General features: G+C 36.1%; 1 long non-coding RNA gene across 1 annotated transcript; it reads left to right on the top strand.

Moving 5' to 3' along the window:
- The first annotated feature begins 34,729 nt into the window (after positions 1-34,729).
- Positions 34,730-38,921, top strand: LOC113274227. Its single transcript, XR_003322876.1, has 5 exons — positions 34,730-34,903; positions 36,553-36,617; positions 37,749-37,824; positions 37,904-37,994; positions 38,255-38,921. It is a non-coding gene; the product is annotated as an uncharacterized LOC113274227 (long non-coding RNA).
- The last annotated feature ends 33,168 nt before the right edge of the window (positions 38,922-72,089 follow it).

Genomic DNA, 72,089 nt, shown 5'->3' with positions numbered 1-72,089 from the left:
TTGCCGTCCAAGGTTACCAGCTAACGCATGGCAACCTTTGGCCCGACGCCAAGCCCTAGTTTGGTCGCGCCCAAACAAATCCAAAACCCTAACTTTTGACCGCGCCTAAACTAGGCCATATTAAAGCCGTACCGGCCATGCTTTCATGCCACTGACTACCAAACGAAGGGTTCCAATAATCAACGACTACCCTTCCTCTCAAGATGCAAAATCTCGACCGTCGAAGGTCACCACCGACCGGTTTACAGCGTGCGGCGTACACTACGCCCGTTATAAGACAGTGTCATAAGGATGAGGCGGTTAGTAAATACAGGGAGTAATGGTGAAATGCTTTCTTTTATGGGACATCAATTCCATGCGTTACCGGTTGCCACCTCCTCCCATTTACTCATCCGTTTTCCATTTCTTACGAGACCAGAGTACGTTTCACTTAGACTTGTATAAATAGGTCTTACCTATTTCCACTGAATGACAAGTTCAGGTCAGGAGGATACAACACTCAGAAAATATTTGCTAGCTTTCCATCTGTTAGCTTCCCACTTTATGATACAAGTCGTGAAACAACTACTCTTCCAGAATCAACTATTCTGGTCTCAACACTCTCTTCGCTTCCCTGCCCAAAACCAACCCTTTTCCTTCACTTTCTGACCGAAGCAAGTCTGGAACAACCATTTCTTGGTTTAGACCGTATTTGTACAGATTGATCTCTCGAATCTAAAGTACTACCTTTCAGTACATTGTTTAGGGTTTAAACTCGTTTCTCACCCACACACCCGAAATTACCAAAATAAGCAGAAATCCTTTTCACCCTCAAACAGAACTATAGAGAAAGAGGGATGAGTTGCTGGAACTACATATTTGCTTGGTGACAGTTTCAGACATCTCAGGTGGCCAGAGTAGTTTTCCGATAGCCGGATTCTGGCGCCGGTGACCGGATTCTGATGATGACGTCATCAATCCGACAATACACTTTTGGACCCAGAAAATCCAGAAAATATGTTTTGGGACATGGGCTTGGATTGACCCCTAATACATACACTTTGGGCTAGAATGAAGACTTGACCTAAAGGGGAAGAGTTATATCCTTTTGGGAGAAACATATAAAATAGGAGAGTTATCTCTTTCTCAGGGAGATCTTTATAATATATCTTTTATCTTCTACTTTTGTTCTAGGGTTTAAAAACATGAGTTTTCTCTTTATTCTTGTTATGAACTCCATTAACATGAGTAGTTAATCTTATTATTGGTTATAGAGTAATTGAATTTCACATAACATGCTTTATGATATGATAAATTAGTTTTGTCTCCATATTATCGATTATGATTCAATATTTATATTGTTACATGATTTGCATGCTTGTTTGATTGAGTCGCGAATTAGTTGAGTTTGTTTTCATCTCTATTGCTAGATTAGGATTTGTTATACGCAAAAGTGATAAATTCCTGATTACAAGTATCATAATTGTGAATATTGATTGTAGTGATACATCCTAGTAGTCACAAGTGGATCATAACCTTTGCTAAATCGGATTAGTGCTTTTACACGTTCGATTGCTTTGATTGGCCTGGTTTCATAGAACTTAATGCATTTTGGGAATTAAACTTGATTAGTGCTTTTAAACGTTAGGTTGTTCTCTAAGATAGAATTCATATTCGCATCTTTTAATGTGTTTGTTGATGGCAAGAGGAGATTTGCGGGATATACTTGCGATCAAGGTATCCTAGGGCCTTTGATAAAAGAGAGATTAAATATAAATTCTAGTTATTGTGTTGAAAACATGTTTGTGACTGAAAATGAAATCATTAACCAATATTTTTTCTAATTGATTTGCTTGTTTATTTCTTTATTTGCTTATAATTTTGTTTAGTTATTTAAATAAGAAACATCCCCCCTTTGTTTATATAAGAAATCGAAACAAACGACAACCTAGACCTCTCTGTGGGAACGATCATTTCTTGCCATTGCTTCATAATATATTTTGAGTAGTAAGAAAGTGTAATTATTTTTGACGCCTACGACAGCGATCACCCGTGAACCGTTTTCACGATCTCTGATTGAGTACCTCTCAGAGCCACGATGAATATGATTTTTGAAAGGCCTCCCGCTCACCGAGCATTCGATGTTGTGCATTTCATCGTCCCCCTCTATGTAGAAGAACAATTGGGCAGTCCTCCATAAATGATTATCTGTTGAGAGGGCAGAACGCGTTCAGGACGTCAGCAACACTCGTTGTTCCATGACTATGTAGAGAGACTGTGTATAGATTCAGGCGGCTCTCCATACATGATTGTTGAGGGGGAAAAACTCCTTCAGGACATTAACAACGTGGCGCGTTGTTCCCTGACTATACACATTTCAGAACAAATATGATGCTACAACCATCTCATATTTCAGTTCTACAACAGATTAATTCTACCGTGACATTCGCCACTGAATTCCTAGAAAATAATCTATTATATCTCATTACTCTATTCCCTGAATTTCCCGACCAAATTCATGGATTAGTAATAGATGCACAATTCATAATTATTGCTCCGTTTCATGAACAATTCTTCACTGAATTTCATGGATTATTAATAATTATTCAACAAACGGGCATCTGGATTATCACCGAGTAAGCCCCAACAAAATGGTGCAAGTATACTCAACAATGATGCACAAACGAACATCCAAATGCACAAACAAGCATCCAAATGAACTCATGAAAACTCTCTCATTCCATCAAATTTCCTTGTTTGAGCAAAACTCATGGTTTCTCCATATTTTCCCAGTTTCACAAAATTAAGAAAATAAGGAAAGGTGTCATGCGGGACCGCGCCACCTAGTCGGCCGGCCATGCCTAGCCGTGGCCGGTCCCACACCTTGCAATCCTTATTTTTATTTATTTAAAAATCATGAAGACTCCTTCATTCAAGTAACTTTCCTGAATTGAGCAAAACTCAGGGTTTCTTCATATTGTCATGATTTCATGAAAAATAATAAAATAAGGAAAGGTGTGCGGGACCGGGCCACCTAGCTGGCCGGCCATGCCTTAGCCGTAGCCTGTCCCACACTTTGCAATCCTTATTTTTATAAATATTATTTTCATAAACTCATGAAAACTCCTCACTTAAGCAAAAAGTCATGGTTTCTTCATATTTTCTCAAATATTGCTCAAACCATGAAAAAGCCAAAAGCCGACATGGTCACACGATCGTCTAGCTACTCACGGCAATATTAAATATTAAATGTTAAAATATCCTTATTTTAATATTTACAAAATATTGATCAAACGAGCACACATGCTCATTTGAGCAAAAAAATCAAGAATTTCAGTCGAGATCAAACTCTTCTGAAAATCCACAATATTGCTCAAACGCACATCAGAAAATATCAAAAATCTCAGGATTGAGACATGGACATCATGGTGACCCTGGCATACTTCCTTGACTGACCAAGGCCATCCCTAAGGCTTGTACAAAGCCGGTCCCACATATATGCTCAATTCTTGACCTAATTTGCTCAATTTCCATATATTGGGCCCAAACTCTTTCCAGCCGACTGGGAGTTTGTTCAAATGACCATCATTGGTCCCGTGACCACCAGGGGCCGGTCCCATGACCTTTTGGTCGGTCCCTCACTTCTCCATAAATTAGGTTTTCCACCTTCTGCTCAGTCGAGCACTATTTCAATAAATGATTAAACCAGCATTTAATCATTCTTTCACCAACTCGTCAACAAAGGAATTTGGTGCATGCTCACTCGAGCACTCAGGCGCCACATGGTTGTCCATTATCCCATGTGGTCAGTCCTCCCTTTATGCGGTAACCCGTTTTCAGCAATTCATCAATTGATGAACAATTGATCAAAAATTAGGGTTTTGAACAAACGATCAAAAATCACAAATTCTGAGTAAGTTCAAACACTAATAAATTTATGATTAATCCAACAATCAATATATAAATTAATTATACAATATTCGGTCAGCTACCAATATTTTAATTAATTATTATCTGGTCACACTACCAGTAATTCATCGAATGAGCAATACTTGCTCATCTGTTCAAATATTGATGAAATCATCAATATCCAACAATTTCATCACGTAAGCAATATTTGCTCACATGAGAAATATTTGCTCAGTCCATCATCATGTTGATCTGCTATCAATAGTTACACACGAATTACACGTCACAGCGAAGGTGCTCAATTCACGAATTTTAGAGTATTCGACAATCATACTCAACTCAACAATATTTAGACTCACCGACTAATCAGTCAACAATCAACCAACTAATACACGTCTTCCTTGCAGACTCTACGTTCATGAGACATCAATCACGTCACATAGGGGATATCAATTAGGGTTTTGGTCTGGCGGCCTACGACACGTGTGTTCATCCACAATGAGAAATGTGCATAAGTTGTGCAACCGATTGAGGGATTTAGCAAAGTAGTGGGTGGACGAGTAATCAAGTTCCCACACGACATGGAACTTATTTTACCACGACTTTCCACTTTCCCACTCTTTCACTCAGGAAACCGTCACACTTATAGGGATCAATGTGTTTACTATTCCGGGAATATAAATAAGTCTCTGAATCTACGATTGACAAAGAAGACAACGTCTAACACAGAATTTTCCGAGTAATCAGTCTCATGAATTCATCAATCTATCAGAACTTATTCAAAAACTTCAGCAGTTCACCATTATTGCAGAATCCTTCAACACATCCGCAATCCTTGATCAATCATTGATCCCACATAATTCTCAACTTCCCTTCTACAGATCAAACCATCTCCCTCTTTGTGACCGAATTGACTCTGGAACGGCCGTTGACTTGGTTTAGGCCGGATTCCTACATATTGATCTCTCAAACTTAAAAGTACTCCCGTGCAGTACATCTGTTTGAGGTTAGGCAGTTTGGTCGGTTGAAGAGTCCTGCACACCTGGTGATCTCTTCATTCCCTAAAAAACCAGCAAACCGTTTTTCCCCATCTATGCATATTAATAATCATCATGTTTGTTTTTAAATTCATTATGTGTATAATTTGATTTAATTATGAAATTTATATATTTATACTAATGCATAATTATTGAGTTTTGATTTATTTATTTATTTTGAAAATGAACTTGATGTAGTATAGTATTAGTTTTGGTTTGTGATACTAAATTTAATGTGTTAGATTATTAGTGAATGGAATTGAGTTTAAATTTGCGAAAGTGGGTTTAATTTATTAGTGAATGGATCTTACTTTGATTAAGTCTTTGGGATTCATCTAGGTGCATATGGGATTATGTGTACTGATTTTAAATGAGTTATAGAAAAATATGTATCTGTCTGCTGCTGAAATGCCAGGCCTTTATGGCATCCCACCACTGGTGGCTACCCTGGTAATACTGTTCGGGGAACAGTATAGTTTGTGTTAGAGCACTTCTCGGTCGAACTCGTATGCGTTGCTATCTCAAGCATGTTTGTCAATGTTAGTGATCAAAACTGTAAATCTTGATTTCTAGTATATTATTAGATAAGTCTTGGACTAGGATAGAAAGTGTAGTTGAGCTCAAGACTCCATGGCGATCATCATACAAATACGAAGAACTACTCAAGGAACTGGTGGAACTTTATCGACTAAAAGGTATGTGGAGACTTGAACTTATCTATCACTCAAAAGTCTATCTACTCTATTTCCTATCTTGAGACAAAAGTCATTTTGCTATATAGACTTTGATTATACACATTTACTATTTAGAGCCTAGTTTATCTCGCTTATATATTTCTCGAAATATGTGTTGGTAAGCTTTTGATTTGGCCAACACATATAAGTATAAGTCCTTATACCTTGAACCAAAGTATGCATACTTTGTTGATCAGGAAAACCGGAACAAGAGCTGTGAACTCAGTCCGTGAACTTTTGAAGGTGCTCATCTCGAGAATATCTGCTGGAGTTTGTGAACTCCTTCCGGGAACTTAAGTCCGCGAATTTGAGTTGGTTATATCTAAAGACGATTTTTTGTGAACTTATATTTATATTAACTTAGGAATGAAAATTGCAAACCGTGGATATAAAGTTCATGAATCGATTCGAGTGGATCAAATCGTTTTTGCTTCGATTCTGTATTATATAGTTATATAAGATTTATACAATTGAAAAACTCTCTAACTAGTTCATTTGAGTCATTTGAACTAGTTATGGTGAAGAAGAATATGGTTGATATGAAAGTGCTCATATGGCTAACCATTTGGTTAACTACTGTTTAACCAACTAGATGTACATGTTTGGGTACAGTTATACAAACCTAAAATCGTGCATTTCATTTTTGTGTAACAAGCTAGGTTTTCGATCTAATAGTTTAAAGATATTAGCCTGAATCTAATCAGGTTTTTATCTAACGGTGAATATTGAATGCTTTGTTACTAAGCTAACATTGATTGCAAACCCTGATTCGAACGACTATAATAAGGGAGAACTCTAGCAACTGGGAAACCTAATCCCCACACCTCTTTTGTGATACTAGTTGTATTACCTAGAGTCAATTCTCCTTTAACCTTAGGTTTCCTCTTATAAACCAGGTTAACAACTTGAAGACTCACTGGGATTGTGAAGCCAGACCGATACTACTTTCTTGTAGTTGTGTGATCTGATCTTGTTGATTTTATCGTGTTGAGTACAATCGTAACGATTGTATTGAGATTAATATCTCCGATAGGCAAGATATAAAAGTAGTCACAAACATCTTCGTCTCATCGTTTGTGATTCCACAATATCTTCTTTCGCCGCGTCGATTAATATTATTGTGAGGTGATTGATAATACTAGGTTGTTCTTCGGGAATATAAGTCTGGGTTATCAATTGGTTCATGTTCACCTTGATTTATCAAAAGACGGAACAAAAACTTGTAGGTATACCTGTGGGAGACAGATTTATCTACTATCATAGACTTTTCTGTGTGATACATATTTGTTTATTTAAGTCTTCGACTTTGGGTCATAGCAACTCTTAGTTGTGGGTGAGATCAGCTAAGGGTATCAAGTGCGTAGTATCCTGTTGGGATCAGAGACGTAAGGAGCGCAACTGTACCTTGGATCAGTGTGAGATTTATTGAGGTTCAACTACAGTACAGACCGAAGTTAGTTTGTAGTAGGATAGTTCTGTAGCGGCTTAACACAGTGTGTGTTCAATCTGGACTAGGTCCCAGGGTTTTTCTGCATTTGCAGTTTCCTCGTTAACAAAATTATGGTGTATGTGTTATTTCTTTTCCACCTTATATTTTGTTATATAATTGAAATATCACATGTTACGCGTTTGAATCAATCAATTGAAAATATGACCTTTGGTTGTTGATTGAAATTGATTGATACTTGAACATTGGTATTTGGTACCGTTCAAGTGATTTCTTTTGTATTCAATTAGACTAGCAGATTACTATTTGCTTGAGTAAGAATTGAATTAGAAAGAGAGATATAACTCTTTGATATACTTTATTAAGATTGAGTCTAGTTGATTCTCTTGAAAGTATATTGGAGTTAGTCCATACAGATTGCTAATTAAAATATTGGGTGTGGTTGTTGTACCCCCGTTTTTTCAGTTTTTTTACTGGATTAACTCTGAAAACTAGATTAATAATCATTTGAAGAAAGAAAAATATATAATGTTCAAGGAACAATAATGGTTTGTTCACAGGAATAAATCTGACAATTAGATTAAGAATCTAGAATTTTATATTGAAGATTTTGAGTAAGAAAATGTTGATTATTTGTGGATGGGAATAGCGTAAGTATTATTGCGAATTTTTATGCATGATTTTAAATACCGTATCTTCTGCATTTGTTTAATTTCCTTGCACTCTATTATTTTTGGAAACTTCCTACTGGGCTGTGATTTGCTCACCCCTTTTTCTCCCTTTTCCACAGAGAATAAAGAAACACTAGCCGTAAAAGAAATTATTATTCATCACAAGGATTTGGGCTTTGCGCATTCTGAATTAAACCAAAGTGTTGGTTTGTTTAATATACTTTGATTTTGTAATTATTATTTTATAGTTTTATAATTTTAAAAGTAATATTAAATTTCATTTTATAAATTTCATTTGAGTTGAGTTTTGCATCTTATTAAAATCTTTTGGAATGAAAAATCTGGTCCTGCACGAGTGGCGGTTCGGAAATTTGGACTTGCTAGCTAGATCGTACCCGACCCACGATATCGAATCCGTGTCCGCTGGAAGTCCGAAAATCCGGGTCGTCACAAAGGTGTACACGTTTAGGTACGGTTACTCATATCTAAATTAAGGTACATTTCATTTGTGTTTAACAAGCTAAGTTCGATCTAACGGTTGAAAGATATTATCTTGAGTGTAATCAGGTTTTCATCTAACGGTAAATATTGAATGCTTTGTTACCAAGGTAACATTGATTGAAAATCCTGATTTGGAGACTATATAAAGGACAACTCTAACAACTGAGAAATCTAATCCCCACACCTCCTGTGTGATACTAGTTGCGACTAGAGTCGATTCTCCTTTAACCTTAGGTTTTTCACGAAACCCTGTATGTTAACGACTTAAAGACTTCATTGGGATTGTGAAGCCAGACCCAACTATTTTCTCTGTAGTTCTGATCTTGCATTTTCTATCGTGATTCACTACTATATTCTTTAAGATTAGCTCGAGATTTATTCTCCGATAGGCAAGATAAAAAGTAATCACAAACATCTTCGTCTCATCGTTTGTGATTCCATAATATCTTGTTTCGCTACCATACGATTAAGATTATTGTGAGGTGTTTGATATTTATATGATGTTCTTCGGGAATATAAGTCCGAAATATCAATTGGTTCCTTCTCACTTTGATTTATCAAAATACGGAACAAAACTCATAGGTTTATCTGTGGGAGACAGATTTATCTAGACAACATACTTTTCTGTATGATACATACTTGTTTATCAAGTATTCGACTTTGGATCGTAGTGACGCTTAGTTGTGGGTGAGATCAGCTAACGGAATCAAGTGCGTAGAGTCCTGCTGGGATTCAGAGACGTAAGGAGCGCAACTGTACCTTGATCAGTGTGAGATTGGTTAGGGCTCAAATACGTTCCAGTATGAAGTTAACTTGGATTAGGCTAGTTTCTGTAGCGTCTTAATACAGTATAGTGTTCAAATCTGGACTAGGTCCCGGGGTTTTTCTATATTTGCGGTTTTTATGTTAGAGCACTGCTCGGCCGAACTCGCATCCGTTGCTATCTCAAGCATGTTTGTCAATGTTAGTGATCAAAACTATAAGTCTTGATTTCTAGTCTACTATTAGCTAAGTCTCAGACTAGGATAGAAAATGTAGTTGAGCTCAAGACTCCACGGCGATCATCATACAAAGACGAATAACTACTCAAGGAACTGATGGAACTTCATCGACTAAAAGGTATGTGGAGACTTGAACTTATCTACCTCTCAAAAGTCTATCTAGTTTATCTATTATCTTAAGACAAAAGTCGTTTTGCTATATAGACTTTGATTATACACATTTTCTATTTCGAGCCGAGTTTATCTCACTTATCTATTTCTCGAAATATGTGTTGGTAAGCTTTCGCTTTGGCCAAGTTCATATTTACTAGTGACGAATGTCATGTTAAGTTTCAATCACTTGAAAATGGCTTTGACAAAAAATGGTTTGTGAACAACAACTATATAACATCCTCTAAGAATGTTTCAATGATTGAAATGAGAGTTTAGATTATATAACCGTTGTTGGATATAAGCATTGTGTGGTTACTCATACATGTATAAGTCCTTATTCCATGAACCAAAGTATGCATACTTTGCTGCTCAGGAAAACCGAAACAGAGTCCGTGTACTGTCGGAGGTTCTCTTCCCGAGAAAATCTTCTGGAGTTTGTGAACTTTTTACAAACTTATTCCGGGTGCTTAAGTACGCGTACCAGTCTGCGTACTTAAGTTGGTTATTTTCTAAAAACGATTATTCGTGAACTTAAACTTATACAAACTAAGTAATGCAAGTTTGCAAACCGTGGATATAAAGTTCATGAATCGATTCGAGTGAATCAAATCGTTTTTGCTTCAATTGTGTCTTGTATACTTCTATAATATCTAAGCAGTTGAACAAATCTCTAACTTGTTCATTTGAGTCATTTGAACTAGTTGTGGTAAAGAAAAATATGGTTGATATGAAAGTGCTCATATGGCTAACCATTTGGTTAACTACTATTGAACCAACTAGATGTACATGTTTGGTTACGGTTACACAAACCAAGATAAACGTGTATTTCATTTGTGTGTAATAAGCTAAGTTTCGATCTAACGGTTGAAAGATATTAGCTTTAATCTAATCAGGTTTTCATATAACGGTGAATATTGAATGCTTTGTTACTAAGCTAACATTGTTTGCAAACCCTGATTTGAAAGTTTATATAAGGGAGAACTCTAGCAACTGGAAAACCTAATCCCCACACCTCCTGTGTGATACTAGTTGTATTAGCTAAAGTCGATTCTCCTTTAACCTTAGGTTTCTGCCGAGACCCTGTAGGTTAACGACTTGAAGACTTCATCGGGATTGTGAATCCAGAACGATACTACTTTCTCGTAGTTGTGTGATCTGATCTTGCTGTTTCTATCGCACTAAGTACAATCATAAGGATTGACTTGAGATTGATTTCTCCGATAGGCAAGATACAAAAGTAGTAATAAACATCTTCATCTCATCGTTTGTGATTCCATAATATCTAGTGTCGCTATCATACGATTTAGATTATTGTGAGGTGATTGGTAATACTGAGCTGTTCTTCGGGAATATAAGTCTGGTTTATCAATTGGTTCATGTTCAACTTGATTTATCAAAAGACGGAACAAAAACTCGTAGGTTTTTCTGTGGGAAACAGATTTATCTATTACCCTAGACTTTTCTGTATGATACAGGTTTGTTTATTAAAGTATTCGAATTTGGGTCGTAGAAACTCTTAGTTGTGAGTGAGATCATCTAAGGGAATCAAGTGTGTAATATCCTTCTTGGATTAGAGACGTATGAGCGCAACTGTACCTTGGATCAGTGTGAGATTGATTGGGGTTCAACTACAGTCCAGACCGAAGTTAGTTTGTAGTAGGCTAGTGTCTGTAGTGGCTTAATACAATGTGTGTTCAATCTGGACTAGGTCCCTGGGTTTTTAGTATTTGCGGTTCCCTCATTAACAAAACTTCTGGTGTCTGTGTTATTTCTTTTCCGCATTATATTTTGTTATATAATTGAAATATCACAGGTTGTGCGTTTGAATCAATGAATTGGGAAATCCAACTTTTGGTTATTGATTGAAATTGATTGATACTTGAACATTGGTCTTTGGTACCATTCAAGTGATTTCTCTTGTATTCAATTAGACTCGAAGATTTCTATTTGCTCGAGTAAGTATTGAATCGGGAAAGAGAGATATAACTCTTTGATATACTTTTATTAAGATTGAGTCTGACTGTCTAGTTGATTCTCTTAAAAGTATATTGGAGTTAGTCCATACATATTGCTAATCGAAATATTGGGTGTGGTTGTTAGACCCCCACTTTTTCAATTGGTATCAGAGTATACAAACACGTTTAAAGACCTTACAAGTCTGTGTTTGTAGCGATCTGACTCTATGGACATGAATTCTATCTCCATAAACGTACCACCAGTCTTCGATGACTCAAACTACCTATGGTGGAAAATTTCTATGCGTGCTTTTCTTCAAGCTCGTGATTTTCAAACATGGGTACGTGTTGTTAATGGCTATGATCCTCCGGTTAATACATAAGGTGATGTATCTATACCCAAGGATATTGGTAGATATAGTCCAGAAGAAATACTTGCTGCAAAGAAAAATTCTGACGGCTTAAATGCTATCATACATGCCATTTCCCCAGATCTTCAGCACCATGTGACTACGTGCACTAAGTCTAAAGAATCCTGGGATATCTTAGAAACTGTATTTGAAGGAAATACCAGTAAGAAAGAAGCTAGACTTCAAAATCTAAATTCTGATTGGGAAAACCTTTATACGGCAGATGAATAAACATTTGATGAGTTTAATCACAAAGTGTCTGAAATTGTTAATGCATCTTTTGCATTGGGTAAGACTATTCCTGAAAATGACATTATGATGAAAATTCTCGAATCGTTGCCATATAGATACGATTTTAAGAAGCATGCCATTGTTGGGAAGCTAAAGATCTTTGATCATGAGCACACGTCCAAGTCCAGTAAGGATGTTGCTTTCAAAGCACTAAAGCACACTAAATTACTTGACAAAAGTAAAAGTGTTTACAGCTCTGAAGATGATCTTTCTGAGGCTGGCTCATCTGATGAAGATCTTGACAAGTCAGTCTCGTTGATCAAAAGACAGTTTAGGGATCTTATTTTGAAGAGAAGTAAACGGTTCTCCAGAGATAAATCCAAGTCATCAGATAAACCACATAATCATGTTCCTCCTTAGGGATAATGATAAAACTGATGACGAGGATATGCCTCAGTTCTTTAAGTGTAAAGGCTTTGGTCATTTTGAAAACGAGTGTCCAAATCGAAAGAAATACACTAGGAACAAAGGTCTTGATGCAACTCTTGATGAAATGTCTGACAACTATGATTCTAATAAAGACGAAAAATCAAGTGTTGCACTTCTTTGTGAAAATATTGATTTTGATAATTGTAACAATACATACATCAATCTTGATAGTCTTTCAAAAAACTCAACCAATCTGGAAGATAAAACTGACTTTTATATTGGAAACTCCTTGAATAATATTTCGGGTTCAACTATGTGTCTAGAAGCTTGCACATCTCAGATGCCTGAGTTGCATTCAAGGTTGACGTGCTCATATTGTTCTATCAAAGTGTTACAAGTAAAAACACGAATTGAGACATGCCAGCAAACTTCAACGAAGAGCAAATAGATTAGCAAACAAGCTCAAACTTGTTCAAAAGACCGCTGAGGTATATAAGATTTTATCTTCGTCTAAGAAGTTAGTTTCCAAGGATAAAACAAGACCATTAGAGAAGAAATTATGGTCCTATCGTTTTGATAGACATATGTCTACAGATTCCTCTCAAGAGGAACATGGTGGACAAATTATTGTTCACCGAAACACAACTTGATTGTGTTATTTCGTAGATCTTGTCTCATGTGCCTGATCAAAAGAGACAAGGTTGTGCACCTCTCACGCTTTAGGAAAAGTTTTTTCTCTTCTCTTCTTTTCTTAGTTTTGTTTTGATAAAAAATTGGAATCTCATGTCTATCAATAAATGAGGGTTATTCTCGATAATTCTACTCTCTCTAGGGTTCAGAATTGTGCGTGCACGAACCTATTAAAGGTTGCGTAACCCTACATTCCTTTTTATTTCTCTGAAACTTCTTTTATCTTAAGACTGCTTGTTGAGTTGAATTGTGATTTACTCTCACAAACCCATACGCTTATAGATACTCCAAGTATTATGTCTTCTGATGGAAAAGATGTTAGTATGATTGTCAAGTCATCAATCATGAAGGAAAAAGAGAAATCTCCGTTGCCTCCAACTTTGAAAAGAAAAATAAGGAATGTGAGGAAGCCAAGAGCTGTTCCTTCAAATTCTCAGAAGTTTTCTGATTTTCTTGAAGTATTAAAGGAGACACGAAAGAAGATTCAACGGATAAAGGCTGTTGTTGTCAAGACTCTTGAGATTCAGAAGGCCCTGGTTCGACATCATTCAAGAAGGTTTATTGATTTTAACTCCTATATCCATGAACCTTATGTCCCAATGACTGTCGGTGACAAGGAGTTCGGGGACGATAAAGAATTCTTCAAAGGTCTTAATGTCTAGTAAATCTTCTTATGAGAATTTTATTCTTGTGTTTTTAGGAATAATAACTAGAGTTTGGAATAGCCATTATTGTGATTACACATAGCTATGTCCAACGTTTTTATTTTTATTGTTTTTAGATTTATTTGATTAAATTCTAAAAAAAAAAATTGTGTGGAAGATGATTTTTGCAGTATTTATCTTTATGGTTTTATATGTTGCAAACTTGATATGGGATATGTGTGTTTGCGTCCGTGAACTATGATTGTCCCATACTTTGTCAAAAGTTAAGTCTTTCATATGTCGATATGCATGTATTGATAAAAGAATGAATGAGCTTTTGACATTACAAAAGTTTTGAGCATATTATGTCATTATACAAATATTGATAGAAGATAGGATGAACTTCTGTTTACGAGGATTATGTATATTGTATGTCATTGTGCAAATAGTGATGGGAAATAGAATGAATCCTTGTCTATTCGGAAATATTGATCTTCCCTGATCCATATTTTATGTATATATTGTGCGGCTCTGTAAGTTCTCTTATGTCGAGCATGACCAATTGAATTGATCACACTCTTGTGGTAATTTAGTCGTGTATTCCGATTGAATTAATCATGGGTTTTCTTGTGCTTAATTTAATTGAGTATTTTTTGATTCAAATTCATATTCGTATGTGATTTGTTATGTCCAAAGAAATCCTTCTTTTCTTGTGAAAGTAAGGTCGCTCTTGTTGTTCTTTAGGGAATGACATTTTATGGGGGAGGGTTCTTAATTGAACTTGTGCTTAATTTCCAAATATTTGTGGGGAGTGCGGCTGTGGAATATTATATGGGTTATCTTGTATCTTTATAAACTCCTTGATGACTGCATTTATCTTTGGCTATATGATGACATCTAAAAAGTTTATATGTGCTTTCTTTTGGTCACGAAATGTCTCTATAGAAATTTTATTAGGATCCCACTAGTTTTCGTACCTTTGTCAATTTTATTCACAAAAAGGGGGAGAATTAATGTGTAGTTCACACTGAAAAAGCGGGGGTACAACAACCTCACCCAATATTTCGCTTAGCAATCTGTATGGACTAACTCCAATATACTTTCAAGAGAATCAACTGGACTCGATCTTAATAAAGTATATCAAAGAGTTATATCTCTCTTTATTGATTCAATTCTTACTCAAGCAAATAGAAAACTGCGAGTCTAATTGAATACAAGAGAAATCACTTGAACGGTACCAAACACCAATGTTCAAGTATCAACCAATGTAAATCAACAACCAAAGGTTGGATATTCTAATTGATTGATTTAAACCCACAACCTGTGATATTTCAAATATATAACAAAATATAGTGCGGAAAAGAAATAACATAGACACCAGAAGTTTTGTTAACGAGGAAACCGCAAATGCAGAAAAACCCCGGGACCTAGTCCAGATTGAACACACATTGTATTAAGCCGCTACAGACACTAGCCTACTACAAACTAACTTCGGTCTGGACTGTAGTTGAACCCCAATCAATCTCATACTGATCCAAGGTACAATTGCGCTCCTTACGTCTCTGATCCCAGTAGGATACTACGCACTTGATTCCCTTAGCTGATCCCACCCACAACTAAGAGTTGCTACGACCCAAAGTCGAAGACTTTAATAAACAAATCTGTATCACACAGAAAAGTCTACGATAATAGATAAATATGTCTCCCACAGAAATACGTACGAGTTTTGTTCCGTCTTTTGATAAATCAAGGTGAACAGAAACCAATTGATAAACCATACTTATATTCCCAAAGAAAAGCTCAGTATTATCAATCACCTCGCAATAATCTTAATCGACACGGCGAAAGAAGACATTGTGGAATCACAAACGATGAGACGAAGATGTTTGTGATTACTTTTATATCTTGCCTATCGGAGATATCAATCTCTAGCCAATCATTACGATTGTACTCAACACGATAGAATCAACAAGATTAGATCACACAACTACAAGAAAGTAGTATTGGCCTGGCTTCACAATCTTAATGAAGTCTTCAAGTCGTTAACCTATAGGGTCTTGAAAAAACCTAAGGTTAAAGGAGAACCGACTCTAACTTATACAACTAGTATCATACAGGAGGTGTGGGGATTATATTTCCCAGTTGCTAGAGTTCTCCCTTATATAGTATTTCAAATCAGGGTTTGCAATCAATGTTAGCTTAGTAACAAAGCATTCAATATTCACCGTCAGGTGAAAACCTGATTAGATTCAAGCTAATATATTTCAACCGTTAGATCGAAAACTTAGCTTGTTACACACAAATGAAATGAAAGATTTTAGGTTTGCGTAACCGTACCCAAACATATATATTCGTTGGTTCAAAAGTAGTTAACCAAATGGTTAGCCATATGAGCACTTTCATATCAACCATATTCTTCTTTACCATAACCAGTTCATATGACTCAAATGAACTAGTTAGAGAGTTTTTCAATTTCTTAGATCTTATAGAAGTATACAAGATATGATCGAAGCAAAAACGATCTGATTCACTCGAATCGATTTATGACCTTTATAGCCACTGTTTGCAAACTTGCGTTCCTTAGTTTATATAAGTATAAGTTCACGAATAATCGTTTTTAGAAATAACCAACCTAAGTACGCGGACTAGGTACGCGGACTTAAGTACCCATAATACATTTGTAAAAGGTTTACAAACTCCAGCAGATTTTCTCGGGAAGAGGACCTCCGACAGTTCGCGGACTGGGTTCCGGTTTTCCTGATCAGCAAAGTATGCATACTTTGATTCAAGTTATAAGGACTTATACATATATGTGTTACCACACAATGCTTATATCCAACAATGGTTATATAATCAAAACTCTCATTTGAATCATTAAAACATTCTTAGAGGATGTTATATAGTTGTTGTTCACAAACTATTTTTCCTCAAAGCCATCTTCAAGTAATTGAAACATGATATGACTTTCGTCACTAGGTAAAGATGAACTTGGATAAAGCGAAAGCTTACCAAAATATATTTCGAAAAATAGATTGGCGAGATAAACTCGGCTTGAAATAGCAAATGTTTATGATCAAAGTCTATATAGTAAAACGATTTTTGTCTCAAGATAGGAGATAAAGTAGATAGACTTTTGAGTGATAGATAAGTTCAAGTCTCCACATACCTTTTAGTCGATGAAGTTCCACCAGTTCCTTGAATAGTTCTTCGTGTTGTATGATGATCGCCATGGAGTTCTTGAGATCAACTACACTTTCTATCCTAGTTAGAGACATAGATATAGTAGACTAGAAATCAAGACTTATATTTTTGATCACTAACATTGACAAACATGCTTGAGATAACAACTCATGCGAGTTCGACCGAGTAGTGCTCTAACACACACTACAAATACATATGGTTTTTGGATCATTATGTAAGGGGGAGTGGTTTCCATGTGAGATGGAGTATTGACTAAGGGGGAGTGATACATATCACCATAGTATTGTTGTCGAAGTTGTGATACAATTGAACTTTGATGCTGTATAATGATATTATGACACTGTATAACAATTGTTAGAGCATTTCTCGTTCGAACTCGCATGCGTTGCTATCTCAAGCATGTTTATCAATGTTAGTGATCAAAACTATAAGTCTTGATTTCTAGTCTACTATAGCTAAGTCTCGGACTAATATAGAAAGTGTAGTTGAGATCAAGGACTTCATGGCGATTCATCAGACAAGAAGAAGAAATACTCAAGGAACTGGTGGAACTTCTCGACAAAAAGGTATGTGAAGACTTGAACTTATCTGTCACTCAAAAGTGTATCTACTCTATCTCCTACTTCTTGAGACAAAAAGTCGTATGCTACATATAGACTTAGATTATACACATTTGGTATTGCGACCGAGTATACCTCGCCTATATATATCTCGAAATATGTGTTGGTAAGTGTTTCACTTCGACCATGTTTATCTTTACCTAGTAACGAAAGTCATGATATGTTTCAATCACTTTGAAAATTTCTTTGACGAGAAATGGTGTAACAACTATATAACATCCTCTAAGAATGTTTCAATGGTTTGAATGAGAGTTTAGATTACATAACTAATGATGGACATAAGTATTGTTGTGGAAACACATATGTGCATAAGTCCTATTCCTTGAACCAAAGTTTGCGAACTTTGTTGATCAAGAGAAACCGGAAGAATAGCTTGTTGCCAAGTCTGCGAACTCAGTCCACGAACTGCCGAACTTCTCATCCCGAGAAATTCTGCTGGAGTTGACAAACTTGTAACGTGAGTACCAGTCCGTGAACCCAGTCTGCGAACCGGCGGAAAGTCTTTGCCGAGATTTTCTGCTGGACTTTGTGAACTCTGACCGGTTGCTTATGTCCGCGAACCTAGTGTGCGAACTTAAGAAGGTTATATATATGAAGATGATTTCTGAACTTAAACTTATAAAGACTAAGGAATGCAAATTGCAAACCGTGGATATAAATTTCATGAAATGATTCAAGTGAATCAAATCATCTTTGCTTCAATTGTGTCTTGTGTAGTACATAAGATTTCATTGCAATTGAACAACTCTCTAACTAGTTCATTTGAGTCACTTGAACTATTTATGGTGAAGAAGAATATGGTTGGTATGAAATGTTCATATGGCTAACCTTTTGGTTAACTATTGTTGAACCAACAGTGTACACGTTTGGGTACGGTTAACAAACCTAGAAGCGTACATTTCATTTGTGTATAACAAGCTAAGTTTTCGATATAACGGTTGAGAAATATTAGCTTGAATCTAAATCAGGTTTTCATCTAACGGTGGATATTGTTTGCTTTGTGACCAAGGCGAAACCCTGATTTGAAAGACTATATAAAGGGACATACAGCAACTCTGCAAAACTAATCCCCACACCTCACGTGTGATACTAGTTTGCGTGCTAGAGTCGTTTCTCCTTTAACCTTTGGTTTTCTTCTTCTTAAACCAGGTTAACGACTTAAAGACTTCATTGGGATTGTGAAGCCAGACCGATACTACTTTTATCGTAGTTGTGTGATCTGATCTTGCATATTCTATCATATGAGTACAATCAGATTGATTGGCTTGAGATTAATATCTCAGATAGGCAAGATATAAAAAGTAGTCACAAACATCTTCGTCTCACTGTTTGTGACTCCGCAACATCTTGTTTCGCTACCATACGATTAAGATTGTTGTGAGGTGATTGATTTATCTAGGTTGTTCTTCGGGAATAAAAGACCGGATTATCAATTGGTTCCTGTTCACCTTGATTATTATCAAAAGACGAAACAAAAACTTTGGGGTTTGTCTGTGGGAGACAGATTGATCCTTTGATAGACTTGTCTGTGTGAGACAGATTTGTTTATTGTTAAAGCCTGCGATTTTGGGTCGTAGCAACTCTTAGTTGTGGGTGAGATTATATAAGGGAATCAAGTGCGTGGTATCCTGATGGGATCAGAGGCATAGGGAGTACAACTGTACCTTGGATCAGTGGGAGACTGATTGGGGTTCAGCTACAGTCCAGTCTGAAGTTATCTTGGAGTAGGCTAGTGTCTGTAGCGGCTTAATACAGTGTATGTTCAATCTGGACTAGGTCCCGGGGTTTTTCTGCATTTGCGGTTTCCTCGTTAACAAAATTTCTGGTGTCTGTGTTATTTCAGTTTCCGCATTATATTGTTTTATCTTTATAATTGAAATAATACAGGTTAGGCCTTAGATCATCAATTAGAATAATCCAACCTTTGGTTGTAGATTGTCATTGATTGATCCTTGGATATTGGTCTTTGGTACCATCTAAGTTATTCCTCGTATTTGATTATTACTCGTAGTTTCTGTTTGAGGAAATCAAATCAAGAGAGAGAGATATAAACTCGTTGATATACTTTTAATTTATTGAGTCTTGTTGATCTCTTTAAATTATATTCGAGTTTGTCCATACAGATTACTAAGCGAAATATTGGGTGGTGTTGTTAGACCCCCACTTTTTCAAGTGGTATTAGAGCAGGCAAACACGTTCAAGATCTTACAAGTCTGTGTTTGTAGCGATCTGACTCTATGGACAATTGTGCTATCTCAGTAAACGTACCACCAGTACTCGATGGATCAAACTACCTATGGTTGAAAATTTCTATGCGCACTTTTATTCAATCGCGCGATTTCCAATAATGGGTTTATGTTGTTAATGGCTATGAGGGTCCCATTGTTATAGTTGAAAATGCTACCATACCTAAAAACATCGGTACATATACTGCTGCTGAGTCACTTGCTGCAAAACAAAACTCCGATGGTTTGAATTCCATCATGCATGCCATCATCCCAGATCTTCGACACCGTGTGGCTTCATACTCCACGTCTAAAGATGCTTTGGATACTTTAGAAACTTTATTTGAAGGTAGCACCAGCGAAAAGGAAGCTAGGCTTCAAAACCTTAACCCCGAATGGGAAAACCTTCATATGGCAGAAGAAGATTCATTTGATGAATTTTATCACAAAATGTCTGAAATTGTTAATGCATCCTATGCATTGGGTAGGACTATTCCTGAAAGGGAAATTGTGATGAAGATTCTCAGATCACTACCATCTAAATACGAATCTAAAAAACATGCCATCGTTGAGGGAAATAACCTTAATACTCTTTCGCGAAATACGCTTGTTGGGAAGCTTAAAATTTTCGATCGCGAACATAAATCAAGAGATAAACATCACATGTCTAGCAATCATGTTACTACTCCTGATGGAAAACCTCACCGTCCTAAATTGATTGATAAGAAAAATGAGAATTGCTTTATTTCTACATTGTCTCGGTTTATACAATAGCTAAAGAAAATTCTTAGACAAAGTAAAAGAAAGTATCAAAAAGGGGTTCAATCAATCGAAAAGGGGGATAAGAGAGTTCAGAAAAACTGTACTAGCGAAATTGGTCTCGTGTGCTGTAAAAGTGTTCATACTTCCAATGGTCCAGATACTAAGGTGAATAATATAACTAAAGCATGGATGAATACTCTTGACTATTATCCTGATGATGAAATCTGTGATTGTTCTCTTAATCTGTTTGCTAAAAATCACAATCGTGATTCTTATACGACATATCGGATAACTCTGACTGTGTCTCGTAAGCCGTGTCAGTGAATGTCACCCGATTATGTATCACTCTCTATTCATCTTGACAACAAGGGTAATACAGAAAAACACAAGATGCTACCGAAACTCTCGGTTTCCTTGTGTAAAAACCAGGATCATCTTAGCACAAATGATCAAAAGCAATCCTGCTCTGGTAAACGCTGTGTGCAGAAGAAGAAGAAGAAATCTCCGGTGAAATCCTTTTCTAGAATGGTGCAGGATTTGCGCAAATCAACAATCAAGTTCTTCAAAACTATGATTAATAGGGAAAGGAATGATGTGCATAACTCTTCTTTTCAAAGGAATAAGCAAAAAATTGGATTAACGAATAATTCCTCCCCTTACGAGACATATCCCAGTCCTATATCGGATTGGATTGATTATGATTTGTAATCTTGTTATTCATGATTCTTTCGTCTATCCTTCTTAGGAAAGAATCATGATTTTCGAGAGGGTTGTGATGGAATGTGTCTGTTAATTCTCTATGTTTTGCTTTTGTTGTACCGTTATTGTTCATGTACAGTTTCTGACTCTTTCTGTGATAACCGATTTCTGTTAGGGTTTGGTAAAAGGTCATTTTAGGAAATTCTTCATCTTCATTCTTTTAAAATGAAGTTTCTTCTCTTCTAGATGATCATTTCATTTTTCTTCTCTATCATGTCCTCCTCTAGCCTTTCAAGCAAAGAAAGTGATGTATGGACTGTTCTGTTTCCCTCTAAGAAGATTTGTTTTGATTCTTCCGATAACGAGATGTTTTTTTGACAAGTGTATCTCATCGGTGATGAGAATCCTTCAGTCTCACAATTTGATAAGCTCTCTTTAACCATGAATCTTGTCTTGGATCAAGTACGTGCCCTGAAGAGTGATCTCGAAGCTTCCTCTAAGAGACTTGAAGAAAAGTTGGATAAACTTGAATATAGGATTGATCTAATCGAAGATGAGCTTGATGAATATAGGGAATATGAGAAGAGTTTTCAAAGTAAGTGAAATGCATCATAGAAGTTTGTTAGTTTCCTAGTATGTCTTCTTTTTGGTTTAGTTGGAAGAATAACTAGTGCTTGAATAACAATGATTGTGACTACACATAGCTATTATTTTTTCATCTTCTTGTTCTTTTTTAGGTTTATTGGTATTAAATTCTAAAAATATTTGGAGGATGATGGTTTGCAGTATTTAATCTTTATGATTTGTTATATTACAATTTATTATGGGTTATTGGTGTTTACGTCCGTGAACTATGTTGTCCCATATTTTGTCAAAAGTAAAGTCGTTCATGATCGGTATTCATGTATTGATTTAAGGATGAATAGACTTTTGACATATACAAAAGTTAAGCCTATATTGTCAATTCTTTGATGGAAGATAGGTTAAAATCTTTTGTGTTCAAGTATTATGTCTATTACAAATCGTTATGCAAATAGTGATGGAAGATAGAATGAATCCTTGTGTATTCCACAGTATTAATCTTCACTGATCCATATTTTATGTAATACTATGAGGCTGCGTAATGTCTTATATTGAGCACGATACAACCAAGTTGATTATTTTTGATTAGCTTTGTTGGTTGTTCCGTAAGGTACTTTATGTTGAGCATTCTTGAACTAAATTAATCATCTTGTTTGGTTATTTAGTTATTGCTCCATAAGTCTTTTTATGTCGAGCAAAATAAATGACAATTAAATTGATTACTTTTGTAATTAGTTTGATTGTGTATTCCAATTAGATTAATTATGGGCTCTCTTGTAATTAATATAGTTGAGTATTTTCATACTCCGTAGGATACCTCTTATGTTGAGTATATGAACGACTATACTATTCATTTTCTGATGGGTATGTTAGTCGTATGCTCCGTAAGTTCTCTTATGTCGAGCATAATCAATTAAGTTGATCACTTTTGTGTTTAATTTGATTGTGTATTCCGATTTATTTAATCATGGATTTACTTGTGATTAGTTTGATTGAGATTTTGGATATAGAAAATCATTCTCATGGTTTTTCGTGTCCAATAAAAATCCTTCTTTTCTTTTGAAATTAAGGTCGCTCTTGTTGTTCCCTTGGGAATGACATCTAACGGGGGAGAGTTCTTTAGAACTTGTGCTTAATGGTCATATCTTGAGGGGTGTGCGGCTGTGGAATTTTAAGGGGGTTATCTTGTATCTTTTAAACTCCTTGATGAATGCTATTAGCTTTGGCTATATGATTGCATCTAAATTAGATGGTATGTATTTTTTCTTTTAGTCATGAAATGTCTCTTACGGAAATTTCATTATGATCCCGTTCTTGTACCTTTGCCAATTTTATTGACAAAAAGGAGGAGAATTAATATGTATTTCACACTACAAATACATATGGTTTTCGGATCATTGTGTAAGGGGGAGTGGTTTCCATGTGAGATGGAGTTTGACACTGTGTAATAATATTATGACACTGTATAAAAATGATCGAGACCGATGCTTTCTCATTGTTATAGCTACGGATCTTCAACAACGGTGATACTAAACTTACAACCTTTGGGATCATTGGAGTACTTGGAAGTGACGAAGATTTCGAGGAATGTTGAACATTAGACATGTGGAATAGGAGCTACTAAAGTTTCTTTATCTTGTATTCCATATGTATTGATAGTTTTGTCACCAAAACTGACAAAGGGGGAGATTGTTAGAGCATTGCTCGGTCGAACTCGCATGTGTTGCTATATCAAGCATGTTTTTCAATGTTAGTGATCAAAACTATATGTCTTGATTTCTAGTCTACTATAGCTAAGTCTCGGACTAGGATAGAAAGTGTAGTTGAGCTCAAGGACTTCATGGCGATTAATCATACAAGAAGAAGAACTACTCAAGGAACCGGTGGAACTTCTCGACAAAAAGGTATGTGAAGACTTGAACTTATCTGTCACTCAAAAGTGTATCTACTCTATCTCCTGCTTCTTGAGACAAAAAGTCGTATGCTACATATAGACTTATATTATACACATTTGGTATTTCGATCCGAGTATACCTCGCCTATCTATATCTCGAAATATGTGTTGGTAAGTGTTTCGCTTCGACCATGTTTATCTTTACCTAGTGACGAAATTCATGATATGTTTCAATCACTTTGAAAATTTCTTTGACGAGAAATGGTGTAACAACTATATAACATCCTCTAAGAATGTTTCAATGGTTTGAATGAGAGTTTAGATTACATAACCAATGATGGACATAAGTATTGTTGTGGAAACACATATGTGCATAAGTCCTATTCCTTGAACCAAAGTTTGCGAACTTTGTTGATCAAGAGAAACCGGAAGAATGGCTTGTTTCCAAGTCCGCGAACTCAGTCCACGAACTGCCGAACTTCTCATCCCGAGAAATTCTGCTAGAGTTGACAAACTTGTTACGTGAGTACCAGTCCGCGGACCCAGTACGCGAACCGGCGGAAAGTCTTTGCCGAGATTTTCTGCTGGACTTTGTGAACTCTGACCGGTTGCTTAAGTCCGCGAACCTAGTGTGCGAACTTAAGAAGGTTATATATCTGAAGATGATTTCTGAACTTAAACTTATAAAGACTAAGGAATGCAAATTGCAAACCGTGGATATAAAGTTCATGAACCGATTCAAGTGAATCGAATCATCTTTGTTTCAATTGTGTCTTGTGTAGTACATAAGATTTCCTTGCAATTGAACAACTCTACAACTAGTTCATTTGAGTCACTTGAACTAGTTATGGTGAAGAAGAATATGGTTGGTATGAAATGTTCATATGGCTAACTTTTGGTTAACTATTGTTGAACCAACAGTGTACACGTTTGGGTACGGTTAACAAACCTAGAAGCGTACATTTCATTTGTGTATAACAAGATAAGTTTTCGATCTAACGGTTGAGAAATATTGGCTTGAATCTAAATCATGTTTTCATCTAATGGTGGATATTGTTTGCTTTGTGACCAAGGCGAAACCATTATTTGAAAGACTATATAAGGGGACATCTAGCAACTATACAAAACTAATCCCCACACCTCACGTGTGATACTAGTTTGCGTGATAGAGTCGTTTCTCCTTTAACCTTTGGTTTTATTATTCTAAAACAAGGTTAACGACTTAAAGACTTCATGGGGATTGTGAAGCCAGACCGATGCTACTTTTATCGTAGTTGTGTGATCCGATCTTGCATCTTCTATCATACGAGTACAATCAGATTGATTGGCTTGAGATTAATATCTCTGATAGGCAAGATATAAAAAGTAATCACAAACATCTTTGTCTCATTGTTTGTGGTTCCGCAACATCTTGTTTCGCTACCATACAATTAAGATTGTTGTGAGGTGATTGATTTATCTAGGCTGTTCTTCAGGAATATAAGACCGGATTATCAATTGGTTCCTGTTTACCTTGATTATTATCAAAATACGGAACAAAAACTTTAGGGTTTTTCTGTGGGATACAGATTGATCCTTTAATAGACTTATCTGTGTGAGACAGATTTGTTTGTTGTTAAAGCCTGGATTTTGGGTCGTAACAACTCTTAGTTGTGGGTGAGATCAGCTAAGGGAATCAAGTGCGCAGTATCCTACTGGGATCAGAGGCGTAGGGAGTACAACTGTACCTTGGATCAGAGGGAGACTGATTGGGGTACAACTACAGTCAATTCCGAAGTTAGCTTGGAGTAGGCTAGTGTCTGTAGCGGCTTAATATAATGTGTGTTCAATCTGGACTAGGTCCCGAGGTTTTTCTTCATTTGCGGTTTCCTCGTTAACAAAATTTCTGGTGTATGTGTTATTTCAGTTTCCGCATTATATTGTTTTATCTTTGTAATTAAAATAATACAGGTTGTGTGTTAGATCATCAATTAGAGTAATCCAACCTTTGGTTGTTAATTGTCATTGATTAATCCTTGGATATTGGTCTTTGGTACCATCCAAGTTATTCCTTGTATTTGATTAGTACTCACAGTTTCTGTTTGAGGAAATCAAATCAAGAGAGGGAGATATAAACTCGTTGATATACTTTTAATTGATTGAGTCTTGTTGATTCTCTTAAAAGTATATTCGAGTTTGTCCATACAGATTGCTAAGCGAAATATTGGGTTGTGTTGTTAGACCCCTGCATTTTCAACAATGATTGAGAATTCTTGTTTTCTCATTGTTATGACTACGGATTTTCAACAACGGTGATACTAAACTTACAACCTTTGGGATCATCGGAGTACTTGGAAGTGACGAAGATTTCGAGTAATGTTTAAGAACCAAGAAGATCAGGCATGTGGAAGATAAGCTACAAAAGTTTTTTTATCTATTTTTTTATTCCGTATGTGTTGATAGTTTTGTGACTAAAATTGACAAAGGGGGAGATTGTTAGAGCACTTCTCGGTCGAACTCGCATGCGTTGCTATCTCAAGCATGTTTTTCAAAGTTAGTAATCAAAACTATGAGTCTTGATTTCTAGTCTACTATTAGCTAAGTCTCGGACTAGGATAGAAAGTATAGTTGAGCTCAAGACTCCATGGAGATCATCATACCAAGACGAAGAACTACTCAAGGAAATGGTGGAACTTCATCGACTAAAAGGTATGTGGAGACTTGAACTTATCTATCACTCAAAAGTCTATCTACTCTATCTCCTATCTTGAGACAAAAGTCGTTTTGCTATATGGACTTTGATTATACACATTTGCTATTTCGAGCCGAGTTTATCTCGCTTATCTATTTATCGAAATATGTGTTGGTAAGCTTTCACTTTGTCCAAGTTCATCTTTACTAGTGACGAAAGTCATGTTAAGTCTCAATCACTTGAAAACGGCTTTGACGAAAAATGGTTTGTGAACAACAACTATATAAAGTCCTCTAAGAATGTTTCAATGACTGAAATGAGAGTTTAGATTATATAACCATTGTTGGATATAATCATTGTGTGGTAACTCATACATGTATAATTCCTTATTCCTTGAACCAATGTATGCGTACTTTGCTACTCAGGAAAATCGGAAATGAATCCGTAAACCCAGTCCGCATACTGTCGGAGGTTCTCTTCTCGAGAAAATCTGCTGGAGTTTGTGAACTTTTTACAAACTTATTCCGGGTACTTAAGTCCGCTACTTAAGTTGGTTATTTTCTAAAAATGATTATTCGTGAACTTAAACTTATACAAACTAAGGAATGCAAGTTTGCAAACCGTGGCTATGAAATTCATGAATCGATTAGAGTGAATCAAATCGTTTTTTTCTTCAATTGTGTTTATTATAAAGATCTAAGAAATTAAAAAAACTCTTTAACTAGTTCATTTGAGTCATTTGAACTAGTTGTGGTAAAGAAGAATATGGTTGATATGAAAGTGCTCATATGGCTAACCATTGGTTAACTACTGTTGAACCAACTAGATGTACATGTTTGGGTACGGTTACACAAACCTAGATAAACGTGCATTTCATTTGTGTGTAACAAGCTAAGTTTCGATCTAACGGTTGAGAGATATTAGCTTGAATCTAATCAGGTTTTCATCTAACGGTGAATATTGAATGCTTTGTTACTAAGCTAACATTGATTGCAAACCCTGATTTGAAAAACTATATAAGGGAGAACTCTAGCAACTGGGAAACCTAATCCCCACACCTCCTGTGTGATACTAGTTGTATTAGCTAAAGTCGATTCTCCTTTAACCTTAGGTTTCTACCGATACCCCGTAGGTTAACGACTTGAAGACTTCATTGGGATTGTGAAGCCAGACCGATACTACTTTCTCGTAGTTGTGTGATCTGATCTTGTTGTTTCTATCGTACTAAGTACAATCGTAAGGATTGACTTAAGATTGATTTCTGTGATAGACAAGATATAAAAGTAGTCACAAACATCTTTGTCTCATCGTTTGTGATTCCATAATATCTAGTTTCTCCATCATATGATTTTGATTATTGTGAGGTGATTGATAATACTGAGTTGTTCTTCGGGAATATAAGTCTGGTTCATCAATTGGTTCATGTTCACCTTGATTTATCAAAAGACAGAACAAAACCTCGTAGGTATTTCTGTGGGAGACAGATTTATCTATTACCGTAGACTATTCTGTGTGATACAAATTTGTTTATTAAAGTCTTCGACTTTGGGTCGTAGCAACACTTAGTTGTGGATGAGATCAGCTAAGGGAATCAACTGCGTAGTATCCTGCTGGGATCAGAGACGTAGGAGCGCAACTTTACCTTGGATAAGTGTGAGATTGATTGGGGTTCAACTAAAGTCCAGATCGAAGTTAGTTTGTAGTAGGCTAGTGTCTGTAGCGGCTTAATACAGTGTGTGTTCAATATGGACTAGGTCCCTGGGTTTTTCTGCATTTGCGGTTTCCTCAATAACAAAACTTCTGGTGTCTGTGTTATTTCTTTTCAGCATTATATTTTGTTATATAATTGAAATATCACAGGTTGTGCGTTTGAATCAATCAATTGGGAAATCCAACTTTTGGTTGTTGATTGAAATTGATTGATACTTGAACATTGGTCTTTGGTACTGTTCAAGTGATTTCTCTTCTATTCAATTAGACTCGCACATTTCTATTTGCTCGAGTAAGTATTGAATCGAGAAAGAGAGATATAACTCTTTGATATACTTTTATTAATATTGAGTCTGACTGTCTAGTTGATTCTCTTAAAAGTATATTGGAGTTAGTCCATACAGATTTCTAATCGAAATATTGGGTGTGGTTGTTAGACCCCTGCTTTTTCAATTTTTTTTCCGAATTATATTTTGTTATATAATAGAAATATCACAGGTTGTGTGTTAAGTTCAATCAGTTCTTGAATCCGGCCTACAGGTTGTTAATTGAATTGATTGACACTTGGATATTGGTTTGTGATACCGTCCAAGTTATTTTTCTTAATCAATCGGGCTCTCAAATTCCTATTTGTTTGATTTCTTATTGAATTGAGAAATCGAGATAAAAACTATTGGATATATTTCTATGATTGAGTCTGACTGTCTAGTTGATTCTCTTGGAAATTATATTGGAGTTTGTCCATACAGATTGCTAAGGCGTAATATTGGGTGTGGTTATTAGACCCCTGCTTTTGGTATCAGAGCGAGCAAACACTGTAAACCTAATAAGTTTGTGTTTGTCTGATCCCTAAAGTCTGTCCCTATCGGAAACTTCTTCGGGAAACTTGTTCTTGGCATCTGTAACGCATGCCAGAACTCCTTAAAGATCGTTCAGAGCTTATTATCCATTATACCTATGGTCTCTCATGATAATCTCGCTTCATCTAAGACTGTGGAAAACTTGGATGATAAGAAACGGTCTAAAGGAAAAATTAAAAGTTCTTCTAAGAAAGGACAATTGAGAAAACGTGGACAACGCTCAAGGATATGGAATCTCACTAGATTAACTCTTAATCTTTTTTAGGAATACTATCGTGATGGATGGATTGATAAAGATCTATTTAGAGCTTTTGAAAGTGTTTTTAAATTCTTAGAAAAACTTATTTCGATTAAGAATAAGAATCGTCTGATAAAAGTTCTGGACCATTCAAATCATGTATTCATGATGTACGAAGTAGGCTTACTACCAACTCATGTGAAATTGATAAAAAGATGTCTGATGAGTTCGTTCTAGGTTCTAATTGTTGGAAAAAGTCTTTTCTTGGTCATAAGAAAAGGGATTCAAAAAATTCCATTAACCCTGAGTATCATCATTAATGTGATTATACTTCTGGTACATTTCACAAATATCAACCAGAAATGTTGCATGAGAATCTCTCTGCACATGACGCCTCTTGGTAACAAGCTTGGCTCTACCCCATTTATATATAATTTGGAATGGGGCAAGTAACAGTTGTATTATGTTTTGTGCTTGGGTTAATTTATTTTTATCCTTTTTCTCTCTATCCAAGGTTAATTAAGGTGATGAAGTTCTTCCTACTTTCCCTTTACTGCACAGTACTGATCCTTTCAGTGTGCGAACCTTGGTTGTTGAATGCCTTTAAGAAATATTGTCTTCCTCTTGTGGGTCGCGGTTCATGAACGGGTCCAAGCCCATTAGTGGGTATATAAGAAGTATGGTACGCGTACTTTTCTTCTTTTCTCTCTAGTTCGCGTACGTGAACTATTCTAGGGTTCGTGTGTTATCTCCATTAAAATTTCTTTGGAGATTCAAAAGAGACTAAGGATTTTCCTCGTCTTCAAGGAGTATACCAAGTAAGTTTTTCCTTCTTCTTGTACTCTCAATTTCTAGATCTTATGGGAAATATCAAGGTTTCAAAAAACTTGGATTCTTCATCTTCTAGCATGACTATGCCTCAAATTCAAGATTTTATTAGAATTAGATTTATCAATGATTCTAGTAGTGACATCTTTGAAAGAATTTCTTCTAGTGGGTTCATTCTAGAAAAGAAATTAGATCTAGTTAGTGGTCATAAAGTTTGCTTTGAAAAATTTAATCTTAGAAACATCTTTAATGGTCTTGGTGAAGGTTTTGACACTCTAACAAGAATTTTCTATGCTAACATCCATGATGTTGATCTTGTTGACATGGAATTCAAGACCATGATAAATAGAGAAAGGTTTCTTGTTAATAGAGAGTTGATTTCAAGTATTGCCAAACTTACCTTGGGTAATTTTCTCCTTCCCAGACCAAGAGAAGAAAGACCATCCTGTGAAACCATTTCTAATGGTCTTTGTGGTAAAAGTGTTGATTGGGTAAATGGAAAATTTCCTACAAACTATCTTAGTCTTGCCTTGATGGTCTTTGGAAAACTTGGTATTTCTAATCTTTATCCCTCCACAATTGAGAAATCTAGGTGGAGTCGTGAGTTTGTGGAGTTGGTCTATTTCCTTGAATTGGGTACTAAAAGTCTCGACATTTGTGGATTTATCCTTTTTCAAATGGTTTCAATGACGTCTTCCAACAAGAAGTTAGGATTTACATGTTTGGTTGAGAAAATTTGTCGTACTTACTCCATTGCTCCTATTGGAAACTCTATTGGAACTCCCAAGCTTGTTCGTCCTTGTACCTTCAAACGTGTGAAGGAGAATGCTTGCAAGAGACAAAGATGTGATACCATTGTCGGTTCTTGTGATTCTACCACCTTGAGTCTTCTTCACCAAATTCACAAGGGTGCGTGTAAGATTAATTACAAGGTAAAGTGTGTGCAAGAACAATTGTGTGTTATTGCCACCAAGTTTCCCAAAATCAAGGAAGACATGGATAAGATTCACGCTACTTCGATGGTTTCCGATGATGAAGATGTTGCCTAAAGTTCTCTTTATTTTATCTTATCCTATTTTTTCTAGGAAACTTCTTATGAGAATTTATTCTTGTGTTTTAAGGACAACTAGGGTTTGGAATAGCCATTATTGTGAGTACACATAGTTATTTCCAACGATTTTCATCTTGCAATGTTTTTAGATTTATTTATTTAAATTCTAAAGTTTATTTGGAAGATGATTTTGCAGTATTAATCTTTATGGTTTCATATATTGCAACTTGTTATAGGATATGTGTGTTTGAGTTCGTGAAGTATGATTGTTCCATATATGTCAAAAGTTAAGTCTTTCACATGTTATTATGCAAATATTGATAATATATTGAATGAACTTTTGACAAACAAAAGTTAAGCCTATTATGTCATTATGCAAATATTGATGGAAGATAGGATGAACTTTTGTTTACAAAGATTAAGCCTATTAGGTCTCCATGAAAATAGTGATGAAAGATAAAATGAATCTTTATTTATTCCGCGGTATTGGTATTCCCTGATCCACATCTTTGTGTAAATACTATGCTGGTCCGTAAGTTTTCTTATGTCGAGCATTTACGATTAAATTAATCATGGGTTCTCTTGTGGTTAATTTATCAGAGTACTTTGGATACAAATTCATGTTTCATGTGATTTGTTAACGTCCAAAGAAATCTTATTTTCTTGTGAAAGTAAGGTCGCTCTTGTTGTTCTTTCGGGAATGACATTTTATGGGGGAGAGTTCTTAATTGAACTTGTGCTTAATTTGCCAAATTTTTGTGGGGAGTGCGGCTGTGGAATATTGTAGGGGTTATCTTGTATCTTTATAAACTCCTTGATGAATGCATTTAGTTTTGGTTATATGATGGCAACTAAACAAGTTGATATGTTGTTCTCTTTTGGTCATGAAGTATCTCTATGGAAATTTCATTAGGATGCCACTAGTTTTCGTACCTTTGCCAATTTTTATTGACAAAAAGGGGGAGAATTAATGTGTAGTTCACACTACAAACATATGGTTTACGGATCATTATGTAAGGGGGAGTGGTTTTCATGTGAGAAGAATTATTAACTAATGAGGAGTGATACATATCACCATAGTATTGTTGTCAAAGTTGTGGTACTATTGAAATTTCACGTTGTGTGATACTACTATGATACTGTATAATAATGATTGAGAGCAAGTGTTTTCTCATTTTTATAGCTACGGATTTTAACAACTATGATGCTGAGTTGAACACCTTTAGAATCATGGAGTACTTGGAAGTGACGAAGATTTCGAGTAATGTTGAAGAACCAAGGAAATCAAGCATTTGGATTGAGAGCTACAAAGTTTATTTATTTATTCCATATGTACTGATAGTTTTGTCATTAAAATTGACAAAGGGGGAGAATTTTTAGAGAACTTCTCGGTCGAACTCGCAAGCGTTGCTATCTCAAGCTTGTTGTCAAGTTTAGTTTCCAAAACTATAAGTCTTGATTTTTAGTGTACTTATAGCTAAGTCTCGGATTAGGATAGAAAGTGTAGTTGAGCATTAGACTTCACGACGTTCATCGATTGAATACAAAGAACTACGAAGGGGATTTTGTGGAACTTCATCAACAAAAGGTATGTGGAGACTTGAAATCATCTATCACTCAATAGTCTATCTACTCTATATCCTATTTGAGACAAAAGTCGTATAGCTACATAGACTTCATTTATACACATTTGATATTTAGAGCTGAGTTTAACTCGCTTACATATTTCTCGAAATATGTGTTGGTAAGCTTTCGCTTTAACCATGTTCATCTTATACTCTTGACGAAAGTCAAAAGATGATCATATGAAAATCGCCTGGTAACATCTTCCATGATTTGTGTGATACAATCATTTGATGTAGACTCAGAGTGTTTCGTATTGATCAACTATTGTCATCCTCTTATAAAGTTTCAATGATTGAAATAGAGTTTAGAAAAAAATGGATTTAAGCATAGTATGCGTACTTGAATATATGTAATCCATGTCCGGGAACCATGGTATGCATACCCGTATGCGTACTTGTTGGTCTTGAGAAAGTCCATGAACCTGGTATACAAACCGGTACGCGTACTGGCGTAAGGTTCAGGTCCGGGAATTTCTGCTGAGTTTGGATGGTATGCGCACCAGTTCGCATACTGGCGAAACCCAAACTTGGTCCGGCTACTTAGGTAAGCATATGTAAGTGGATAATGTTCTAAAATCGATTTGTTCATGAATATATACAATAAGGAATGCAATCTTTTGAAAACCGTGACTATAATGTTCATGACTTGATTCGAGAGAATCAAAATCGATTTTGCTTCAATTGTGTCTTGTACATTTATATGAGAATATAAACAATTGAACAACTCTAGAGCTAGTTTCATTTTAATCATTTGAACTAGTTATGGTTAAGATGAATAAGGTTGGTATGAAAGTGTTCATATGGCTAACTTCGGTTAACTATTGTTGAGCCAACAAGGTGTACACGTTTAGGTACGGTTACTCACATCTAAACTAAGGTACCTTTCTTTTGTGTGTAACAAGCTAAGTTCGATCTAACGGTTGAAAGATATTAGCTTGAGTCTAATCAGGTTTTCATCTAACGGTGAATATTGAATGCTTTGTTACCAAGGTAACATTGAATGCAAACCCTGATTTGGAGACTATATAAAGGAGAACTCTAACAACTGGGAAATCTAATCCCCACACCTCCTGTGTGATACTAGTTGTGACTCGATTCTCCTTTAACCTTAGGTTTTTCACGGAACCCTGTAGGTTAACGACTGAAAGACTTCATTGGGATTGTGAAGCCAGACCCAACTATTTTCTATGTAATTGCATGATCTGATCTTACATCTTCTATCAGGATTGAGTACTATCTTCTTTAAGATTGGCTCGAGATTTATTCTCTGATAGGAAAGATAAAAAGTAATCACAAACATCTTCGTCTCATCGTTTGTGATTCCACGATATCTTGTTTCGCTGCCAATACGATTAAGATTATTGTGAGATGATCGATATTTCTAGGCTGTTCTTCGGGAATATAAGTCTGGTATATCAATTGGTTCATGTTCACCTTGATTTATCAAAAGACAGAACAAAACTCATAGGTTTATCTGTGGGAGACAGATTTATCTAGACAATAGATTTTTCTGTGTGATACAGATTTGTTTATCAAGTATTCGACTTTGGGTCGTAGTGACTCTTAGTTGTGGGTGGGATCACCTAAGGGAAGTGCGTAGAGTCCTGCTGGGATTCAGAGACGTAAGGAGCGCAACTGTACCTTGATCAGTGTGCGATTGGTTAGGGCTCAAATACTTTCCAGTCCGAAGTTAACTTGGAGTAGGGTAGTGTCTGTAGCGGCTTAATACAGTGTGGTGTTCAAATTCGGACTAGGTCCCGGGGTTTTTCTGCATTTGCGGTTTCCTCGTTAACAAAATTTCTGATGTCTGTGTTATTTCTTTTTCGAATTATATTTTGTTATATAATAGAAATATCACAGGTTATGATACCGTCCAAGTTATTTTTCTTGTTCAATCGAACTCGCAAATTCCTATTTGATAGATTGATACTTAGGTTTTATGTATTTTGTTTAAATCTGTGTGATTCGATTCTATTTTTTGTAAGTATGGAGAAAGAATTGTTGTGATACGGATCTGATGAATTAGAAATTAGGGATTTGATTGTGGGTTTTATTCGATTTGATGATGGAATCTTAGTGATGATTTGATCTGACGAGATTATTGTTTGATTGATGACATTGACTCTGTGTGGTTGCAGGCAAAGGGGTAAGTCTCCTGCATATACTTTCGTTCTTTATACATTGCAGATAACTTGTTTGTGATCACTTGTTAGGATTTACACATTAGTTATTCAGGTGTTGGTCGAGTTATTGAGATTTTTTACTTGTTTGCTGACATTGCTGTAGTTGTCAACCTATGTGAAGCCTATATCTGAAATCATTAGTTTGATTCATATACCAAACTCGATATCCAGTGAAAAAAAATATAGGCTAACAAACCAACAAGGTCATAACTATAAATAACCCATACATCGATGATTTTGGTGTGAAATCCTACAATTTTAGTGTCTTATTCTTACGTATTGTACTGCATGTGATTTCGAATGGTGTAAATAGTTTTGTGGAGATTAATGATGTTTTGCAGACTCCCAAGTTCTGTTCTTCTATCCAAAATTAGGTCTTAGAATTATATTTCGAACTAGCCTATAACGTGTTTGTAAAAATGATCCAATGAGCTGCTTTGTTAATTCAAATTCCACCCTTAGACAAAGACTTAGATTTTTCTTATGGACCTTACATATCATTTTCTCCCACCATGCAGCTCAAAAATCTCAGCTCCATGTTTTGTTTTATGACTCTGGCTTAAGTTTCTTTCTTTTTAGCGTTGTTTGCATAACCCAACTTGGAAAATGATAGCTTTTAATTTGTGCCTGAACTTGAACTATTTTTCTGAAATTTTGAATTGTTAGTATAAAACTTAAGCAAATGAAAGAAATAGGTACCCGTTTAGTCCCTTGTTTTGACATTGTGTTTGCATTTTTTTCTTAGTGTTAACCCCTCGTCAATTAGAACTAACTTAATTCGGTTTGATTCCTAAACGTGTGAGCATGTGCTGCTTTATACATCAAGTCCACTGCGTTAGCATTTTGGTTTTCCTAGTAATGCTCTTTAATTTATTTAGCCTAAAGTTTGGTTTGGATCATTTCTTATCTCTCTGTACAAGCATTTGTCTTCCTATGGATCACGTACTTGCTGCTAAAATATTGTGTTCTTATTAAGATTTTGTGAAGTGATCTATTGTATACACCAGCCCATTTGAATTATTTACATTTCTTTTTATGAAATCTTGGATTGGAAATTGGCCATGAAAATCATTAGAGGTTGCCAATTGGCCATGAAGATTATTAGAATTTGGCAATTGGCCATGAAAACTATTACACTTTGGCAATCGGCCATTTGGCAATTGGCCATGAAGATTATTAGAGTTTGTCAATGGGCCATGAAGACTATTACAGTTTGGCAATTGGCCATGAAAACTATTACACTTTGGCAATCGGCCATGAAAATTATTAGAGTTTGGCAATTGGCCATGAAGATTATTAGAGTTTGTCAATGGGCCATGAAGACTATTACAGTTTGGCAATTGGCCTTGAAAATTATTAAAGTTTGGCAATCGTCCATTAATATTAAAAGAGTTGGAAATTGTCCATAAAAACTAGCTGAATTTGGCAACTGGCCATGAAGAAATTGTGGAGTTATTTCTTGTTTATTTCACTTCTTGATTGTGCAAAGTTTGTTTTTTCTACAAATGTTCTTGTGCTCTTTTCTATTATTTATGTTTCCGCAAGCACCATTCTTTCGCCATTAACTCCTATTGGGAATTGCTCACCCCTTTTTCTTGTTTTCCTCCCGCAGAGTACGGGAGGAGCTTGCAACAGTAAGCTCGGCAGAGCTTACGTCAGGCTACAAAAGCTTCCAATGTTAGTATTTTCTTACGATATGTATATCATGGGGATAATCTGGGGTAGTTAGTTGTGCTTTGGTTCCATATCATTTTGCTTTATTTTGTTGTTGGAACCCTGTACAGAGTTTCCATATAGTTTGTGAATGAAAGTTGGTGGTGTAATGAAGGGAAGGTCTAACTTTTAGGTGGCTAAAAATAAAGACTGAACACGGAACTCATTTTTCTGTCAAATATAAGTGTGCATGTTCTGTTTATAAATTATTACCTCTTCTGAGTTTCTACATTAAGTAATTGCTATTTTAAATTCATGTAAATCTAGTAGCAAGTGCCGGTCTTGGTATATTCTTGCAACAGTGCTTTTGAATCCCCTTTATTGTCAGATTACTATGTATTGCATGCGTACTCATGTATGTGTCATTATGTGCTTGCTTGATCTTTTCTTTTAAACTCTTGAGCCTGATCAATTTTGCTGCTCTAGATCATGGTACAAAATGTGTTTGCTCCCTCTACTATTTTAGTATATTTTACTCTTTCTAATTATGCACTTCAATTTGAATATCCTTATGTACATCGTTGTTTACACCTTGAACCTCCACTCACAGTTAGAATCTAGTACGGGCCACTTTAGGCATTGGACTAGTCTTCTAAGTCCATTAGTTTAGACTGATAAAGTTTGTGGTACTCAAATTATTTTGTGTAAGGATGCTTAAGTTAAACTTTTGCTTGAGTTATGTTCGTACCTTGGAATCACTATTGGCATTAGTACTGATTCTTGGAGTTACTCAGGACATTTTTTTCGTTCATGCGTAAGCCGGTAAATGTTTTATTACATTATCGTGTTTGATTTCTTGGGCTTGCATCCATTCAAATTTTTACACTGTGTATGAAGATAGACCATTGTAGATGTTTTCTTTGTTGTTATCTGTCTCTCCTCCAGTAATGTGTATGATAGACATGAAATTATTTGTGATTAGAATGTTGAAACATGAAGGGTAATCACACTTGAGGATGCAACATCGCTGGTGTGTGCGCTATAGGTGTATTTGGATATAATATTTCTGTAGTGCTTGCCATACTCGTAGTTTGGTTATTGATCTTTCTATATTCTCCTAAACCTATTGAACTGACAGACATGTCATCGTAATAGGTGAAGAATCCATTTGAAGAAGATGGGTAGTTGGGATTACAAACTGTATTGATTTTCGCTTCAACTTACAGACAAGGTACACAATGATCTCTTATCTGTTTCAAAAGAATTAGTATCTTAAATATGACAACTTAGGTTTAATCTTTTCTTTATAGGGTTGATAAGGCTGAATCAGCAAATACTGGCCAGGATTCTACATTTCAGATAGATGCATCTTGGCAAGCCAATAAGAACTTCTTGTTCAAGGTTAGCATCTGTTGGTTGAACCTGTTACACTAGAACTATATATCATACTAAGTTTGCTAAATTAGTTAAGCCTTTTTAATTTTATAAGGAAAAGTGGGTCTGTTAAGCTCATCAATAGCTCTAGCATTCAAGTCATGTTTGAAATCTTCCTTCACATTCAGCTTTTCTGGTACAATCACGTATCACATACACGATACCTACTGTAGTTTTCTATGGCATCACTATAACATGGCATATGATCACATTGCTTTTGTTTGCAGCTGTTAGAGATCGTAGGACTGCCACCACAAGTTTTGGGTTTGGGCTTCGTGCTGAGGATCGTGTCTTTGGGCGTTTTCCTTAGAGAGCCTATGAAGATCTTAATGAGAAAAGGCAGTTGTTTGTTATTTTCCTTCAGCACTTCAAAATGGAAGTGTGCATGAATCAGTTGCATTTTAAATTCTATAAATTAGTTTTTTTCTGGATTGTTAAGTTCATTCAGTACGGCATGACTTCACTGCTATGCTTATGTTAAAATGCATTCTTACTTCACCGCTATCCTTATGTTAAAGTGCATTCTTATTGCAATGAGTTTAGGTCTGGTCACTAATACCTTAGTTGGTAGCTCGTACTTAAAATTTGTGGTCCTGATTATGTCATTACCTTATCAGTACATAGTTTTAACTTATTTTTATGTTTTGTGTTTGTGTTGAACAGGCTGAGTTCACCCAGTCGTAAGCAGTTCTCAAATCTACATGTAAGTCTTGTATATTTGAGCTGCAGTTTGTAAATCTTTAAGGCCAGTGAGAATAAATCTTAGTGTGCTCCACTATGAGATAGCTTTGTATACGAGTGTTGAAGAAAATGTAGTCATAAGATCGATAAACGCGTTTTTTTAATTTAGTTTCCTTCCTTTTCTTTTGTAAATGTACTTGATGTTTAAACGTGTATGAACATATCAGTATTATTTATGAAGAATTGAGTTGATTAATCAGATAAATTACAGGGTGTATGTAATAGTTTCAGGATAAAATTGAAATGGGAGAAAATATTGTGACTAGGTCAATGAAGACTGAACTATTTTTTTTTGCCTGTTGCATAAATTTAGCAACTTTTATTATCTGTTGCTAAATTTTTACTGCGATTTTTTGGATCAGTCTTCGTTGACAGTCGAGATTTAGCAACTAATAGTAACAAATTCGCAACATCTGTGATCGGTTGCTAATTGTTTGCGTCGCAACAGTTTAACAATGGCGAAAACAGTTGCGACTCGAATTTCGCAACAATAATTTTCGTTGCGAAAATTCCCGTCGGCCCCTGTTGCAACAGCTGAGTGCAGTTGCGACCCCGATTTGCAACAGCGGGAGCCAGTTGCTAAAGTCCATTTTTGGTGCAGTGGATACAAACTCTTGGATATATTTCCATTGATTGAGTCTGACCGTCTAATTGATTCTCTTGGAATTATATTAGAGTTTGTCCATACAGAATGTTAAGCGAAATTTTGGGTGTGGTTGTTAGACCCCTGCTTTTTCATGAATACCTAAAAGATGAGGATTCTTACCAAATACGACTACTTCTATTCATTCAAAAGTATTATACATCGGTGATAATTAAGGAGGAATGAATATCAAGACTCACTGGAGATACCTCAAAGAACGAATGATGCGTATCTACATCATCAAACTCAAAATCGTTAGAACTTATGTTAGCTTATATATCATCATTTTGAACATTAATACCGTTTTGAAAGACGAATAAAGCTATCACATCACATAAGCAAAGAAAATATATTATCACTCAGAAAAGTTCATCTGACGGTTAAAATCCAGAGATCAAAAATTAGATTCAAGCATTAAGTAATAAACAAGTTTCCTGCAATATCATTTCTACTTCAGGCTGAAAGAGGACTCTCACTCGAACAAGGAAACCAACTTCCAAAAACAGTCCAAGCCGTGGGTTCTTCCTTGTTTATCTCTTCACTAATAACATCCCAAGTTACGACTCAGCCCCTCTGGTTCTATGATTTGAATTTTCAAAAAGGGAAAAGGCCACGATACTTTCAGGCTCATTTTTTTATGCTTTCACTAGAAAAAGGAAAGAAATGCCCCTAGTTCGACATTTTGGCCATTTTTTGAACAAAATAGGGAATTTGATCAAGCCCTTATCTACTCACACACGGTTTTCAAGTTCTCTAAGCCTCCATGTGTCTCAAGAGTTCAAGTCAATCAATGAAAGGAGTTTCAGGAAAAGACAAAGGAATTCAGATCAAACAAGGAATTCTAATACAAATAGAATTCATGAAGGGAAGTGGATCAGTTTCTACACCTAGAACATATCTAAAAAATAGTTTTATTTTCTATTTTATCTCAAAAGGTAAGATTTCAAGCAAACATAAAAATGATTAGAGATAAAATAGGAAATTAAAGGAATTTGTCTCAAATAAGGAAACCAAGGCTCTTTTACCTTCCCAATCTCCTCCAAGTCGAGACCAAGCTCTCCCCATGCATGTGCAGAGTCTACAAGACCAGTGGGACATTACTTATCACCCTATCATCTCTTGCGAAGAGTTTACAAGACCAATGGGACGTTACTTATCACCCTCTCATCCCTTGAGAACACCAAAGAATTAGGGTTTTGACGAAAATAACCCTAATTCCAAGTATTTGACAAAGAAAGGGATTTCTCTTAAAAGCAAAGAGAAGAGCTTCTATTGTATGGCCCCTCATGGATTTATTTCAACTATTTTCTTTCCCCACTAAGCAACAGAGACGAGCTCATAAGGGATTTTGACCAAAATACCCTTAGTTCACATTTTTGAGTATTTTCAAAGAAGGATGCCCTAACGCAACCATGAACCGACCAAGCCCTTATATACTCATTCCCATGGTCTCATAAACATGAATTTCAATTTATCTAGGTTTTCAAAGAAGAAAGGGATCAAAAAAGAATCCAGAAGGACATAATTTTAGAGGAAGTATAGGGAATTTGGGTCAAACAGGAAAACCTAAGTCAATAATTCTCATGGGAAATGCCAGAAACGCCCACCTCTATCTCTCTCAAACCATGACCATACATGGAGGCATTCAAGACTTCTCTTATGCCAAATAAAAATCAAGCTCATAGATTTGACAAAAATGCCCTTGGTTTCAAAAGTAGGTATTTTCTCTAAAAACGAGGTGTGTGATTGGTACAAAGGATTGAACAAGATTTCATCGCACAAGGTGCTAACCCTAAAAGATATATGCACGTATACCAAGCCTCTATAGAGTGTCTGAAAGAGTCGGATACAAACCAAAGAGAAATTACGGTTTAGGTGCAATACAAGCCTAAACTCAAAATTTGTATGGATAATGCAATCCATAAATGAGTGCATATATTCTCTCATAGAATTTCACCAACCTCACGGCCATCCAGGAGGCCGTTCAAATCCATTTCTTCCCCAAATACTCGCATGCACAAAGTTAGAAGCTGAAGTTTGCACAAAAGAGGAAATTAGGGTTTTGATCAAGGAAACCCTAATTAGATAGTGTAATCTCTCAGAATAAATTTTGTCTCATCAAGATAGCACTCACATTCCAATAACGCCTCCCCACATGAAGGCCTTGAGAAAAGACTTAGCATCAAGCAGCATAATCGAGGACTCTGCAAGTCTAAAAGAACAATATAATTGTAGTTAGGCATCTGAATGATTCACCATCATTTATATACTCATCAATAAGCAGTATTCTATATTGATGAATCTGGATGGGTAAGTGTTGTGTGCTTTCTTATTTGTCTTGACAAACAACATGCATATTATTTTTGGAAAATGCAGTGCATATCTCTCATACTAATGAAAAAACCCATTTCATGCTCACTTTGTTTTAGATACTAAGAATTTGAATTGTATATCTCACATACTAAATGAAACAAAACATTTTTTTACGCTAAACTATTTTTTATGCTTTCATATATGTATTTTATGCACTATGAATTTAAGTACATATTTCCCATAATGACGAAAAAAAATAACTATTTTAACATTTTAGTTCTCTTTTCAGTTTTATGCAAGCGACCCAGCATATCAACTAGCAACAGAATGTGCTATCAGTTTACCCATCAATCAAATAGAGGCAGGAACCAGGATTCTTATTCCAATGTCACATCAAGACGTGGATTGGACGCTGCTTGTGTATGACTACGATAAAGGGGAATTCTACCACTACAACACTCGGGAAATTGCATCCAAAGACCAGTGTTATGAGGATGCTAAACGTATGGAAGATTTCTGCTTGATCTTAATTAAGGATAACTTGATGCGGCCTGGCCTTCCACTAGTACTAAGGTTGATCAGTTACCCAACACCAAAGAAAGGTGACTCTCCAGATTGTGCATTATATGTCATGTACTTTATGAAAATCTTTCAAAAGAGGAACCTAGCGATGGAGTGCGCATGAGTTTGGGAGATATTGAACAACTCAAAATTAAAATACAGAAAAAGATGATCTCTTTAGAATGCCAGATACTTTCAGAAACAACTCCTCCTGAGCAGAGTTGAATCTTAATGGTTCAAAAGATTTTTGAGATCGTATCTGACAGTACATATATATATGAAACACTGAAAAACCTGGGTTTTATTTTGAATTAGTGGTACATATTAGAATTTATTCTAGAATACTTTCTAAGTTTACTAGTCATAGTTCTTAGGATTTTTGATAACAATTGCTTCCATGAAAGAAGTTAGAGGGAAGACAGAGAAGCTTACGATCCAACTTTTTCGAATCTATGGTGCTTGTTTTTAATATATGTGCAGTTATTTCACTTTATAAAAACACTAGCCATTAACCCGTGCCATAACGGCACGGGCCATGATGTTGGTTCATTTTTTATATATTGTATAATTTGTGTCCCGAATACTTATCAACTTCTTATGATTTAATATGGTTTGTCATAAAAATAGTTGGGATTTTCCTCACTTTTTTTCTTGTTTTTTTCCTTTAATATTTTACCTCCGGAGATTTGCTCAAATGAAAGAAATATAATCTTAACTTCCAGACACTTTTTTATTTAGGTCCATTGCTTATAATGAGATAATGCTCTACATGAACATGGAAGTTTAAATATTTTTTGGAAATATGTCGTCAGGAGCGCTCATCTCAGTGAAATCAACTAATCAATATCGTCCATAAAAGTCTTCACATGCTCCTATTTCGCTCCAGCTGACTCATCTATCATGGTCATGTTGTCGATCCTCCAAATAGGCAGGGAATAGTATTTTTTTGCATCGAACGGATGATACAAACTCTCCAATGTAACATGATTTTCCTATAATTTTTCAACACCCATTAGATGACAATGTTTAAAATGTGTATCCATTACCTTTTCGAAGGGATTGTATATACGCAAACCTCTGCCATTAAATCTTCAACAAAGTATTGTGCCCAGCAGTTTGTCTTAACGAAGGCTTTGGTAACTTCAAAAGTCTTGGACATTTTGTCATTTCTATATGTTCCTACCTTCATTTGGAATACAATCTGGCGACACATTACCTCATAAAGAACCTTGAACACATATTGTACTCCCTGTTCCTATTTCAAATTAATAGGTTGTCAATAGATCCTTTACCAAAAGTTGACATCTACTACGTTGAATATTTATTAAAAAAAATTATGGTATTGTGGATCGTTGCTTTTTAAGATTGTAGTTTTCAAAATTGTCCTCTTCAAGTCCCACGACTTTCTAAGTTTATATACCCTATTTGTTTTTAACATTTTAGTTAGCCATATTATGTTTGTTACTAACTTTAAACTTGATATCATCTTCTACTGTGAACTTTATGTGATTTCAGAATCGAAATAGTTATACCGCTTTCATTCGTATCAAGTAATCCGTTGTATATCCCAACAATTTTTCTACAACAATTCCTTTCTTTTTCCGTTTCCGGACCATCAATAGGAATTATTGTCAAACGCAATCTGTCTATTTTTTGTTGATGTTATGTAATTGAAATGTTTAATTTTCTTAAGTAAATAGATTGTGGAAAAACTAAAAAAAAAGAACATAAGTATTACATCGGGTCTAAGTTACTATATCCAAAATACTCCGGACACTTCTTCTGGTGCCTTGTTTCCTCAAATTCCTCATTGCATTCTAGACAGTACATGCAACACCAATCATTTGCGAAGTGAGATATTTGCGCAAGTTGGTCAATGTATCCCTTACCTGTAATAATAATAACAACACGCCATTTTTTTTTCAAGGAGTCCAGTTTTAAATGGTATGAATCTAATAGATTTGAATTGTACCTCAATCTTAGATATCACCTTATTCTCACATAACATAGCAATTGAGGAAGGACAAATCTTGACCACTCTTTACATAGTCAGAGTTAGCCAAACTATTTTTTGAAATTTTATTACGTGGAAATTTATTATTAATCCATATTTTAGTCGGCTCCTATCGAAGACGATCTAATTAGTCCTATAGAAAGTTAATCTTAAATTTTTGACCTTATTTCTTGACCAAATTATTGAAGTATTCTCACTCATGTTCTGCTTTGTGTGATCTACCCATCTGTATCTACTATACATTCTAACCCAGTGAATGAAACCTATACATATTGATCCGTAATTTGATATTGTTGATTTGTAATCAAGAGGTCGCATGATTTGAAAATGTAAAATATAAAAAATATTCTATAAACATCGGAGGAAAAATTTAGATTTATGATTTAGAATTTTTTATGATGATTTTGATGAACAAACATGATTTTCAAATAAATATTTTAGAATGCAAATACATTTTCCCGGTCAATAAGGTTTTATATCGGGAATTGAGTGAAAGTTGTTGTCTTTGTAGGTAGTTGTCGCGAAACAACTTGACATTGATGGTCTTTCAGGAAAAAGAATGTAATAGTACTTGAGAGAGCGATAATGTTCTCTTACGCGGGTACACCAATTACCTTTATATAATACGGATTTCGGTGATCCAATAGTCATGATCATATTGTGTTATACGTTCGGATATCATCCTCGAAATATTTGATTTTTTTCCTTATCAATCTTGCTAAAAACAAACAATTACATCTTTCACAATACAATGTTGTATGTTTTGTGAAGATTTCTTTTTTACTCGGTCAATAAAACTCACTAAAACGCAAAAACTATTATTATCCACTACTATTACCAACACCCACCACCGTAAAAACCATCCACCGTCACTATTTCTTCCACCAATAGTAATGTTACCGCCTCTACCATTCACAAACACCCGCCACCGTTTATACTAACCTTACTTCCACTACCACCATTAGAATTAATATAGTTTTTAGTAAAATTGTTTATTAATAAAATTATGTAATTATGTTAGATTATTAAAGAAATATTTATAATAGAAATTTAATTAATCATTATGAACAATCAATGAGAAACTAATTAATAAAACATTTAAAAATGGTTAAGTTGAACAAACCCAGCGGTAAATTTATCTTTGCCAAGGACAAATCCTGATCACTCTTTACATAGACAAATCGATAATAAATAATTTCATATGTTCTGATCTTGATTCATGTCATTCGTTTAGTTATTACACAACATGGAAATTGATTGCACCAATTTTTTAAATTGGACATGTGTTTTATCGAGTTTATTTTAACATTAGAATGATCAACCACGTTTTATACTTTATAATATAACGTTACATATTTTGTGGCGTTATGAAATTAGCATAATATGTTTTTGTTCACCAATACCCGCCACCACCATAAAACCATATGAATCCAATTTTTTTATCCACCACCACCTAGTGGCAGAGCCAAGGGTTGACTAACCTGGCTCTAACCCCTTAAATTTTTAATAACTACATAAATTTTTTAGTTTATTTTATAAATAGTACTTTGTCCATATATATTTATGGTTTAGTTCACCAAAGTTTACATGTTTCTTTTTAAAAAAAAGCAGGTCTCCTTAATGTCAATTTTTGACTCCACCAATGCCACCATCACTGCCGCCCACCCCATGTAGGTTGTTAGACGCAATTCTAATTTTCAATCACAAATGCCATGTATGAGGTTTAGATTGAACAAAATGTCGTCAATTGATTAGTTTCATTATTTTTTTTTCTGTGTATATATTATTTTTTGTATTGCAATCAATTTTATTTTAACATTCAAAAATCATGATGTATACGATATAGTACCAAAGATAACAGGGGTACCATTTGGGTGATCCAACTACGATCATGAAAATATTGTCTTGTATGATATCATCCCTGAAATATATGGTACCTTCATTTATCAAAAGTGTTAAAAACAACCTACCACATCTTCCACACTACGATGTTATCGATGTTGTAACGACGACACAAAATTAATATTGTCCATCACTACTCACAAGCACTCACCGAAACTACTTCTTCCACCACAAACCGGGAGGGGAGTCAGGATTTTAAGGAAAAGGGGAGAAAAAATTCTTGGAAAGTTGAATACATGTGAAAAAAAGACTTTGTGTCCCATTTTACGATAAAAGAACAAAAATAAATATAATTGTGCTTGGCTCCGCCCTTAACCACCACTAATCTTTCGGCCTCCACCTCTTATAGTACCCATTATCGCCAAAAATGTCTATTGATATTATTTATCAACTACTTATTAATAGAAATAAATATTATAATTAATCAAGAAAACATTTATAATTAAAAAATGATTATTCATTTATTATGAGCAATTAGTGAAACACTAATTAAAGAACACTTTATAATGAATAGATTATTTATTATGCACAATTAGTGATACACTAATTAATAAAGCAATTATGGTATTTAAGTTGAACAAACCACCACCGTTGATTTATCTTTTCTATTAATTCCAACCAAGGTGGAACACTGGTTAGAGGCCACTCTTATGACACAATAGGTCATGTGTTCGAACCTCCACTTTATAATTTTTGAAAATCCATATCTTAAATTGAGTATTCATTTTTCATTCATAATATTGGAATTAATGCCACGCGTGCGAGTTGTAGTGGGTGGTCAGAAGAACCACAACCCTTGATTTATCTTTGTCTGGACAAATCCTGACCACCACTAACAAAGGCAAACTTAGCCTAGCTTTGTTTTGTACTGATGACTGACATGTTGTTTGAAGTTAAAGATTAAAATGTATAGAGCACATAGGTGTGATACATGTAACACTTATAATGCAATCTGATAATACTCTGTCACCTGAAAGATGTAAAGTACAGAATGACTGTACTTTGAAACTTATCCAGCTACCGAGCACTTATTGAGGAGACAACTTCACTTAGTTGTGTAATGTAATGTGTAGAGTACATAGTTGTGATATATGTAACAGTTGTGTAATGCAATATGAGTACATAGTACTCTGTCACCTGAAAAATATAGAGTACATAATGACTGAACTCTAAAACTTATCCAAGTACTTACTGACTATAGAGTAGTCTATCACCTGATAACAATGTAGAATACATAACTCCGGTATTTTAAAAAACTTATAAAGAAACATGAAACCCAGTAATCCTAAAACTTAATATGCTTGAACATAATCTATAAATACCAAGTGAGTTTTAAATGAATACAAAGTATTGTGTCCCGGGAAAATATAGAATAATACATAATTGCAGTGCTCTAAAAAAGCTGACGGGAGTTATTAAAAATGATTAACAAGAAAAAATATGCATTGTGGATCATATACGTACTAAGAAAAAAACTGAAACTTAGAACTCGTAGGTACGAAGGAATGACAGCGCAGGTAGCTTCGTTTTGATGATATTTGAAATGACAGTGTGAGACCTGCACATACACAAAATGCAAAAAAGTTGTTCAGCACAAAATTTTAAAAGCAATACTGTAGATGGTGAAAAACGATTTGCTGGATTTTAGGGAAGTGAAGAGACGAGCGTGCGGACAAGACTCCTCAACTGAGCAAATTGCTTAACATAGATGCACTGCAAAGGGAGTGCTTGAATTCGAGAGATCAATCTGTTGGACTCCAGCCTAAACCAAGTCAATGGACGTTCCAGAGTCAATTTGGTCACAAAGAGGGAGATGGGTTGATCTGTAAGGAGGGAAGCTGAGAATTGTGTGGGATCAATGGTGATCAAGGATTATGGATGTGTTGTGGGTTTCTGCAAAATTGATGAACTGCTGAGGGTTGAGTTCTGTGAATAAGTTTAATCGAGTTTTCGTGTAGATGAATCGTGTTTTTTGTCCTCGATTTAGGACTTATTTATATTGCCAGAATAATGAACACATTGATCCCTGTAAGTGTGACGGTTTATTGAGTAAAAGAACGGGAAAGTGGGAAATTGTGGTGAAACCAGTTCCAGGTCGTGTAGAGACTTTGTTAACCGTCCACCCACTACTTTGATAACTCCTTCAATCGTTTGCACGACTTACTCACATTTCTTATCGTGGATGAATACATGTGCCGTAGGCCGACAGACCAAAACCCTAATTGATATCCTCCCATGTGACGTGATTAATGTCTCACGAACGTGGAGTCTGCAAGGAAGACGTGTATTTAATTGGTTAATTATTGACTGATTAGACGGTGAGTCTAAGTTTTATTGAATCGAGCATGAGTGTCGAATTCTCAGTGATTCATGGATCGAACATGTATACTGAGATGTATAGTTCTTTAATGATGTTGATATTGCTCGTCTGAGAAAATATTGTAAGAATATTGATAGTTGGATCAATATTCGAGCAACTGAGCAAGTACTGCTCAATTCGACGGATTATTTATTGGTAACGTGACCCAATAAAATATTAATTAAAAAATTGGTAGACTACCAAATATTATATGATTAATCCATATGCTGAATCGAACATAAATTTATTAGTGTTTGAACTTGCTCAGAATGATGATTTGTGGAGCGTTTATTCGAAACCCTAATTTTTCATCAATTGTTCGTCAATTGATGAATTGCTGAAAATATGTCATGATTGAGGGAGGGAAGACCACATGGGATGATGGACGCCCATGTGGCGCCCAAGTGCTCGAGTGAGCGTGCACCAGGATCCTTAGTTGACCGGTTGGTGAAAGAATGATGATTACATTCCGGTTTCATCATTTATTGAAATAGTGCTCCATTGAGCATAAAGTGATAAAAACTAATTATGGAGAAGTGAGGGACCGACCCAGAGAGCATGAGAACGTCCCTTGGTAGTCGTGGGACCAACTAATGGTCGTTTGAGCAAACTCCCAGTTGGTTGGAAAGAGTTTGGACCCAATATGAGCAATTGAGCAAATTAGGTCAAAATCATAAGAATGTGTGGGACCGGCTCCTTGCAAGCTTTAAGGCTGGCCTTGGTCGGTCAAAGAGGCATGCCCGTGTTACCATAACGTCCGTGTCTCAATCATGAGAATTTTGATATTTTCTGGCGTGCGATCGAGCAATATTTTGCATTTTCAGAAGAGTTTGATCTTTGAGTAAAATTCTTGATGTTGCTCGATGAGCAAGTAGAACTTTACTCGTTTGATCAGTATATTGAGAATATTAAAATAATAATAATAATTTAATATTTTCTTTGCCTAGTCGGTCAAGTGACCATTTTACTTTTTGGCTTTTTCATGGTTTGAGCAATATTTGAGAAAATATGAAGAAACCATGATTTTTGCTCAAACGGAGTGTTAGAGCATTTCTCGGTCAAACTCGCATGCGTTACAAAAGTAAGGTGTCTCTTGTTGTTTTTTCGGGAATGACATCAAATGGGGGAGAGTTCTTTTGAACTTGCGCTTAATTTCCATATCTTTGTGGGGAGTGCGGCTGTGGAATATTTGAGGGGTTATCTTGTATATTTATAAACTCCATGATGAATGCATTTAGCTTCGGATTTATGATTGCATCAAAACAAAATTGATATGTACTTTTCTTAGGTCTTGAAGTGTCTCCATGAGAATTTCATTAGGATCCCGCTTTCGTACCTTTGCCAATTATATTGACAAAAAGGGGGAGAATTAATATGTAGTTCACACTACAAATACATATGGTTTACGTGTTTTACGGATCATTATGTAAGGGGGTGGTTTTCGTGTTGAGATGAAAGTATTAACTAAGGGGGAGTGATACATATTACCATAGTATTGTTGTCGAAGTTGTGATATAATAACTTTGATACTGTGTAATAATACTATGCACTGTATAACAATGATCGAGAGCTTTTGTTTTCTCATTGTTATGGCTACGGATATTCAACAATTATGATGATGAATTGAACATCTATGGAATCATCGGAGTACTTGGAAAAGAAGAAGTTTTCGAGTAATGTTGAAGCACCAAGGAGATCAAGCATGTGGACGAGAAGCTACAAAGTTTAATTTATTTTGTAATCCATATGTATTGATAGTTTTGTCACTAAAATTGACAAAGGGGGATATTGTTAGAGCATTGCTCGGTCGAACTAGCATGTGTTGCTATCTCAAGCATGTTTGTCAAGTTTAGTTGTCAAAACTATATGTCTTGATTTCTAGACTACTTATAGCTAAGTCTCAGACTAGGACAGTTAAGTGTAGTTGAGCTCCATACTCCACGATGATCATCTTACGAAGACGAAAAACTACTCAAGGAACCAGTGGAACTTCATACGACTAAAAGATATGTGGATACTTGAACTTATATATTACTCAAAAGTCTACCTCTCTATCTCCTATTCTTGAGACAAATTCGTATAAGTATGATAGTTTTCATACATACACATTTGCTATTTCGAGCCGAGTTTACTCTCCTATCTTTTTCTCGAAATATGTGTTGGTAAGATTTCGCTTTAACCAGTTTTCATATTAACCCGCGACGAAAGTCATGATGACGTTTCAATCTTGAAAATAGCTTTGATGACGATAGTTGTGAATAACGACTGTTATAACATTATAGAAGAATGTTTCAATGATTGAAATGTAGAGTTGAGAATGTGTAACCAACTATGGATATAAGCATATATAGTGTGTTCACACATTAGTGTATAAATCCATGTGCCAGAAACCAAGTGTGTGCATATGTGTGCATACGGTATTGGTGAAGGAGACAGGTTAGGTACGCGTACCAGCAGAAGTTTTCGAACCGAAAATTTCTGTTGAGTTTGTAATTTTGCAAACTGTGAAACCATTCACCTTAGGTACGCGTACGTACCCACGGAAGTTTTCGACCGAAAATTTCTGCTGAGTTTCTAAACTCAAATCCGGTAGCTATGGTACACGCACCCGTACGCGTACCCAAGCTGGTTATATTTCTCAAATCAGAAGTTCATGAACTTAAACAATAAATCAATAAGGAATGTAATCTTTGCAAACCGTAGCTATATTGTTCATGAATTGATTCAAGTGAATTAAACCGATTTTGTTTCAATTGTGTCTATTCATAAAGACCTAAGAAATTGAACAACTCTTTAACTACTTCTTTTGAAGTCATTTGAACTAGTTGTGAAGAAGATGAATACGGTTAATATGAAATTTCTCATATGGCTAACCATTGGTTAACTATTTGTGAACCAACTAAGTGTACACGTTAGGTACGGTTACTCAAACCTAAATGAAATATATTTCATTTCTGTGTGACAAGCTAAGTTTCGATCTAACATTTGAAAGATATTAGCTTGGTTAAATCAGGGTTTTCATCTAACGGTGAATATTGAATGCTTTGTTACTAAGGTAACTTAGATTGCAAACCCTGATTTGAAAACTATGTAAAGGAGACATCTAGCAACTGGAAAAACTAATCCCGACACCTCATGTGTGATACTAGTTGGTTTTGCTAGAGTCGGTTCTCCTTTAACCTTAGGTTTCTTCTCGAGACCCTGTAGGTTAACGACTGAAAGACTTCATTAAGATTGTGAAGCCATACGAAACTACTTCTCTTGTAGTTGAGCGATCTGATCTTGCTATTTTCTATCGTATGAGTTCAGTTGAATAATTGACTTGATATTATATCTTCGATAGGGCAAGATAAAAATAAATCACAAACATATTCATCTCATCGTTTGTGATTCCGAAATATCTAGTTTCGCTACCATACAATTTAGATTATTGTGAGGTGATAGATAATTCTACGTTGTTCTTCGGGAATATAAGTCCGGGTTATCAATTAGTTCATGTTCACCTTGATTTTATCAAAAGACGGAACAAAACTCTTAGATTTATCTGTGGGAGACAGATTTATCTATCATCGTAGACTTTTATGTGTGATACAGATTTGTTTATTAAAGTCTTCCACTTTGGGCCGTAGCAACTCTTGGTTGTGGGTGAGATCATCTAAGGGAATCAAGTGCGTAGTATCCTACTGGGATCAGAGACGTAAGAAGCGCAACTGTACCTTGAATCAGTGTGAGATTGATTAGGGTTCAACTACAGTCCAGACCGAAGTTAGTTTGTAGTAGGCTAGTGTCTGCAGCGGCTTAATACAATGTGGTGTTCAATCTGGACTAGTGATGAGTGCCAAATATTGTATATATTTGCACCTTTTTATTGGTATTTAACTCATCATTTGTGCACTAACGCTCCATTTTATCCCATATTCTGTGTTTTCGTTGTTTTCAAGAATAAATACTTTTCTCAATTAATTTTGCATTTTTAGGTACTAAATAAAGTCTAGTTAACTCACGGAGAGAAAAGAGCAAATAAACGGCAAAGACTCCCGCAGAAAGGCAGCGAAGAATGATGTTTGCAAGAGCCGGATCAACTAGAAGTGGGCTTGAAGAGGAAGAATTGTCCTTAAAGAAGATATGGGCTTGGCATACCCAAGGCCCAAAACCCTTACCCAAATCCATTTCCAATATCCATACCCATTTCCATGAGAGCCGTCAGATTGGATCCCTCACATCATCCAACGTTCGCCTCATCACCGAGCATCAAATCTTGAAGCTCCTGTCAAACATCATAGTACCTAAATCCAATCTAAGCCGTCAGAATTGTTGTATCACGCATCCAATGGTCGCTGCAAGCTTGTTCCATCTTAGCCGCTCGATTCAATCCAGATGTGATCATCCAACGTATCATCTTCGCTGGACATCGAATTTTCTACACCCTCTCAACACCCTAGCACCAAATATCTTCTCCCAAAACCATCGACTTCTCCTATTCTTCCCAAATTTCTCCATCTTCATCCCATACCCTGTCTCTGCCGCAGACACCACCTCTGTCATCACCACTGTCTCTGCCGCATACACCACCTCTGCCATCACCACCACATCTGCCACAGCCACCCTACGACTTCCATAACCACTCTAACGAAACACCACCTTACCCTATATCTCTAGCCACTTATTTCACCAATTTACCCTCTATCCATCTCTGAAACCCTAGGTGGGAAATTGGTAAAATAGGTGAGTCTATAGAAGTGATTAAAGACAGGAGAGGGAGCAGGAAGAACAGAGAAAGAATGGGTCGACGCTATAGGTAAGGATTATCCCATCCAATCAAGTAAAAATTGTAACCATAGTTTACTGTTTCCATTTGGGGATTTGTAAGAACCCTAATTTTGTATTTTGGGGTATAAATAGAGATGGGGGTTAGTGTTGTAGGGGTAAGCCTGGGTTAGCCAGAGCAAAGCCATTAGAGGCCTGGACTAGCCAGTGCCCTCAATGTTACTGTCCTGTTGATGTTCCATGTAGTGTTAATGTTCAACTCTCTATTTCAGTTATCAGTTAGTTACAATATGTTCTAATTTGCTTGCAGAGGTTTCAATGAAACCCTAATATTGATGTGTGTTCATTTTGATAGTATTGCTCTTGGATGTTTACAATTCTTATGAAATATTCAACTTAGTGCATCATCATCTTGCTCTCACATTGTATGTCATGCATACCTTGTAGTTAGGTTTACACCATGATGATTGAACTACAACTCATGCTCAAACAGGTCATCTTTGATCCTTAGACTAGTTTTACTTGACTTAGACAATTAGTACTTTGAAGAAAATCTTTAGTTGTGCTTGGTTTTTCTAGTGGGGAAACCCCTCAGATATAGGGCAGACTAGGATCTTACCCCTTATCTGCTATAGGGACAAGAATGGTGCAGTCAGTGGAAGGCATAGTACAAGATTAGTGGTGGATTTTCTAACCTCAGTTCACGCATCTCTCTGTTTAACTTGCTTACTTCCTGTGTTACTGCCTCTTTTTGTTGTTGTTGCTCTTACTTTTACTGTCTTGCATTTTACTTCACTACTTGTTTACTGCCTTTCCTTTGGTTACTGCCTTTGTTCTCTGTTAAGCTTAGAAAACAGTTTAGGAACTTCTCTAGCTTCAAACACACACACTAGTCCCTGTTGGATCGACCCGTATTTGCACATTCTACAACATGACACCGTGCACTTGCGGTTTAACATGTAGGCTTTATCTTGCTTTTATTTTCTGTCATCTTTCCTAGCCTACCAAGTTTTTGGCGCCGCTGCCGGAGACTTGGCGTTGTGTGTTGAAGTTTCTTGGCTTGTATCTTAGCTATTCTTGTACTTTCTTAGCTGTACTTGCATTTAGCTTTTAGCTTTTTCTCTTGATGTTCATTTGCATCATCACTACATCTGCATCTTCTCTGCTCTAGTAGCATTTGCATTTTGCATCTTCACTGCATATTGTTCTTGCATTTATCTTTGCATACTGTTCTGCATCATAACTTGCATCTTTCAATTAATCTTACTGCCTCCTGCATTCACATAATCTCTGCCTTCTTGCTGTGCATCTCATTGCATTTCACTGAACTTGCAAATTTTGCTGCTGCTGTGGTGCTGTGGAGTTGGTGTTGCTGCTACTGCTCTTGGCTGTGCTGCTGCTGTTGATGTGTTGCTGCTGCTGAGCTGCTGCTGCTGCTGGTTCTGTTGCTGCTGTGAACCAAAGCCCAACTGGGCTGTGCAAAAAAAGAAAAGGGGATAAAAGCCCAACTGGGCTTCCCTCCAAAAACGAGTAAGCCTGAACCCATTAGCAAAGCCCAACTGGGCCTTCTTTATTGTCTGTTGGGTTTATATTTTTTCTGGGCTTGTAATATTATTTTAAACCCAACAATGGGCTTGTGTTTTTGGACTTTTGGGCTTGTAATTTTAATTGGACTGAGGGCTTATAACTTTGAACATTAACTGGACCTTGTACTCAAGACAACAACTTTGGAACTTTGAGAACAGTGGGCTTAAAATCTTTGAAAATCTATCAAGTTTTCCAATTTCAAAAACTTCTGTTGGGCTTCAAATTTGTGAGCCCAAACCAACTTCCAACCCAACAGTTGGGCCTGTTCAAAACTTCCTTTTGGGCTGCACAATTCTCCCACCAATGTGGGCTTGCTCCTAACAACAAAACCAAATTTTTCTCCCAACTCAAAACCAAATTCTTGCTCCACCAATGTGGGCTTGCTCCCAATTTTAAAACCAAATTTGCTCCCAATAACCAAAAATTTTCTCCCACATTCAAACCAAATTTTCTTTTCAAAACCCAACAAAACCAAAAATTTCTCCCATATTCAAACCAAAATTTTGCTCCTAATTCAAAACCAAAGTTTTTCTCCCAATATTAAAAAACAAATTTTTCTTTTTATCTCCCAATTAAAACCAAACGTTTTCTTCCATTTAAAAACCAAAATTTTTCTTCCTCTTTTTAACCAAAAATCCCAAATAGGCTTTACCTTTAAAGCCTTAAAAAAAAACCAAATTTTTGAAACCCATAACTGAAAAGTGTGGGCCTTATTTCTCTTTTTGAATTGTGTGATTGTTTGATAAACATAATATGTCTGGATTTTGGTCTGCCACTGGGAATAAATCTATTAGAGAAGCTTACGGGCAAGATTCACCTTATGAGCCTCCCACAGACCATGATGTCAATAGTTATAGGGATTATTATTATGGACCTTCTGTAGGTCATGAACCTCAATATGAAAACCCTAATGACTATTCACACATGTATCATCCACCATTGAGTGAAAATGAACATCTAGACAATATCCAAGTCACACATTCGTCACTTGTGAATCAGTTAGAGGCTCGGATCACTGCTTTAGAAATGCAAACACATGAGAAATCTGTAGCATCTAGTTCACATAGACGACCTGAAATTTATGCATGTACCTTATGTGGTGGTTTAGACCACCCTGATAAATATTGCTATATGATTATAGGCAATTTAGAGAATCCCATGAAAATCCAAATTATGAAATTCCCACAAATTGTGAGGCTGGTAGTCATTGGGACCATAATCAATCCTTTGAGGGTTGCGATCATCTTTTATAAACCCTAATGACCATGCACACATGTACCATTCACCACAATTTGAACATGAAGAATTTTGTACTCCCATGAATTTAGATCCCACCACAGAAGCTTTCAGACTCAGTGAGCAAAACTTTTCTAGATCTACATCACGAATTCAGGCATATTTAGATCAGATTTTTCTTCACCTACAAAAGGAGGAAATTCATGAGGAAATGTATATTGTCCCTAATGAAGTGTCTAGTCCCATTCCTGTAAATGATGTTGAATATGAACCTAATTTAGAGGAACATGAATCGACTAATGACACCACCACTGTTAATGAGGACCAATATGCATGTTACCATGATAATGATTATGAAGATTATGATGATAATGATGTTATGTTAGAAGAACATGAAAATATTGTGGAACCTTTTGGTTCATTAACATATGGCTTCTCGCCCTCGACCTTCATGAATGTTGTTTCTTCTAATACTCATAGCAAATCATATGATTTTGATATTGATATGGTACTCGTACAATTGTTCTTCGAAGATGAGCATGACATAGGAATAGTTGAATCTTCTGTAGACACTAATGTTAATATGCATGAAAACAAATTTGATGTGTCTGATTCCTTGCCTAAGTCACAAAATGTTATTTCTTCCGATGTTGATTTGAGTACTACGGACAATCATGATACCTAGCTAGGTCTTGATGTTTTGTTCGATGAATGTGAGCATGATTTACCAATTTCTGATTTAGGGGAAGTATGTGTTGGTACCATTGATCTTATCCATGAAAATAACTTAGAAGTACCAACTTTCTTACCTAAATCGCATATTGAGATTATTCCACCCAACCTAGATTTGGTTTGTAACAAAACTTTTAAACCAACTTTTCTGAAAATTCCCAACCTAGGATTGGAACTGTGTGCCTCCCAAGTCCTTTTGGACTATTTTGCATCAAAATACAACATTTTTAAAGAGCCACAGTTGGAATTAATTTCTCTGACCATCCCGCAAAAAGTCCATTTTGAGTTAGACCTTGTGAATCCTGAACCCCCAAAATTGCTAGATTTTGTGCTTAAAAATAAATCTGTTGAAAAATTCAGGTTTAGGGATGATTCATTCGGTTTTTCACTCTCGCTCCCATTTCAGTCCAATTTTTGTTGTTTGAAACTGTCTATGTTTCAACACTTTGTCTTTTGGGTTGATCCTCAACTCTTTAGACTGTATGTATATAGTGAATTGTTTGTATATAATCTAGTAGGTAATGTTTAATGAATCTTATATGTTTCTTGTATATATTGTGCTAACCCAATGTGAATTCAGTTGAGTTACTGTTGGGTTTTGCCTTGAATAATGGAGTTCAAAACTTGCTTTCGCCAATATCCGGTAATCTCTTTCCTTTTTCTACACTTAGCATCGTTCTCATGGTATGTGTTATAATCATGTTTATCTTTTGAAACATTGAGGACAATGTTTAGTTTAGGTTTGGGGGTGAAAAGTAGATACTTTGATAACATGCTATAATTGAAAACAAAACTCTTTCTTTTTGAAAAAAAAATTAAAAAATTAAAAAAAAAAATTAAAAAAATTCGAAAAAAAAAAACATAAAAATGGATCTCATTTACCTTGAAATGTTGACTCTTGTGCATGTATGTAAACATAAGGATTCTTAGTCTAGATATTTAGGCACCCTGATTCTAGCACAATTCACATAGTGATAAGAAACTTGCACGCGCACGATATACCAATACATGTATAGCCTCATCCTTGAGGTGTTATATCGGAAGTCACGATTGCCAATCACTTTAGAATACTGAAAGAAACTTGACTAGCTTGTTCTTTGGTTGGTTGGGATAGAAGGCGGAGGTTACATTAAGAAAGACAACCATCGAATTTAACTGGGTGCATCAAAAAGGGCTACCTCTTGCAAAGTGTCATGTAATTTTTTGTTTCTTTTTGCTTATGTATCAAAAGAGTTACCATGTTGTAAATTAAAAAAAAAAAACGATGTATATATTCAGAAAAATATCAAAAAAAAATCAAAAAAAAAAAGACCAAGTATTTATCAATTTCATCCTCTCTTGTTCCAAAAATAAAAGAGAGTAGTCAATGTAAATAAGAGTCATGTAAAGAGTCATCTTTTGTGTTTTTGTGTTATAAGCAAGGAAGGGTGTATGCCATTGATGTACAACGCGAGTAATTGTGAAATACCTCCAACTCATTCACAATTCTCGTAAAGTCCGGACAGCTAGCTAGATTTCGACCTCGGTTCTTAGTCTGAGAAACTATCTCTTGGTGATTAGTAGTCATAACATCCGATCTTTCTTTACACATGTGTAGATACACTTTACACTCTTATCACATGTCTTTATTTGTTATCAGTGCTAGGATTGTGCCTTTGATAGCTAGATTGACATCTCCATTTTGCTGTGAGCTTCTACTGTCTTGCACATGTCACATTTCATGGAATCTGAGCTTATATTTTGTCCTAGAACTTTGTATGCACGTTCTAAGCAAACCTTCACGAGACTTCAACTCATCCACTAGAGACACTTAGTGGTTTAAAAGGCTTATTGCATTCGCTAAATGCAATCGAGAGACCAGCGACAGTGGTATAGGTAGGATTTCCTTAGTTTTGTTTTACTTGAGGATAAGTAAAATTCAGGTTTGGGGGTATTTGATGAGTGCCAAATATTGTACATATTTGCACCTTTTTATTGGCATTTAACTCATCATTTGTCCACTAACGCTCCATTTTATCCCATATTCTGTGTTTTCATTGTTTTCAAGAATAAATACTTTTCTCAATTAATTTTGCATTTTTAGGTACTAAATAAAGTCTGGTTAACTCACTGAGCGAAAATAGCAAAGAAACGGCAAAGACTCCCGCAGAAAGGCAGCGAAGAATGATGTTTGCAAGAGCCGGATCAACTAGAAGTGGGCTTGAAGAGGAAGCATTGTCCTTAAAGAAGATATGGGCTTGGCATACCCAAGGCCCAAAACCCTTACCCAAATCCATTTCCAATATCCATACTCATTTCCATGAGAGCCGTCAGATTGGATCCCTCACATCATCCAACGTTCGCCTCATCACCGAGCATCAAATCTTGAAGCTCCTGTCAAACATCATAGTACCTAAATCCAATCTAAGCCGTAAGAATTGTTGTATCACGCATCCAATGGTCGTTGCAAGATTGTTCCATCTTAGCCGTTCGATCTAATCCAGATGTGATCATCTAACGTATCATCTTCGCTGGACATCGAATTTGCTATACCCGCTCAACACCCTAGTACCACCACATCTGCCACAGCCACCCTACGACTTCCATAACCACTCTAACGAAACACCACCTTACCCTATATCTCTAGCCACTTATTTCACCAATTTCCCCTCTATCCATCTCTGAAACCCTAGGTGGGAAATTGGTAAAATAGGTGAGTCTATAGAAGTGATTGAAGACAAGAGAGGGAGCAGGAAGAACAGAGAAAGAATGGGTCGACGCTATAGGTAAGGATTATCCCATCCAATCAAGTAAAATTTGTAACCCTAGTTTACTGTTTCCATTTGGGGATTTGTAAGAACCCTAATTTTGTATTTTGGGGTATAAATAGAGATGGGGGTTAGTGTTGTAGGGGTAAGCCTGGGTTAGCCAGAGCAAAGCCATTAGAGTCCTGGACTAGCCAGTGCCCTCAATGTTACTGTCCTGTTGATGTTCCATGTAGTGTTAATGTTCAACTCTCTATTTCAGTTATCAGTTAGTTACAATATGTTCTAATTTGCTTGCAGAGGTTTCAATGAAACCCTAATATTGATGTGTGTTCATTTTGATAGTATTGCTCTTGGATGTTTACAATTCTTATGAAAGATTCAACTTAGTGCATCATCATCTTGCTCTCACATTGTATGTCATGCATACCTTGTAGTTAGGTTTACACCATGATGATTGAACTACAACTCATGCTCAAACAGGTCATCTTTGATCCTTAGACTAGTTGTACTTGACTTAGACAATTAGTACTTTGGAGAAAATCTTTAGTTGTGCTTGGTTTTTCTAGTGGGGAAACCCCTCAGATATAGGGCAGACTAGGATCTTACCCCTTATCTGCTATAGGGACAAGAATGGTGCAGTCAGTGGAAGGCATAGTACAAGATTAGTGGTGGATTTTCTAACCTCAGTTCACGCATCTCTCTGTTTAACTTGCTTACTTCCTGTGTTACTGCCTCTTTTTGTTGTTGTTGCTCTTACTTTTACTGTCTTGCATTTTACTTCACTACTTGTTTACTGCCTTTCCTTTGGTTACTGCCTTTGTTCTCTGTTAAGCTTAGAAAACAGTTTAGGAACTTCTCTAGCTTCAAACACACACACTAGTCCCTGTTGGATCGACCCGTATTTGCACATTCTACAACACGACACCGTGCACTTGCGGTTTAACATGTAGGCTTTATCTTGCTTTTATTTTCTGTCATCTTTCCTAGCCTACCAACTAGGTCCCGGGTTTTTTTTTTGTATTTGCAGTTTCCTCGTTAACAAATTTTCTGGTGTCTGTGTTATTTCTATTCCGCATTATATTTTGTTATATGATTGAAATATCACAGGTTGTGCGTTAAGATCAATCAATTATAATATCCAACCTTTGGTTGTTGATTTAAATTGATTGACACTTGGATATTGGTCTTTGGTACCATCCAAGTTTATCTCTCTAGTATTTGATAAAGACTCGCAGATTTCCATTTGCTTGAGTAAAGATCAATTCGAGATGTTGAGATATTAACTCTTTGATATACTTTTATCTAGATTGAGTCTGACTGTCTAGTTGATTCTCTAGAAAGTATATTGGTGTTAGTCCATACAGACTTCTAATCGAAGTATTGGGTGAGGTTGTTAGACCCCTGCTTTTTCACGGAGGAGTTTCATGAGATTATGAAAATAATAATTATGAAAGTCTAGGGATTGTAAGGTGTGGGACCGGCCACGGCTAGGGCATGACTGTTATAGTTTTGAAAGTGGTAGTAAAAGTTCGTTGCTCGGACTTGTAAAGATTTAAAAATAAAAATATATACAAAAAATATTAACACTGGTGCGAGAAACTGGGGCTTAGGATTCGGCCAAATTCATTTCTTAAATGGTTCAGAAATTAATTCTAGGCAATTATAATTCAAAACAAAATGAATATTAACTCTATTCTTTGCCAAAGTAGATTTTGTAAAATATTACTTGTATTTCTTAAGCATGGCATATCAAAAATCCCTAGGACTAAGCATAAACCATCAAATGAAATCACAAATAATTAATTAAAATCTTAATTCAATTAAAATTGGTGCAAAAAGTAAATAAAGAATTAAATAAAATTACCACATGGATGAATTAAGGCTTCCTCCGTCGCACCAGTGTTGGGGTTTAGCTCCTCATATTAATCATAATCTCAAAATACATGTATAAAACTCAAAAGTTGATTAAAGGGAGTAAAAAATTGAACAGAAAAATTGCAACAGAAATAACTGTTGCAAAGGCGCTGTACAACTGTTACAAGAAGAACGATACAAATGTTATGCTGTTGCAATACCCAAACTACGACCCACTGCTCTGCGTCGTAAACACTGTTAGAGAAAGACTGTCTATGCAAGTCCGTTCTTCGTGTTCTTGGCCTTCATCAGTGGCAGCAGCAGCAGAAACTCAACTCGTGATTTCTGCTTCCTGCGCTCTCCTATCTTCTCCCAACTCTCGACCACTATTCTTAGCAACCAGGGAAACCTATTTATACTCAACAGGGCGAATAAATCATGCGCAATAACTCCAAAAATCCTGTCATCACTCGGCAGTGAAAGAAAATATTCTCGAGTATTTTATTTCGATTTTCTTCCCTTGCACGCGTCTGTAGATGTCGACACTATCCCAACATGGTCGTATAGTATCCTGAGAGAATATCTACCAAAACCTAGTGTTATCTTCTCCCATATCTTTCCTTTTATCATACGTAACTGCCAAAACAGAACCCATATTCCCGTCTCTCTGTTTAGCTCAGTCTGGCTATTCTAGCCCAAGTTCATCGATCAAAACAGACGTACCAGGCCTGTTAACTCCATTCAAGACTAACCCAATGGTTTCCAGCTATTGAATCTCGTTAAAAACAGCCCAAGAATTCAAGTCAAAAATCTGTTCGTTGTGTGCAATTTTTCCCGCCAATTTGCATGATTTGAATTTTGAAGATGGTTGCCCCCTATCCTCTGATGGGGTGCCAATAGCAATTGGGGCTGAAATAAAATTATTGGGGTGGAAACATCCAAAACTTGGGTGCCTTTAGTAAATTTTCCGGGACTTTTTCCGCATTTTTTTTCGGGGTTCCTCCGGGGTATTTCTGGGGCGCTTCCGGCATACTTTCGGGGTACTTCCATACATTTCTCCGGGGTGTAAAACACCACTTTTTGAGCCCATTTCGCCGCAAGGGCTTATTTCTCTAAAAACATCTACAAAATTACACAATAAGTACTTAATCGAGTCTAACAATACAGAATATTGAGAAAAAAATAGACACATAAATGCGTCTATCAAATACCCCCAAACTTATTATTTGCTAGTCCTCGAGCAAAACTAAAAAATAAAACCGAGTTAATCTCGGGTGGGTTTAACAGAGGTGTACCCACAAAAACCATGACTTCTAATTGGTCACAAGTATCCAAAGAGCTATGAGGACATACATATTCTCAACCTATCTCCAAGTAAATAGAATGCCAGAGAAATTAAAGGTGTCACCTCTAAAGCTGACTGAAGAAAAGGGGAGACACATCCGCACGACTGCTAGATAAAGAGATATCCGCTACACAGCTAGATAGACATTGTAAGATGCGTCCGCTGCTTTACAGCTGGATAAGATTAGGAGAGAGATAAAGATGAGAGGGACATCTGCTACACAGCTGGACTAATTACGTGTGATGAGTTAAACCAGTGCTAGAAAGATCTTGTGCCAGATTGAAAGCAGACTAACAAAGCAACCAAAATGCATCTTTCTTCGACTCTCTCATAGTGCACAGTACAAATAACGTCTTCTTCGGTCTTCAACTGTTGATGATAAACTCTCGAACCTCATAGAACCTTGACAATTAACTCTTCTCTTCGATTTCTTGCTTGACTTATAAATTTCTTCTTCCCTATGGCCTTATTGAACAAAAAGAACGTAATGATGTTTTTTTTTTTTTTTTTTCATTTTTCATTTTTTTTTTTTTTTTTTTTTGATAAAAACAGAAATTTACATGGCCATGAGAGAAGGACTTTAGAACTTGGATCTTCATAACTTGTGATGTCTTGGTATCATGAACTTCAACAACTTATATCATTTGCTCTTGTAACTTCTTGTAACTAAGTCTTCAACTTTGATTTTTGAATTATTCTTTTCTATTGGTTCTTCTAAACCTTAAACGTCTTCAACTTTTTCATAAATTTTGATGTCACTCCGCTTGTTGATGATGATAAGTTTCTACTGAGAGAGAGTCGTAATCCAGTAACTAAGACTACATTGTGAGGTTGCTCTGTCTTTCTGGCATTTCCTTCTGACCTACTTGCCTTTCCATCATGGATGGTTAGGTCCATCACGGTTACCCTCTAAAAGGAACAAGTTCTCTCCTGAATTTCAAGGATCTCAATGTCTTTTTCTCTAATGTCTCAATAGGTTGTTATCTCTAGCATTCAAATTTCTATCTTTTCGGTGAGAAACAGTATGTAAACTTAGCTAACTGGGTACTATGTGACGCTAGAAGTATCAAAGATGCGATTAAAATGTTTCTCCCATACCCCCAAACTTAAATCCCCGGCAGCGGCGCCAAAATGATTAAAGATTTTTCGTGGGGTTGTAGTAATGAGGTTCAAACTCTCGGACTTGTGAAGGATAATTTTTTTAGAAAATAAATATATATAAAAATATATTGACAAATTGGTAGAGAGTTACTGGGACTAAGGACTTGGCCAATTCTCATGCATATGGTACATTTTATTTATCCTTAATAATTATCGCTCAAAACATAAAATGTATGGACTCTTATTTTGCCAATATAGATTCTCAGAATATTAGTTATAAATCGTAAGCCTGTGACATCAAACATTTAAGCAAGCATGCCGCATCAAATAAAATGATAACTAATTAATCAAAATCATTTTTTCAATTTTAAATCAATGCAAAAGTCATAAAAAGAATAAATTAAATTTACCAGACTGACGAAAATCGCCTCCTCCGTTGTCCCAATGTTGGGTTTAGCTCATCATGGTGAAATACCTCTCAAAATATTTTATTAAGCTCAATTCGTATTTACAAGAAGAGAAAACAATGAAACAGGAAATCTGCAACAGCGCATATGCGTTACAGACCGACTGTTTCAAGTCTCAACTGTTACGCTGAAGATAATCGTTACAAATCTGAAGATAAATGTTGCAAACGAGGATGAAGAAACTGTTACAATGAAGATAAACGTTGCAATCCAGTTGAAGAAACTGTTACGACGGATGAATAAACCGTCGCCGTTTCCCTGTTCTTCACGAGCAGCAGGAGCAGCAGCAAAAGAGTTCTGAAAACTCTTGATTCCTCCTGAGCTCTCCTCTCGACCCCAAAATCTCGACCACTATTCTTAGCAACCAGGGAAACCTATTTATACTCAACAGGGCGAATAAATCATGCGCAATAACTCAACAAATCCTGTCATCACTCGGCAGTGAAAGAAAATATTCTCGAGTATTTTATTTCGATTTTCTTCCCTTGCACGCGTCTGTAGATGTCGACACTATCCCAACATGGTCGTATAGTATCCTGAGAGAATATCTACCAAAACCTAGTGTTATCTTCTCCCATATCTTTCCTTTTATCATACGTAACTGCCAAAACAGACCCATATTCCCGTCTCTCTGTTTAGCTCAGTCCGGCTATTCTAGCCCAAGTTCATCGATCAAAACAGATGTACCAGGCCTGTTAACTCCATTCAAGACTAACCCAATGGTTTCCAGCTATTGAATCTCGTTAAAACAGCCCAAGAATTCAAGTCAAAAATCTGTTCGCTGTGTGCAATTTTTCCCGCCAATTTGCATGATTTGAATTTTGAAGATGGTTGCCCCTATCCTCTGATGGGGTGCCAATAGCAATTGGGGCTGAAATAAAATTATTGGGGTGGAAACATCCAAAACTTGGGTGCCTTTAGTAATTTTTCCGGGACTTTTTCCGCATTTTTTTCGGGGTTCCTCCGGGGTATTTCTGGGGCGCTTCCGACATACTTTCGGGGTACTTCCATACATTTCTCCGGGGTGTAAAACACCACTTTTTGAGCCCATTTCGCCGCAAGGGCTTATTTCTCTAAAAACATCTACAAAATCACAAAATAACACAATAAGTACTTAATCGAGTCTAACAATACAGAAAATTGAGAACAAAATAGATACATAAATGCGTCTATCAAATACCCCCAAACTTATTATTTGCTACTCCTCGAGCAAATTTATTCTAGAAAGGAAAATCATTTGAACCCCTAGGTGGCCCTAGTGGCGGAGTGTTGTCTCCGGAGGGTTTACCAGAGGTGTACCCACAAAACCAATACTCCAGACCCTAGCTATCTACGCAGAACCTTGGAAAGCACTAAAGAACCTCCTTGGTTGGCATACAATTATTGACTCTAAGAGGAAGAACCCTGATGCGAAATTCCATAAGTGACAGAGCTCTACTAAGATAGTTTCACGATGGACATCATACTCGGAGTCAGACTAATCACATGAAAAGATTAAGAAGATGGAAAAAGAAAAATGTAGATGGTTGAAAAGCGAACGGTGTTTCCCATATCTGTCTGAAGGCCTCTGCCAAGATGAACCTAACCTAAATGACTGAGATACCGGTCTGACTAATATTAACACACTGGCATATACAAGGGAACCAGTGGTCAATAACTTAAATCTAGATCAACAAACTGGCAAATACAAGGGAACCAGCAGTTGACTACACATAACAATAACCATTTTTTTTTAACTTAACGGAATGAATAGATCTTTTTGATCCAAGCGCATGCTTCTTGTCAGCAGATTACACGATAGTTCCCACGGGTGCTGCATTCCACGCTTGCTTAGGCGACGGAAACAGGGAGAACACACGCATATTGCTATCCAAGTGTTAATACTTATTCAGATTGGTCTAACTGGTCCGGTCTTTTTTTTTTTTGGTAACTCAGTCACTCTAATTCACCCTAGCAGTGGTAACAACTTGAATCGTCTGCCCCACCAAATCACTTGAAATAAAAGAAAACTGAAAATAGAAAGTGAAAAGGACTCGACGAGATATGGCGAAACTATCATGTTATTTCTAACACCTGATCTCTTTGCTTTTATGAATAGACTCTATAGATGTTTCCATCTAGTCAGATTGGTTCCTCAACTCCTACAACCAAAATGCTTCCATCCACTTAGATTGGTTAGTGCCATCCTAAATACGCATAAATTTCTAGGCTCTGGAGTTTATTTATTCATACTGCAACTAAAATGTTTGTCCCATACCCCCAAACTTAAATCTAACATTGTCCTCAATGTTCTAAAGATAAAATTAAAAGCATGAACAAGGAGAAACTGTTACCACTTGAAGCAAAAGAGATAAGGAAAGATATTACCGTGTCGCAAGAATATTGGGTTACCTCCCAAGAAGTGCTAAGTTTAAAGTCTTCAGCCAGACGTAGGAAAGGTTTAGTCAACTCGAACCGTATAACAGTAGCCGGAATAACTGTGGGTCTTTAAAACCAAAAATAGCTGACAAAAGGAAACTGCAGTGAACCAACGAAATGAACAACACTAGCATTCCCTTACCTAGTTTCCTGATTAAGATATTTATATCTAATTGTGGTTCAGGTTCTATGAAAGGGTCTAAATAAAATATTTTCCTCGGATGCATTTCCTCATAGGTTGGATCCAAATTATTAGGTCCTAGAGTCTGGAAAAACTCAAATAAGAACTTAGAATCACAAAATAATAATAACCTAAATAACTGAGGATCCTCTAAGTCAATCAGGTTTGACTTACATAATTGACCACAGTGATAGTAGTGGTCATTCTTAAGCAAATGTGTCGATTCTAATTTCCTAAGGCATTTAGGTCTAGTCTCACAACTTAATATTCGACACATTTGGAATATAAACGTTCCCACAGTTGGAAGAAAACTATTTGGTGGGAAAGCAAAGTCAATCTGGGGATCATAGCCTGGGCAAACCACATCAACCAGAGGATGGGTTTCTAACGACTGAACTCCTTCATGGACATCATTAGGCTCGGGAAAACGAGTATGAAGGTAATCTTGTAAAATGGTCGAGGCACAGATATCAAGTCCTAAGTGTAGGGACTTTCTGAGAGTTAAAGGTAAGGCACTAGGGAAGTGATAATCGCCCCCAAACTTAGAGTTTTCAGTGTCTCTAGATAGACCTCTAATTATTTCTTGAATTTTCGTATCTTCAGAGTCCTTAAAATATTCAACAGATTCTTCTAAGTTATTATCATGTAGTGCATCTTTACCCATCTCTACGGGTCTATCTTCTTCTTCCAAGACTATTGTTTCTAAGTCGTTAGACTCTAAAACAGTATTTTCGAAATGAACCCGTTCCTCTAAACCACTGTCGGCTTCGTAATCAAAAGGAAAATATACATCGTCTAAAACGGTGGTATCCCTAATCAAATCCTCGTCCTTTTGAATAGGTGAATAATCATAAAAATTATTTGGATTTGAACTAGAAATAATATAATCACTATACAACTCAATTGGATTACTAGACTCCTGATCACTATGCCTACATATTTCAGATTCTTCATTACTGCTATCCTCATCATCATAGTACGAAGATGATTGAACCTTATCTAAATAAGTAGTGTCTTTTATTCTAACCTCGTCCTCTAAATTAGGCAAATATTCACTATTTACATCAAGGGTAAAATTGGAAACACTATTTTGGAAATTTAGATCTTTTAGAGAAGTTCTATTCTGGGTCTCTAACAAAAGATTTTGGGCCGACTCACATGAATTCCTTATGGTATCGTGTATAGAAGGTTCACTCATGGGTGCATTTTGTTTATTCATTTCTAACACAAACCTATTTGTATTCTCAGTTAATTGTTTGAGAGACTCTTCTAGAGGAAGAACAGGTTCAGAAGGATCATAATAGGGACTAGTTTTCAATAGTTTGATTGTATCCTCTAGAGACGAAGAACTAGTACTATAATCTTCTTTCTCGTAAGACTGATGCATGTGTGGATAGTAATTGAGCTCACCAGGGTATGGCCCATATCCTTCCAAAGGATGGCGTTCCCAACCACTATTCCCAATATGGTCATAAAAAGGATGATGTTCATATTCAAATTCAGGTCGATACTCATTGTATTGGCTTCTATCATACCAGTTCGACATTCTTAATTGCAAGGTAATTCTACACAACCACAAACAAGGCCGACTCGACTCCACCAAAACAAACCTAAAGATTTCTAGCAAACAAAAAGCATGATGGCTCCACTTAGATTGTTTCTAGACCAGCTTCTATCTTTCGAAAGGGAATTCGTTGTAATTTGAGCAAACCCCTCTGGAATCAATCCGAGTCAAAGTAAGTTGAACTGAGGTGAGGGAAGCTCAGTGGAGCTTTGATACCCAAGGCCTCACCGCTATCACAAGGCGGCGCAGTCACACATTCAACTCACAGAAACCATCATGAACTTTGGAGTGTGCTTAAAGAGCAACCAATATTTTTCGAACGAGTTTCCTATTAAGCTCGTTACCCTATCGGTCTCGTTCTATTCCAAATTTTAAGCTTGGGTTCGCGTTAGGTTGCGTTTTCCTAAGGAGGGCAAGAAGGGAGCGGTGATGAAATCCGAACCCTTATCTTGTATTGGCCAGGCCTTGCCCTTTACTAGGAATTTAAAAACAGTCCAAATTCGTCCTCAATCAATGAATCACCTTAAGGAATACAATAACTCGCTTACAGGAGATTTGCGAGTGTTTCGATGGACTTACCTCCCGTACCAGACGGGGGATGAACCGTTGAAGTCGACTCGGGCCACGACTCCTATGTCATGTACGAACCCGAGGGGCCGAGATGATATAGTAATCGTCGTCCTTCCCTGCACACAGTTTATATAAATTTTTTTATTTTTATTAATAATACCCTTCCGTAGGGTTAAAAAAAATAAAGTCCAATTGTTTAAAGTCCAAAGTCCAAAATAAATAAAAAAAATTAAAATTACAGTTTTCCCCACACACTGTAAAAAAATTAAAAATTAAATCCTAAAATTGTCCTTTTTTCTTCTCTTTTCGCTTTTCGCTTTAAGCTTTTTCCTCTCCAAGTCCTTAGTGCTCCACTTCGAACCTGTAAATCAAAGAAAAAAAGACAAAGTAAAAAGGAACAAACAATAAAAAAATAAAAAATAAACCTAAAAAAAATAAAAATAAATCTATATACAAGTCCGCGTCGGCGGCGCCATTTTGTTATAGTTTTGAAAGTGGTAGTAAAAGTTCGTTGCTCGGACTTGTAAAGATTTAAAAATAAAAATATATACAAAAAATATTAACACTGGTGCGAGAAATTGGGGCTTAGGATTCGGCCAAATTCATTTCTTAAATGGTTTAGAAATTAATTCTAGGCAATTATATATTAACTCTATTCTTTGCCAAAGTAGATTTTATAAAATATTACTTGTATTTCTTAAGCATGGCATATCAAAAATCCCTAGGACTAAGCATAAACCATCAAATGAAATCACAAATAATTAATTAAAATCTTAATTCAATTAAAATTGGTGCAAAAAGTAAATAAAGAATTAAATAAAATTACCACATGGATGAATTAAGGCTTCCTCCGTCGCACCAGTGTTGGGGTTTAGCTCCTCATATTAATCATAATCTCAAAATACATGTATAAAACTCAAAAGTTGATTAAAGGGAGTAAAAAAATTGAACAGAAAAATTGCAACAGAAATAACTGTTGCAAAGGCGCTGTACAACTGTTACAAGAAGAACGATACAAATGTTATGCTGTTGCAATACCCAAACTACGACCCACTGCTCTGCGTCGTAAACACTGTTAGAGAAAGACTGTCTATGCAAGTCCGTTCTTCGTGTTCTTGGCCTTCATCAGTGGCAGCAGCAGCAGAAACTCAACTCGTGATTTCTGCTTCCTGCGCTCTCCTATCTTCTCCCAACTCTCGACCAATATTCTTAGCAACCAGGGAAACCTATTTATACTCAACAGGGCGAATAAATCATGCGCAATAACTCCAAAAATCCTGTCATCACTCGGCAGTGAAAGAAAATATTCTCGAGTATTTTATTTCGATTTTCTTCCCTTGCACGCGTCTGTAGATGTCGACACTATCCCAACATGGTCGTATAGTATCCTGAGAGAATATCTACCAAAACCTAGTGTTATCTTCTCCCATATCTTTCCTTTTATCATACGTAACTGCCAAAACAGAACCCATATTCCCGTCTCTCTGTTTAGATCAGTCCGGCTATTCTAGCCCAAGTTCATCGATCAAAACAGACGTACCAGGCCTGTTAACTCCATTCAAGACTAACCCAATGGTTTCCAGCTATTGAATCTCGTTAAAAACAGCCCAAGAATTCAAGTCAAAAATCTGTTCGCTGTGTGCAATTTTTCCCGCCAATTTGCATGATTTGAATTTTGAAGATGGTTGACCCCTATCCTCTGATGGGGTGCCAATAGCAATTGGGGCTGAAATAAAATTATTGGGGTGGAAACATCCAAAACTTGGGTGCCTTTAGTAATTTTTCCGGGACCTTTTCCGCATTTTTTTTCGGGGTTCCTCCGGGGTATTTCTGGGGCGCTTCCGGCATACTTTCGGGGTACTTCCATACATTTCTCCGGGGTGTAAAACACCACTTTTTGAGCCCATTTCGCCGCAAGGGCTTATTTCTCTAAAAACATCTACAAAATCACAAAATAACACAATAAGTACTTAATCGAGTCTAACAATACAGAATATTGAGAACAAAATAGACACATAAATGCGTCTATCAATGGCCGGACGGCTAGGTTTCCCGATCCCCACGACACCTTTCCCTATTTTATTATTATTTCTCATGAAACCGTGAAAATATGGAGAAACTATGAGTTTTGCTCAAACAAGGAAAATTGCTAGAATAAAGAAGTTTTCATGAGTTCATGAAAATAATAAAAATAATTAAAATAAAGGAAAAAGGCGTGGGAGACCGGCCACGGCGGCATGACCGGCCGTCCGGTGGGCCCGGTCCCCTAGGCGCCACTTTTATTATTTTAATATTATTTTTCTCTCCTATTTTGTGTAGTATTCCTCGTTTGTCCATATTTTCGAATGCTCGTTCGTGCATCATTGTTGAGTACACTTGCACCATTTTATTGGGGCTTACTCGGTGACAGTCTAGATGCCAGGTTGTTGAGTATTTATTACTAATTTATGAAATTCAGTGGAGAATGATTCATGAAATTGAGTAATAAAGGTGAGTAGTTATTTATTATCAATCCATAGGATCAGCCGTGGATTCGACCATGGATTCAGAATAATAAAATGAGTATTACCATTCCATGGGATCGTGGATTCAACCATAGAATCGAAGTAATAAAATTATCTATTACCATTCCATGAGATCAACCGTGGATTCGATCTTGAAATCGGAGTAATGAGATAAAATAATTATCTATTACCATTCCATGGGATCGGCCGTGGATTCAACCATGGAATCGGATTGATGAGATAAAATAGATTATCTTAGTGGTGAATGTCACGGTAGAATTAATCTATTGCAGAAGGGATATTATCCAGTTAAAGTGTCATACCCGTCCTGAAAGGTGCATAGTCAGGGAACATCGAGTGTTGTCGACGTCCTGAAGGCATTTTGCCCTCTTAAAAATTATGTGTGGAGAGCCGCCTGAATCTGTACACGGTATCTCTACATAGTCAAGGAACAGT

The sequence above is a fragment of the Papaver somniferum genome, chromosome 4, assembly GCF_003573695.1.
Source record: "Papaver somniferum cultivar HN1 chromosome 4, ASM357369v1, whole genome shotgun sequence".
Taxonomy (NCBI): Eukaryota; Viridiplantae; Streptophyta; class Magnoliopsida; order Ranunculales; family Papaveraceae; genus Papaver; species Papaver somniferum.
This window is presented reverse-complemented; position numbering and strand designations above follow the sequence as displayed.